The following is a 72,089-nucleotide window of genomic DNA, read 5'->3' as shown; positions in this document are numbered from 1 at the left end:
TTGTGACTTTATGCTGTAGGAAGATAAGTAAATGAATCACCTCGAATGTTATTTATTTGGATCACATAAAGATGCACTATAGCTCGAATGTTATTTATATGGATCACATAAAGACGCGCTATAGCTCGCATGTTATTTATTTGGATCACATAAAGACGCGCTATAGAAAAATGTTATTTATTTGGATCAGCATAAAGACACGCTATAGCTCGAATGTTATTTATTTGGATTACATAAAGACGGGCTATAGCTATTTATCTATCCCCTAAGCTGTTTTTTATATCTATTATACAGTGCCTTCCCTGTTTATTTATATATCTAGTGACTTCTCTATCTGTCTGTCTATTATGCAGTGCTCTGTTTGTCTATGTCTTATGGATCTTAGAAATAACAGTTATAAAGACACTTGTTCATGTTAATTGCAGTCTCAATTGTTAAAAATAATATTTTAAAAGGAGCATCCCACATGAAAATACAACGATCTGACTGACTGACAGTGCATGCCACTTTATATGGTTAAAAAGAAAAAAAAACAACACTTTTTCCCCAGTGGGGAATCAAACTCTGGTCTCTAAGGTGCAACAGGCCTGCTGCGCACTGATTGGCTGAGCAGTCAGTGTCAGCTATCCGCGACTTAGTATGTATCGTGATCATGATTTAGAGAGAATCAAAGTGAAAAAAAAGGTAACTTTTACAAGTTCTATAAATGTACACCATGTGTTACAGACGTAGAAATGGAACACACATGAAATGCATGTGTTCCAAATAACAATCTATTTTTTCCACTGTAAAACTCCACTTCACTCCCATTCAATCAATCAAGGCATGAGCTGGGAGAAGTTCATGCACGCTCTAAGTCGGTGGGGGGATGGAATAGCTGGCTGCTTGCAGCTTGTCTTTATCGGCACATTTAGAGGACAAAAGACTCTGGCAGAGAGGTGCGAACAGATTTAAGTAGCGATTTAAGGTGGAATGGATCTAAGAGTTTTATCATAGGCTCTGGTAATTCTAGTGTTAAACAATATCATTTATTTAGTTAAATAAAGTGACAGCCAAAAGTGTGATTTGTTCAACATGCTTTAAAAGAAGCTAACATTTGTAGAATTACTGATTTCAAAGTCTCAGTGTGTTATGGCGGGCGGCTCGGTGGTGCAGTGGGTAGTGCTGCTGCCTCGCAGTTAGGAGACCTGGGTTTACTCCCACAGTCCAAAGACATGCAGGTTAGATGCATTGGTGATTCTAAGTTGTGCTAAGCAAATAGTTAAATAGAAACATTAGTTATATTGCATTTTCTCGTTAAGGTCTATTTGGCCTCTCTAAAAAGAACAAGGTAAGGGAGAAAGGGGTGGGCATACAGACTTAAATGGAATGTGTGAAGGCTGTACAGCTGATGTGAGTGTGCTCATATGAATGTTAGGTGCAGTAAATAATATGCTCCGATCCGGTAGACGGAGGATGGGGGGGCGGCACGAGTAACTGGTAGTGTTGAAATCCTATCAATACTAAGGTTGCCATGACAACGGTAAACCGTGTATGGATATGTGTGGAATTCCTGGACTAACACCTCTTGCTGTGGCTGTGAGACAGTGTGCCTTAGTAAAAGAGTTAGTTCAGTTGCGACTGGAGACCTATAGTTACCGCTCCAGATTAGAGATGGGGATTGGCAATGTGTAGGCAAAAAAAGTCCTGTTCGGATAGTGCTTTCAAGTTCGTATAGAGAGCTGGTGGAAGGGATCCACGTTGACACAGGTGGATTGAATGTGCTAGTATTAGGGACAGATAAAGGGAATAGAACTTTTTTTTACTTTTTTTATTTTATCTTTTGGTAGGTTAGGGAGGCACGCAAGTGTCGTATGAGAGGAGCACATTAAAAGCGCTGCAGCAATTGAAGCAGCACGTATAGGTGCAGAAATGTGTGGAACGCATTGAAGTGACGCGGCAAGTGAAGCACACAGGTGCAGAGTGTAGAAGCGTGTGTGGCACAAAGGTGCAAAACTAGTGTAGGGCAAAAATAGGGCACTAGGGCTAGCACGCTAGGTACTAAAAAGTAACCAGGTTTCCATCCAAGGAGTTTTTGTGAAAAAATATTTAGCGCTTCAAATTTTAGCTGATGGAAATGCTAATTATCGATAAAATGTTGTTCATGTCGACATAATATTTTTCCGTTTAACTTTAGTGCATAAATTCCATATCGATACTTCAGATGTCGCAAAAACTACATTGGAAACACTTTTTGTCTGAAAAAAAGGGCTTTAACGCAAATAAATGTGTCACATGATACATTTTCATCACGTGCAATCAAAACGAGAATAGCGGAGCGGTTCGCATAGTCTGACGAAGAGACTCGTTATTTCTCGTGCTGAGCCAATGCAGTAGCGGATAGGCTGGGTCTCCTGCTACTAAAAGTGGTACCTGAACTCCCTCCACATCAACTGTAGCCTGGAGGTGTCTCTCAGGATGTCTAAATAATACAAAAACCGCAAAGGTAATTTACTGTGCCAGTCAAAATATTTAATAAACCGTGTGTTTCATTATCTAAACATTTTTTCTTATTATTAAATGGCAGATGTTTTAGCATATATGAGAAATTCTCTCATTAATATTAACTTTAGTTTTTTTGATTAAACGTCGTTATTTTGTATTAATTCAAATTTCAGTTTTAATTAAAACCTTAAGGGAAGCAGGTTACAGTACTAATTCAGTTGTTATCGCACTGAGAAGGGATGTTGAAAGGTAGGCTCACCTGTACAGATCCGATGCTGCAAACACAGCTGCATCATGGGCACTTCCAGGAGTGCCAAGCGCAAATGTCTCGTATCATGCACCTGTCATCAACAAGGGCCTGGAGAACAATAGATGGCCACCCTTTGCGATTAATGTAATCGCGATAGCCTTCCGTCGGGGGAAGAATAGGCACATGCGTGCCATCCAGCGCACCGTAAATCTGTGGCACAAGATGCACCAAGGAATTGCGGTATGCAATTTCATATTGGCCTCCGCTACAGTTGGAAGTCTGATATAACGCAGTATTAATTTTTCACAGCATATTCACATCGATGGACAGTAGTTTTACTAACCCCGAAAGTTTCTCCAACTACTCTATACTCGGCGCAGGTTGCCAGCTTGTAAAGGGGGATGGCAATCTGCTTTTGGGTTGGAACTGGTGGTCGGTGGCAACCTGTTATGGGCGCAACATCAGGACTGATGAATCCACATAACATCTCAAACGTCGGCCGTGTCATTCTAAAATGTTGCAGCCAGAGATTTTCTGTAAAGTGTCTCTCCACCACCTCCTCCCAGAAGGTCTTATTTCGTCGCTCTCCCATACCCGTGGGTTTCGTCGCACTGGGGTACTTTCTTCGAGCTCTAGGGCTATCGGACAAGCAACTGCTTCATTCTGCTGTCGTCTTTGGATATTATATACAATTCCAATTATTTGTGAAACTGAAATAACAGTAAGCTGGCAAATTTAAAAAAACTGTCTAAATAATCTCTCCATTTCTTTGTTTCTTTGTTTAGTGGAGGGGGTGTAATGTGGAAAACAAAAGGTAGATAATTTGCGACATACACAAAATTATGTATGGAAACGGCTCAAGGGCAGATTTTATTTTCGCGATACAACAAAACTTATGCGCCAGTTCGTTTTGGGGGGGTGACGTCATCACGCACACCATTTTATCGATAAAAAGCCAGTTGGATGGAAACAGGCTGGAGACAGCAAATTACGCACATTTTTTTACGTATATTCTGTTTGTCGATAACAAAATGTCGCAAAAAACTGGATGGAAACTTGGCGGACGAGTGTGGATTTTAGGGAATGTACAAAATATATATTTATTTTTTTTCTGTGCAAAAATAAAGATTATATTGCTTTACAGAACATAGAAAAACCTATGCGTGTAAAATAGCTGTAAATAAATTTCACCCTGTGGGAGGAGTATTAGAGCAGGAACTTTCATTGGGTCATAAAAAAGGGCTATTGATTAGACCCATAATTGTGACTTTGTACACTGTTCGGAGACGCGTGTGGAGAAGATATTGTTACAAAGAATATAAGTTTTAGGGCAGGAAAGACAGAATAGGATTGAACGTTTTTACAATGTGTATTCAAAGAAGAATACAAATAGTGGAAGTATGGTTAATGGGAACCAGGATTCGGTCTAATTACCCATACATATACATTTAGTGGAACAAAGCAGAACTTGCATTTTAACAATAGCAAGAAAAGATACGAAAAGAACAGTGCTGAAAATAGATAAATACTTACATAAGAGTGGAGTAGAAATAGGAAAATTACAGATTGTTGAAAAAAGATAAAACAGCAAGAGTCGCAGATCAAAATACAGGAAGAGTCCTGTGTGAATTCTGGAAGGTTGAGACTCAGGAGAAAAATATAGTACAGATTTATTACTGTGATTATAAATTGTGGGAGAGTTAGGCATTAATTTTTTATGGCACAAGAACACATCACCGAGAGGATTTTGCAAATAACTCATGGTGTGCATACACAGTATTGGAAAGAGAAGTTTTATATAAACGTGGCAGGACATCTGTGTGAACTAACGTAGGGTGCTAAAGATATTTTACTAAGAGCTATTACAGAAATAAGACAAAATACAGGAAGAGTGGCCCTATATAGATTGTGGAACTTTGCTTGGGAGAAATTGGACAGTGAGAAAATCAGGAGTAACTTTGAAGGAACTAGTGAGAATGACAGCCTTCATTTTATTGTAATTCCTATTGAGGGACATTTAGAGCCATACTTACAAGAGGGAATAAATCATGGCTTTGAGAGAGGACAAGGAATAACAGGAAAGGTACTGATAGATCCTGGTGTTGAACTCAGTATAATAGTGAGAAGTGTAAACTGGTGTCCAAGAAACGCTGTAGGGAGATATGTGCTGCCGGAAGTCACAGACAGGAAAGTCCTGTGCAAAATCAAACCTAATTTAAGTAGAGATCCGAATATAAGATTGGTGGTAGGAAGCCCACGGCTACAGGCAATTAAAGTGGATGCAAGCGAGTTGCCTGTGGGTATATTGGGGCGTAAAGAGAGAGCAAGAGAAAAGCAGAGTTAGACATAATGCAAATGTGTGTTGGTGAAGCAATAAAAAGAGTTACAACATCAGGAATAATGGTGCACAGCATTTCGGTTTGCACCACTAAATAGCAAAGCGGCTAGGTGAAGTGTAGGCACACACACATATATTTTTAATTGTCCCATTCCTGAATAAGGAATGTGAGTGGGATTTTGTATCAAGCACTTTTTTCATAGAGATACATTGAGAGATTTTTTATCAAGACGTTGTCACTGTTAGGAGTTACAGTAAATAAAACATATATGAAAGCCAAAGTAGTTCAATTAAGATGAATATAATTTAAAGATCAGAGAAAGTATACATTACAAAAATGCATCCGGAAGAGCATTAACCCTTTGAAGGATACAGGACAAATATGTCCCTCATATTAAAATGCATGCCTGTAGTTTATTTACACACGCAATGATGCAAAATGTTTTGTAATGGATCCAACAGGTGTCAGGCCACTGCAAAAGGTCATTTATATTGTCCACGTGCTTCAAGCCACCATTTTGTGACAAATAAACAGTGCTTGTTTTTCGGGCATGCCATGCTAGATATTTCAGGTGAGTTTTTTTAAAATATAAAATTTACTTCTGATCTTTTTTCGGTCACATTTATGAATTCATTTGTGTAGATGCTAATAATCGATGTAAAGTTACAAAATATGCGTAAATACATATAACATTACATGATATTCTTCAAGGGACACATTTGTCCCAGTGTGCTGCATGTGTCGATTAGATATACCGGTGTGATTCACTCATTTTACTTCAGATTCCGGTATGGCACGACACTACCACATTGATGATGTCGAAATTATCTAATATTTGAATGCTGATGACAGCGGGGATGAGACTAACATGGTACTTGATAAAGAAGATTAAGAATTTTTGGAAGGTGATGCTGATGAAATTGGAACAAATGTAATTATTGAACCACCAGTGAATGACAAAAATTCAGGAAGTGACAATGCTTCCGCAGTTACTTTACCGGAACCTGCTGTTCCCGGTCCTTCTGGTCACTGTCCAAAGCGGATGAGGTCGGCTGTTGAAACAATGCCAGACACAAATAACTCCTCTCCATCTTCTGGTACGGGTGTTGCACCTGAAGAACGTCTACCTATAACTTTCACATGGCGCAAGTCCTATAGACCTTTTCTGTTCAGAGATGACAAGAAACCACAGGCTTATGGACAAGTTAACATGGACAAAATCTCAGATTCAGAAACTTTGGATGCAATGCCAACGCCTATGCAAATATTTCAAGCAGCTGTACAATTTGACAAGCTTGTCGACGAAATACTGGTTCCAGAAAGTATCTGGTATATGCAACAGAAAGGAAACACTTTCTCCATTGAACCTGCCAAGATGAAGGCACTTATTGGTATGAATTTGGTCATGAGTTACCATGTTCTGCTAACATTACGGTCCTACTGGCCGACACAACCTGATATGACGATGCCATATATCACCCAAGTTATGCCTTTGCAGCGATTCGAGGCTGTTCAAGCAGCTCTGCATTTTATTGATAACAATGGTTGGCATGATCCTGATGATCGAGCACGGAAAGTCGCCCACTTATCGTTCATTTCAATGCAACCTTTCAGGACATACTCAGCATAAGTGAGGAACAGTCCATAGATGAACATATGATCAAATTCAAAGGCCACAATATTATACACCAATATGTAAAAGGCAAACCAATAAAATGGGGCTTCAAAATTTGGGGCAGATGTGATGATCATACTGGATATTTATATCAATTTAAACCATGTCAGAAATATAATCAACATAAGGGTAGTTTTGATCTTATGAACCAGACAAAGGTGACATATGAAGTTGACAGGAAAACCAGAATAAAATATTACCTTCACATCTTCTTTGATTTGATTGACATTTCTGTGAATAATGCATATATAATTTATCTGAAGATCAATGAAATATACCATTTCCATGACACTCCGATGAAGCGGATTGAATTCGGGCAGCATTGGCACATTCACTGATATCTGATTTCTCCTGCAGACATAGAAGTATTCCAACAAATATCCAAACATAAAGGCGTACACAAATGCCAACAAACCCTCGAAAGCCAGAACATGTCATGAAAAAGGCAGAAAAACGCAAAAGATGTTATTACTGTACACAAAGGAAAATTGAAAACAGAACTGACAATGTATGTACAGTGTGTGATGTTCATTTATGTTATACATCTGACAGAAACTGTTTTGTTGATTTTCATAACAAGTAATAACTGGAAGCATGGCCTTGGCACATATAGGGACAAATACGTCTCATAATTTTTTAATGACATTATGCAGATGCCATTTCTAAAAATGGAATAAATGGATTCTATTAGCTTGTTTGCATACATTTTTCCACAAATTAATATCACCTGATGTGTACTTCTCTTACTTATGGTTAACGAAGTTCACTTGACAAGATTTCTTAAAATAACTCTAAAAAAACTTTCAGTTGGCTTGGGTTTCATTCTTTGCAGCAGTAGAATTACATAACATTATCAAAAAGCATAATTGAGGCAAGCATAGGAAAATTAGGAGAAGGAGAAGTGCGAGCATTTGGGTAATTGGAAAAGTATTGTAATTAGAATTTGGATATTAAAAAGTTTTGAAAGTTAACTAGATGCAAATACTTGTGCTTCATGTTACTCCCTATTGAAAAAAAATTGAGCCATATTTACAGTTTGATAAGTAAAACAGCCTTCAGAGAAATGTAGGAGGAAAGCATCAAAAGAAAAATTAAGCAATAAAAAAATGTGTGAGTATATAGATTATGTGTGTGTATGTGTATATATTTGTACATATATTTGTGGGGAAAGAATATAATTAGATGCGCTAAAAAGAAATGTGCACTGTATTTGACTTCAAAGGTACCATGTGTGTGTGCACGCGCATTATTTGTTCTCTGTGTGTGTGTGTGTGTGGGAGTAAGAAAGCGAAACATGGAGAACTCTGGGTAATGTAGTTCAATTGTGATTTACTGAAACTACCTTATGCATCTAAATTTCCAGAGCTCTGAGTAAATATGGGTTAAAATGAATTTTGAGAATGTATAACATTTGATAAAATGAAAATGTATCCACTTTTAATTATACAACCGTTTATAAATATGTAAGACATCTTTCCATCAGACCCTGATCAAGTCTTAGGGGAAAATGTTCTTTTGATAACTATAACATACAAGGGAAACAATTTCTTTCAATTTCTTCTGTCCTTTTCTTTTTTCTTGTGATGTGTGTATGTGAGGTTGTGCATTATGGGGCTATTAAAGTGGAGTGTGTGGTGGCACAGTGGTTAGCACTCATGCTAAGATTCAAGCTTATATGTGATTTGTGTTAAACCTTACATGTTATTTGCTTTGAGTCAATATTCTTTGCCCACCTCCAACTCGTCACTTGAGTCGTTGTCGTCTTTGCACAGTCGAGATGCACCTGTGACTCACGTAGACTTTTCATTGCTTTGTGCGGTTTTGGCTGCCTTTCTGATTTGGCCGAATTGGGTTGAGTCCGTTTTATTGTTTTTTTTGCAATAAAGCTATAAACTCTGTTTGCCTATCCTGAGTCCTAATAGCCTTCATTTCAGGTAAAAGCTCTTTGGTGACAATTTTTTGCCACGACAGTAGTACTAATGCTTTGTTGTCTAAAAAGGTGAAAGATGAATGAGCAACCTTTATTTCTCATCACTAACTCACTCTTGCATTATATTTTAACTAGCCAACCCACGGCGTAGCATACGCCACATAATCAGGCCGCTTTTTAAATGATTTTTAAGCACAGAGGAAAAAATAAACATTTGAAAAATCCGTAATTTAATAAACCACCAAGAAAAGTAACATTGCAACAATGCACGCTACGAACCAACATAGAATTGTCTGTGACTGAAAACCGGAGGAGCGCCGTCGCGCCTTCTCCTTCCAAAGCGAAGGGCGGGGTTGAACGGCGCTCGTTCAGTACGCACTGCCCGCTTATGTGCCCGCCCCCAACTCCCTACCTGGGTCGCTTTCGTCTGTGTATAGTCCACACGCACCTGTGAGTCACGTTGACTGTTAATTTTTCAAACGCCGCCTCAGTCGGTTTCCACGTTGATTTTTCATTGTTTGCGCTTCCGTCAGCTTTTTTATATATAATCCACCAAGTCACCTGACTATGGGGGTTTACAAAGGGTAGGGGCGTAATCAGTGCGAGCGTATCACCCGCACGTACTGGGAATTTCTCGTTCATGGGGAACAATTGCAAGCCACGGTCTCCATCACGAATGGGGTTCAACGGCTCACCCACGCCTCCATGCGCCGGGTAGACACACGTTGATCCATTTAGTGTAGCGCGCGTGCAGTACCAGACATACAAGTGCATCACAGACCTGTTAATGCTCAATCTCAAGTGGCTGAAAGCCACTTGTCCCTCTTAGAATTTGGACGCTGACCGCTGTTGGGTCATGTAACTATTTGGCAGGCGGGAGTCTCGTTCGTTTTCAGAAATAACCAGCCAAATCGCTCCACCAACTAAGAACTGCCATGCACCACCACCCACAGAAGCGAGAAAGAGCTATCAATCTGTCAATCCTCTCCGTGTCCGGGCCGGGTGAGGTTTACTGTGTTGAGTCAAATGAAGCGAAAGGCTTCACACCTGGTGGTGCCCTTCCGTCAATTCCTTTAAGTTTCAGCTTTGTAACCATACTCCCCCCTGAACCCAAAGACTTTGGTTACCCGGTTGGCTGCCCTTTTGCGGGGCCTGCATTGGTGAAGCAGGTGAGACGGTAATGAAACAGAGGCACAGGGCTTATTGGTTTTTAAAGACTGCTTCCTTCATTGGGTTTTAACCAATGCACGGAACGAACCAACACACAATCGTCCGTGTGGCGCGGAGGGTGGAACAGGAGGAGAGGAGAAGGACATCCACTCCGCTCCCTCCGTCAAGCTAGTCTGCTGATTTCTCGTTCAGTATACACTGCCTGCTCATGTGCCCACCTCCAACTCGACACTCCAGTCGTTATCGTCTTTGTACAGTCCAGATGCACCTGTGACTCACATAGACTTTTCATTGCTTTGTGCGGTTTTGGCTGCCTTTCTATATATAATCCACCAAGACACCCGACCACAGTAGTAGCGAGGTGGGAGGGGGGTGTGTACAAAGTGCATGAGCATCTAAGAAGACGCTTGTTTGTTGCGGATGCAAATTGCTGTATGTAGCGTGTAAAACAGTTTTCTGTGGGGCACGCGGTTGTGCGTCATAACCAAAAATTCATTTTTTAAAGACTGCTCACTTCATTGTGTTTTTAACCTCAGTTGTAAAGGAATGTTTTAAGGATCCCATGGGATACCCCTCGCAAACAGTTTTACATGCTGCATATGGTGATTCACCTCCACGAGAGACATGCCTCTATTAACAGTCAACGTGGGTCGGAGCTGCATGTGACCTCTACGACAGACGAATATAAATGACGCCGGTTTTTCTGTGTCGTCGTGTCCGAGTTGGTGGGTGTGGCTCTGTGAGTTGTCGTCGTATCCAATGGTCTTGAAGTTGGTGGGCGTGGCTCCTTCCTGCGTGCGCCATAGGTGTCTCACTTGTTGGCGGCTTAGTGAATCCACGCCCCTTCCGGCGTGCTTTCCATGGTCGTCTTGCCTTAGTGAATTATATATATAGATAATGGTACTTTGAAAATTGAAGCAAAGTAACACTTTTTAATGGCTAGCTGAACAGATTATAATTTCAAAGCTTTTATGGCAGCTCAAGCCCCTTCTTCAGGCAAGTTGTAGTACAGAAACTGCAGTTCTTTGTGTTTATATATACAGTTCACTAGGAAAGAAACAGCATTGATATATTTTTTAAATTGAAAGTGCTTATGGGCTACTTCAAGACACGGCAGGATAGAAAGGAATGGGAAGTTAAACATGCTAAAATTGAACACATCACAACATGATTTTTTTTTTTTTTATTTATTAATTTTATTGTAATCATTCCATACAAATCTATCCATTTTTACAAAAAATAGGATTGAGAACAAGTTGACCCCCACTCCTGAGAGAGAGAGCATGCCAATGGGGTAAAGCTTAAGGCTTGTAAACATACCTAAATTGATGAGTTTGATAGGCCAATAGAGATGAATGGAGAAAAAAAAGAAATGTGGAAATAATTGCTTCCTTGGTGCTTTAAGAGCTTATTCTAAAATATTACTGATTAGATCCTGCCATGTTTTGAAAAAAATCTGTAAAGTGTTTGATTTTTTCCAATTTCAGATAGTATAAAACATTTTCCCACTGACTTAAAAGAGGAGAGTTAGGATTCTTCCAGTTTAGCAAAATAAGTCTGCGTACCTGTGTTTGTCCTTCTCCACTTTTAACCCATCTGGAAGAACACTGAACACAGCTGTTAATGGGTTGAGGTATTGTGACACCAAGGCTGTCTGAAAGGTAATAAAAAATTTTGGTCCAGAATGATGTTAATTTGGTGCAGGCCCAAAACATGTGACCCAGTGAGGCTGGGATTTGATTGCAGCGTTCGCAGGTTTATCATGCCCTGGAAACATTTTCGAGAGTTTTAGGCAAGACAGATGTGCTCAATATATAATTTAGAGTTGAACAATTGTATGCTTTGCGCATATGGAGCTCAAGTGAATTCTATGCATTGCTACTTTCCACTCCTTTTCTGATATGTTGAGTGAGAAATCTTTTTTCCAGTGTCCTCTTGGATCTTTGAAACGGAGGGACTGTAAAATAATTTTATATATTGCAGATGGTGCCTGAGTCCTTGAAATTGAGCAATATTTGGGTGCAAGATGAGGAAAATCGGGCAGGTTCTGTTTAACAAAGTTCCTAATTTGAAGATAGTGAAAGAAATGTGTAGCTGGAATGTTAAATTTGGAATGTAATTGTTCATAGGATGCAAAGATGTTGTCTATATAAATATCTATAAGCAAGTTAATCCCAAATTTTTTCCAGATATTAAAAACTGCATGTTTGCAAAGAATGAAAGAGTGGTTCTTTTGCAGAGGTCCCACAGATAAAAGCTTCTCTTGAAATGCTTTCTAAATTGGTTCGATATTCTGAGTGAGTGAAGCACGATTGGGTTATCAGTTTATTGCCGATAACTTGCATTTATTGGGGCACAAAGCAGGGAATATAAAGAAGTACTGCAGGATTTTACTTCTATTGTGGACCAGGCCTGTGTATGTTCATCTATTTGTGTCCAGGTTTTTATAGCTTGTATGTTTGCTGCCCAGTAATAAAACTGAAAGTTAGGTAGAGCCATGCCACCTTCTGCCTTAGGTCTTTGTAGGGTCGCTCTTTGGATATGTGGATGTTTTGAGTTCCAAATAAATGAGGATATTGTTGAATCTAATTGCTTAAGAAATGATTTATTGATGTATATTGGAATGTTTTGAAATAAAAAAGAAGCTTAGGAAGAATATTCATCTTAACAATGTTAATTCTTCCAGCTAGAGTAAGATGAAGGGTTGACCATCTATGCAAGTCTTGCTTAATTTTTTCCATGCAGACGGCAAAATTTTGTTGATAAAGAGCTTTATGTTTACTTGTGATGTTTACCTCTAGGTATTTAAACTGTTCTGCAATGATAAAAGGTAGGGTCTTTAATCTAATATCATATGCTTCAGAATTCACTGGAAAGAGTACACTTTTATTCAAGTTAATTCTGAGACCAGAGATCTTTTGAAATTCTGTAAGTGCTGTTAAGACTGCAGGCACAGAATTTTGTGGGGTCTGATATATACAGTACTATATCATCTGCATATAGAGAAATTTTCTGTTCCAGTCCTTCTCTAATAATCCCCTTTATCTGATCAGCATTTCAACAGTGAACTGCCAGTGGTTCAATGGCGACTGCAAATAGCAGTGGTGACAAGGGGCATCCTTGTCTGGTACCACGTTCTAGTTTAAAGTAGTCTGAACAAATGTTGTTAATACAAACTGAAGCTTCTGGATTGGTATACAGTAGTTTGATCCATGCACAAATGTTCGTGCCAAACCCAAATTTATCTAATGTAGTGAAAAGGTATTTCCATTCAATCATGTCAAATGCTTTTTCTGCATCCAATGATAATAGTATATCTGGGGTGTTTGACTGTTGGTGAGTATATTACATTAAACAGGCGTCGAAGACTGGAAGATAAGTGTCGTCCCTTGATAAATCCAGTTTGATCTTGTGATATTACCGAAGGGAGCACTTTCTCCATCCTTCCAGCTATGATTTTTGAGAGTATCTTAACGTCATTATTCAGAAGTGAAATTGGTCTGTATGATGCACATTGTAATACTGTAAGTCCTCATTTTGTTCAGGAAAAATGGTGATTAATGCTTGGCAAAAAGTTTGAGGTAGAATTTGATTGTCTCTAGCTTCTGTAAATGTTGCTAATAGGAGGGGAGCTAGCTGAGCGGAGAATTTCTTAGATAGATAGATAGATAGATAGATAGATAGATAGATAGATAGATAGATAGATAGATAGATAGATAGATAGATAGATAGATAGATAGATAGATAGATACTTTATTAATCCCAAGGGGAAATTTCTTATAAACTTCTGCAGGGTAGCCATCAGGGCCTGCTGCTTTTCCACAACATGATTTAAATAGAGAAAAGAGTTTATGACCAGATCTCCCTGACTGACCCAGACGATTTGATTACATATCCACATTGTAAGGAAAACTTATCAAAAGCTCCAAAAGACTTTGTTGGGCAGTTATCGGTCTGTGTACTTTCTGGTATTTTAAATTTCATTTTAGAAGCAAAAATGAAAAATACAAAAACGAAAGGAATTTTCAGATTTTGATTTTTGATTAAAGGATAAAATGAGAGAAAATAAGGTATTTTTTAATTCTGTGGTAACATATAGCAGTCATAAATTTAAAATTACGTATACTTTTCTGGATTTATTTGTGATTCAAATAACGGACCTTTTGAGCTATAACACTTTCATTATTTGAATCACAAATAAATCCAGAAAAGTATGTGTAATTTTAAGTTTATGACTGCTATTTGTTACCACAGAATTAAAAAATACCTTATTTTCCTTTCCCTCATTTTATTCTTTAATCAAAAATCAAAATCTGAAAATTCCTTTCATTTTCATTTTTGCTTCTAAAATGAAATTTCAAATACCAAAAAGTACACGGACCGTTATACTATCAAAAGATCTTAACGTTCTTGGTCTCATCCATTACAGGAGATGGACATCTGAAGCGGAAGTCCGTTAGCAGTGGTGTTAATGTTTCTCTTATTTTTATCATCCCGAGGTATCCTGTATTTACCCAACTCAAGGAGGTCCTATTTGTTGGATTATTAATCAGGCAGTTAAACAGGTAGACCAGGCAGCAAGGGACCTTGTGTTTTGTTGCAGAAAGGTTCGGTGCTGTTAAATCAACTCAGGAGTTGTAGGAGTGACTTGATGTAATACCTGTCATTTCCAATAAGTTTGAAATAATAAATTCACAACTGAGAAACTATTCAGACTAGTTATTGGGATATTACACTGGCGACAAGGTGGTTGAATCTTTGGAGATAGTATTACAGCGGGTAATGGCGACATATGGGAAAATTTCTGAGTTTGATTCAGAGACAGATGTTTGGGAACAATATATAGAATGAATGGAATATTACTTTGAGGCCAATGACATCGCCGACAGCAAAAGGAGAGCAATATTTCTAAGTGCATGTGGCGGTTAAGTGTATGGACTTTTAAGAGACTAATGTCAGCCCTCCAAACCGTCCAAGCTCACATGTACTCAAATAGTCACTTTACTTACGAATCATTTTGCCCCCAAACTAAGAGTGATTGTTCGAAGATATAAATTTCATTCCAAAATGAAGAACGCAGACCAGTTGGTGTCGGATTTTGTAGCCAAACTGTGAAGGGCATCTGAGTTTTGTGAGTTTGGTGGCAATCTGGAGGCCATGATAAGACAGACTGGTATGCGGCATAAACGATGATTGAATGCAACATCGTTTACTGGCAGAAACAGAACTTCCGTTGAAAAAGGCCATGGAAATTGCACTGGCTATGGAAGCGTTGGACAAAGATGTCGTGGCGTTACAACAGCAACTGCAGATTGTAAGTACTGGAGACATTAAAGTGCATAAATTCAACGCATCTCAGACCAAGCAGAAGGATAGTGTTTCCTGTTTTCGTTGCGGGGGCAAGCACAATAGTGTTCAGTGCCATTTCATAGCTGCAGTATACAAGTGGTGACACAAGAGAGGGCACTTAGTGAGGAAATGTTTAATCAGAGCGCAACACGATGACAAACTAGAAAGTAAGTTGACCAGAAAGGATAATACAGCTAATTTTCCAGAAGATTAAAAGAAGGGAAGTGAGGATGAAAAGGATTCACACTGTACCAACTAACAAGTAACAAACTTTCACCATATAAAGTCACACTAGAAATAAATAGGCAAAACATTGAAATGGAAATTGACACAGGTGCATCGGTCACCAATACTGAGTGAAAAGGCGGGCAGATGGCTGGGAGCTGTCGAACTGAAGAACCTGAAGATGTGTCCAGTGGCCCACAGTTGGAGGACACAGACAGGGCAGAGACAGTCCCACCATTCTAAGAATATCCTGTTCGGCTGAGGAAAACACCATCTTATTTCAAATATTACTTCTGAACATGAACAGGATTATTTTATTTCTACAGGAGGTTAGCAAAATCAGTACACTAAATAGAGCACCATAAGTGGATAAAGGATGATTATTCATATTATTACTATCATTGATATTGTTCTTGTTCATTATTATTATTATTATTTTTTCTTCAATTCAGTATTACTGAGAGGTTAGAATCAGTTTAAGGGGGGAGGTGTTGGATTATTAATCAGGCAGTTAAACAGGCAGACCAGGCAGCAAGGGACCTTGTGTTTTGTTGCAGAAAGGTTCAGCGCTGTTAAGTCAATTCAGGAGTTATAGGAGTGACTTGATGTAACACCTGTCATTTCCAATAAGATTGAAATAATAAATTCACAACTGAGAAACTATTCCAACTGATTATTGGAATATTACACTATTATAGTATATGTAAGAAATATATAAACATGAGCGGTAATAAAGGGGCTCAGAAAGAAACGGAAAAGAAACCCAAAGCTACACCCAAGCTTGCAAAGACTGACCCAGAGCAGACGAGCGAAAGCACAGATCTCCCGGGACCCCGAGCCACTTCATCGACTCCAGTTGAGAGCAAAAGTGGGAGCGAATGTGCAAGTGATGCAGGTCACGATAGCTCATTGATTCCAGAAGATTAATTGAAACTGGAAATGGCCTTGCCTCACGCGTTTTTATCTGTTCCTCGCAAGCCGGGAGCATCAACTGTAACAGGGCTTGTCACTTCACCTGCGGAGCACGAAGGCTGAAACGATCTGTACAAGCTGAAGGTAATGATCGCTGCAATGGCCACAGCCACCGTTCAAGACATAAAGGAGCTCAAGAAACAGATAAAGAAAGAAATAAATGGTATATTTAAGACAAATGTGAAAGCTTAGCCAATAAAATGTGTCATTTTGCTTCACTTCTCATTGCATTCATAATGGCTAACATGCTACATCACCCTTTTACTACTACAAATAATGGTACTTAAAAATATAGCAAAAAATCACACTGACCTCAATGTATAGCAAGATATTCAAAATAACTTTCCCTTGATGAAGCTTTCCCAGCTAACTCCTAACTTGTTTTCTCATTAACTGAGGCTTAACATAGTACTCTTACTGAAATCTTTTTAGGCATGAAATTAAATGATGAGATGATATGCAAGTTGAAATAAAGATAACTGAATATGATTAAATACTGAAATATGCTTGTGAAATACTGAAAATATTTTCAATGACTCTTCATTAATGGAGTTAAAAGCACACAGCACTCTCATGGGCCATCAGATGATAATAAGCACAAACGCCTAACGTTCACGATTATACCTTATCATTCTGAGGACCTTTATGGAAAGGACACTTGTTTATTGAATTCTAGTCACTCAGGTCTTATTTTTTACATGTGGTTCACCCAATGGTAGCTTCTATTATATAAATCATTCCTGAAACCACCTGTAAAAAAAAAAAAACACAGGTAGCCAAATGGATTTAATCAATGCTTATTGGAAATGATTGTGTTTACATTGATATTCTGCACAATTTTGGTTCAACAAAGAAACATAAACACACCTAAAAACATAGACATATTTATTATCATTAGAACCTATTTATTCAATAAAGTAAAAGTGAAAATTAAATTAAATTATTGTATTGTGTAATAACAATAAAAATAATAATATACTTTATTTATATAGCACCTTTCCCATGTTCAAGGTGCTTTGCAAATATTATAGCTTGCTCTCTTTCTCTCCCCCCCTTAATTTTGCCTCCCCACGTGTGGCTGGACCCCACTTCACAAAGTCCCAGTCCTCTGACATACTTAGAGACAGAGCACGTCCAAAACAAAACAAGCCCGCCAGCAGCAGTGTTTGAGGATTAAAAAGTAGAGATATCTATTGCCGATTAAGTCTAAATACTATAAGCATAAAATATAATCTTCAACAGTCTTGAAATATTAAGATAGTAAACCCAGGGAATGGTGTTAAAAAGTGTACAATCAATATGTGAACATAACGTAATAGACAAAGCATTACTGAACAATCATATGCAACACAGACCTCTACAAGGTATTTGGCCTGAAAGGTATTAGAAATGGGGTGGTGGTTTGCTTTCTGCTTAACTGGTTTAAAGTGATCTAAATAATATATTCTTATTACAATTTCAAGTTAGATTAAACAGCAGCATATGGCAACAAGGATTCTATATATAAGATACTCTATACCTAATTGTATACATTGGGAGCGAATTCTGAATATATAATACCAAAGAGGTATTTGCATTCCAAAAAGGCAAATATAGTGAATATGATGGAGCCAAATTTGATACGTAAATTGTTCATTTAAGCTGATATATGGACTGAATCAAAAATAATAAATGTTGATTTATGAGTAAGATTTGACAAATGGAGAGAATCCTTAAAAAAGAGTCTTCATTTATACAAGTGCACTTAAATTTGAAGCCAAAAAAGAGGCATGTCTAATGAGTTGGCTGTTGCCAGGAACGTGTTCCCCTGGCCTCCTGCCACCTTTTTAAAGATGTGTTGTCTCCTACTAGTTTTCGTTTGTTTTCAATCATTTTTCTCTTGTGTCTCACCAGCTGCATTCACATTACCCATTTTGGACGATGCCTTTGTAGGTGTGTCACATTTTATTTGCTTGACTTTTTAACTTTGACCAATTCTGCTGATTTTATTTCTTGTGGCATTTAGTCTTTTTATTAATAGGAATTTTTCCTAACCATAACTCTTCATATTCCAAAAGTGTATTTCAAAAATACAAATCTCTTTGTATAAAAGCATAAAATAACAGCAGAGCTAACTATTAATTAGCTTTTTTTTTTTGCACAATGAACTTTGTTCCATTTGAAAGATTGCCAGGATACTGAAGATTTCATGCAAAGGTGTCTATTACTGTCTTGAAAGAAGAGGGCAAACGGAATCTAATTAGGCAAATCTATTAGGCGACAGTTAAGGGGTGTGCACTCTGCACACTGAGGGGCTCCATTTATGTAACTCAGGCAGCGCATGTTGCAGAACAAACCCCACCCTGCCGCTGCTCTATGGAAATGGAGGGGAGTTGTTTTAGTAAGTCAAGATGTGTGTGCTCCAGACATACTTAATGCATGCTATGGAGACCGTTTTGGTAACTCTAAGGGTGTACACTTCACCTAGAGCTCCATATGGGCTTCAGCTGGCACTGATAAGAGGTAAGACTACATCAGAGCCTGTAGTGTGAGAAACAAAACACCTTAAGTCTGGTTTATACTTAACATGTAATGCCAGGCCTCAAAATGCACACATTGCACAACTAACACAGTTAAACTCATTGCGGCACATACAATCGGCACATAAATATTCTTCTTGGGTTCCCCAGCGACCAGGGTGCTCACGGGGGGGCATCCACCTCTCAAGCTTCCCGAGTCCTGCTGTCTTCACCAGCGAGCCATCCTCCTTCCAGTCACTCCTGCTCCTCACTAGCGACCAGTACTGACTGCCCAGAGCGCCGGCCAAACACCCCACTAGGGCTCACTGCTCAGCTGCCTGTCCTTATAGCGGGCCAACTCTCGCTCGCCTGCCCATTCATTCATGCACTGGCTTCCTCCCTTCCAGCTGCCTTCTCCCTTAACCTCCATTCTCCTTCTCATTGCTTTTTTCCTTTCTTTGCAGTCGCGGCCCTACTATATATAATGGGCATTTGGCACAGGTGTGGCAATTAGCAGATCCGGCATCAATTCCCGATGTGGACGACTCCTCACCTGTGCACTTAAGCGAGGACCACCCCATCACAAAGCACCCAGGAACCGCCCCGGCCACAATAAGCCATGAGTGTGGCAATTACCTATTTAAAACTGCGCTTTTCTTCGGAACCGTGGACCCCCTATACCACACCTCTGTGAAAAGCCAAATGTTTTGCGGACCTGAGCAAATCAACATTACTGAGACCTTCACCTTTCTTCATTTTCAGCGATTGTATGATGGACACAGGTTAGCTGGTCATGTGCTGTCTTGTGCTGTATCTCATTATTGTTAGGTTGCTTATTAAGGTTAAAAAAATAACTAAAGGGTCTGAGTCTTAAATGTATTTTAAACTTATTAACCTTGCAGGGGCTATCTGATGGCAGGTGCTGTTAAAGGTACCAGGAGATTTGACTGGTGAATTCGGTTTGTGGCAATTGAGTGATGGACATAAACCCCATATTACAACTAAGTTTTGACACGTTACAACATTAGATGACAGTTTCACTACTGTAGGTCAATAGGCTTGGCAATACTCTACTGTAGTTATGATCCAGGATTCTGGTGAGGGTCACTGTGGCAAGATGGTGGGCTGGATAAACCAGACCAGCATGCCCTCACCGGCATTTGACAATGCCTGCTGTAGAATTCCCAGATGTTATCAGTCTAGCGGAGAAACAGAGCCGCTCCATTGTCTACTGAGACTTCCTGTGAATATTCTCCTTTGGCCTGGGACTGGTACACTCACTATGGGAGGTGCTCAGGTAACATCATAACTACATACCTAACTGGGCTGTTGTATCTCATACAAGCAGCAGGTCCTTATTAAAATATATTATAATATATATATATGTTAATATATTAAAATAATTAAGCATTTAACATGCCATAATGGTTAAGATTATATAAAAAATGCTAAGATGACCATGTTGCTCATTAAAGTCAGGTAGTGGCTAATTAAACCTTAAGATTGCGGTTTAGGAGGCAATGTAATAAATGAACCTAAGCAGTTGTCTCATGAGCAGTACATAAAGATATCTTGTCTAATGAAGGCTTCTTCATGTACATCTTAGCGACCAAGAAAGCACATGTGAGGAGCACATCAAAAGAATTCTAGAGGCCCAAAACATTTTGCATTTTCATGCCATGGCACAAGTCCTGTGATTCACATAATGCGCAATGTAAATGATAATAAATACAAAACAGTTCTTGATGATCTCAGTAGTAAATTATTTCTTCAATTATGATGGCAGCATCCTCTAGTATGCCAGTGCAGACAGCTAAAGTGGTCAGGCAAAGGCTTAAAGAATGTGACAATAATCTAATCCAAATGCTATGGCTGTAACTGTTCTTTGATACAGTTACTAAAGAGTCTGGAGAAGAGGAGAGCTTTCATCTTCTTCTTTTTGGCTGCTCCCATTAAGGGCTGCCACAGCGAATCATCTTTTTCCATATCTGCCATCATTAAAATGCCACTGATTGAATTTCAGAGTAAGAACATTCATTCAGCTAACAACTTTATCCATGGCAGCTGACATCATTTATGATACAATTGACTTCTTTTAGTTTTCCAGTTGGAGCACAGGTAGGTGAAGTGACTTGTGTATGGTCAAACAGTGTCAGTAGCAGGATTTGAACTCCCAACCTTAGGGTGTGAAGTTTATGGTCGTAACCACAACACCACACTGCCTATATAAGTAGTCACCATCTAACAGAATTCAGATACTTAGGGGTTTATGAGGTCAGGAGTGCTGCGTGTGCAGAATTTCCTTGTAATTTTAAAACACATGCAAGGGTGAAACGTTTTCTTCTTTTTCTCTCTTTATTTTTCCAATACTTATACTGTGGGTAACTGACAAAATAAAAAAAAACACCTATATAAATTGAAAAGAAATGTAATGAAAAATGAGTGCAGGGCTTATTCTCCAAATTAATTAATTCTTAATCAGTTTCTAGAAACATATTATTCAATGCATTGTTCTAATCTACTCACTGTTTTTCCCTTTAGAACAGAGTGTTTTGACTAAGAAGAAAAACTGAAGTTCCATAGTCTGGTTAAAACCCCAATACCAACCAATATGCCATCAGTTCTTTATCCTTTTATCCTGCAGCCATACCACATGCACTTCAGAACATGTCAACCACCTGAAGGTAAGAATGTTCAGGTTCAACCAGTACTTGAATGGGACACCATCTAGGAAAAAGCTTGGGTTGCTGCTGGAAGTGGTATTGGTGAGGCCAGAAGGGTCTGAATGTGGATCGCAATGCCCTAGTGCTGTGATGGGAACACTGTGCTGTAAAAATAGCACTGACCTTCGGATGAGATGTAGAACCAAGATACTGACCCTCTGTGGTCATAAAAGATCCCTGGGCATCCTAAATAAAAAGTAGGGTATATAGTGAAGTCTAGGTTAAATTGACCATCATGGCCTAGTCATTCTGGCCCCCTAATCATACCCTATCTCTAATTGGCTGTCTCTCACAAGTTCACCACCCAACAGTTAATGTGTCATGAGTGTCCTGGTACAGAATGGCTGCCATCACATCATCCAGATGGATGCTACATATTAGTGGTGGTGGAAGTGGCTCCCTGCTCAGTAAAGTGCTTTGATTAATGAGAAGAGAGCTATACAAATGTAAAGAAAGAATTACTATTTTAAAAACAAAAAATATCACTTAAAAAGATGAGCGATACATTATTTAAATCTATAAATGGCTCATATTATTTATTATAAGACTGCTTGTTAACTTCTTGCAATTCTGAGAAAATACCAGCTGGTGTTAACTTTCCTTTCTCTATGAAGTGAAAGATGTGGTGCATTTCATGAGAAATACCCCTGTGGTCAGGTTCAAGTTGAATGTCAAATATTTTTGCATGTCTAGAGTTCAGTGAAATTCCTAATTTCTTGTCTGACATGACTTTAGGTTTCTGTTGAAAGTCCTTCATCAGGGGCCAATGGCGTTCATAGAATTCGCACTATAACATGACGCAAGCACAAAAGCCGAAATGTGCTTACGCACAGAAAAATCTAGATGCATAAATTTGTGCGTTCGCCAACTTCCATGTTGTTCTGCTACATAGATCCCGATGAGCATGAAAAGTAAAGCTCGTGCACGCGCCTGCTGTCCTGCCACAACTCCTCCCAGAATTACGCGTCTTTGAATATGCAAATCAATATAAATAGCCCTTAAGCTCAGCCTTCTGTGAAAGACAATGGGAAAAGCACGGGGGAAAATATAAGAATTTCAGCGAATACCAAGTGGAGGCAAAGGAAAAGCAGACTATTTGTTGGTTTAAACAGTGGTATAAACAACAAAAGGAAGTTGATCGAGTTGTCATATATCAAAGTTGCCATGAAAAGGTGAGTTGTAGCCCACTGTCTGAGTGTCATATGAAAGCTTATTAGGGTACAGGAAAAAAAAAATAGGCACACAGTGGGAAAAAAGCACAAGATGTCAACTTTAATCTCGAAATTTCCACTTTAATCACGTAGTTTATTTTGTCATTAAAGTAGAACATAATTAACTTCATCATAAAATCGTTAATTTACTAGCTTCTCAAATCCCATCATAACTAAAGTAGCATGTTAAATGCTTTGTTTTGTATTTGATCTTCTATGTGCTCTATGTGTGTTAATCATTACGTGCTTCCACACTTTCTTTCTCCGATAGGACACAGAATCCATTACATTCGTAATATTACAGCTCTCTGAATAATTAAAATAATGAGATGTATACGTGATATCATTTTCATGATGATAGGGATGAAAGCATGTTATTAAACATGGGAATATGGTGGCGCAGTGATTGTGCACGACCTTCGATGAAATTATTGCAGCAGTACTGTCTCTTTCAAACGTTCTAACCTCCAATTCCTGTCCTTACTTTTCTTGCTCCAAATACCACACAATCAGCTCTGTAATAGACGTTAAGCCATCTATAAGCTTACAACAATGATTCTTCAAAACTTTTAAGGAACATTAAAATATCTTCGCAGTATGTGTTTAATTATTCTATCCATCTATCCTTCCAGTGTCGTGCCAGCCCAGCAAGAATACAGCACGAGGTAGGATCAATCCATGAACTAGCTAGCGCTGCAACACCATGTCCTCATATGTTAATTATTAACAATACAGATTATTTAAATGAAGTTAAAGTTTTATCTGTATAATATAATCAACATATTTTGCCGCATTTGATCTAAAAATGATATCGTCATCATACAGTATGTAAATATGCGCTTTATAAAGTGCCGCAGGTTGTGCAATATTATAACTGTAGTGCAAGTTTAAAGTGAGGTGATTGTACTTATAAGTACAAACAGTTCTACAAGGAGCACTTGATGGACTGATTGACTGTGTTTAAAGTGCTTGGGATGAAACTGTTTCTGAATCGCGAGGTCCGTACAGGAAAGTCTCTGAAGCATTTTGCCGTGGCAGAGGCAGCGTGTGCTTGATGCTGTATACCAATAATTCTCTTTCCAATCAGCTGCTGTACAGCCATGATTCACACTCATATACAGTGATATAAATCCTCCGAGTGGTGCAGTGAGAGTAATATGGAAAAAGATTATTCGCTGTGGCAACCCCTAACGGGAGCAGCTGAAAAAAGAAAAAGAAGGTGCATTGAGAGTAACAATGCTAAAGCAGCTATGGTATTTGGAATAGTTTGGTAATTCCGTGGACCATTATATTGTTACAGCTTAACTACAATTTGATGCTTTAAACTAATAAACAATATGCGGTGTGACAGTAGGGGGCGCTATTGCTCCCTTGAACCCTCAGGTACCACGCCAAACGCCAGGTAAAAGTCCAATAATTATTATTTATTATAATAATAATGTGCACCAAGCACCACTAATCCACACTACTACCACACAATAATTCAATAAACAATCAGTCCTCCACTCCTCCCAGCAGCTCTGTCGCACTTCCTCCCAACTCCGGCTCGTCGTCTGGGAGTTCTCAAAGTTCTTTTATAGTCCATGACGTGGAAGCATTTCTTCTCCGGGTCAACTTCACATCTTCCTTCCTCCAGTGCCCCGGAAGTACTGTGGACTTCCGTCCTCGTGACCCCAAAGTACTTCCAGGGTGACGTAATCATAAAAGTCCCCGGGTTCTTGGTGAGCTCCCCCTGGCGGCACCCACGGTACCCAACAGGGCTGAAGAGATGGACTCCATGTCCCATGCTGCCCTGCGGGAATCCAAGGAGCCATTTCTATCCAGGGGAGCTGCCATCTAGCGTTCCGGGGGATGTAGTGTACTTTAGAGGCTGTTTTTTCCAGTTGAGGGACGTCCTGTCCGGACTGAAATGTTGGCTGTCCCTCACAGCAGTTAATTTCAGTGTATTTATAAAGCTGCGTCAGGGATGCGGATCTGAAAAAGAAAGATACACCACACAGGAACAGTAGCACTGCTTTGACGCTGGGTGCCGCCAGTCTTCAAAACCGAGTGGAGAACTTGCGTACAACAGTGTATGAGGTACTGTGGAAAAATGTGTGGCTTTACGCCAAGTTTAGGTTTTAAACATTGTGATTTGAACGTGGAAACAGGCTTATGCAATATTTCTGTGCGTACGCACTTGTTTATACATGATGCCACAGGTGTTCAGCTAAAAAGGCGAAAGAAGAGATTAAAAAGTTAGCTGAGAATGAGCCTGGAATCACACAATTCTCCAAGTCTTTATAACTAGTGAACTTTTTAATCACCCTGCTTATCTTCTCTAATGACTGCCTCTTCTCACCTACTCTCACCTTTTCTCCTTTCATCTGCTCCAATGACAAATCTTATTACTACCAGAATGGATCCTACTCCATTGGACCCTTGAGTAATGCCCTTAACTTGAAAATTGCTCCAATGCTTGACTCTGCACTCTGACCTCCAAAGGTCACTTTAAAAGTCACTTTCTCTTTGAGGACTAATGAAGTGTAACAAATACTAAAAATAAAAAAATACATTTTGAATAAGAAAAGCACAGGTGCTACAATTATATGCCACTGTCTCTTGAGCAGCAGCAATAATAACTAGAAAAATGACTGACCAACACTACTTCTCTGCTGATCTCACACATAAATGCAGAAAAATGGCAAATGATCATAAAAGGAAAATATGAATTTATATTAGAAAACAGAAACAAGCAGTACAAGTTCAATAACTTATTTACAGACCCTTCTAACACCCTCCCAAAAAACTTATTAATATTACCCTCTTGTGTAAATAGATAGATAGATAGATAGATAGATAGATAGATAGATAGATAGATAGATAGATAGATCTTTATTGTTATTGTCACTTTTACAAGAAACAACAAAATTGATGGTGCAGTCGACTCAGTGTGAGTCATAAGAGTTAAAAAGACAAGAAGAGAGAAAATAATAATAAACCGAATAGTAATAAAAGTACTTTATAAAATATACAAATTGCACTTGTTAGATATACAAATTGCACTGGTTGACTTAAGGTCTACTGTATATTGCACATTGGGAGAATGATATGGAGCAGTTCAGGGCCATGATTGCTTTTGGAAAACAGCTGTTTTTAAGGCGGTTTGTCCTGGTTTTCATTGCTCTGTATCTCTTGCCCGATGGCAAAAGCTGGAAGAGGCAATGACCGGGATGTAATGAATCCTGTGAAATGTCTATTGCTTTTTTGCGGCATTGTGAGATGTAGATTTGTTCCACAGTGGGGAGGGTACAACCAATTGCTCTCTCCGCTGTCCTGTCAACCCTGTGGAGCGCTTTCATTTCTGAGGAAGTGCAGGTGCCATACCGCACACACAGTCCGTACATGAGCACACAGTGATAACAGGCAAGGAGCAGATTTTTGTGCAGATGGTTCTTTCTGAGGATTCTCAGAAAATACAGTCTCTGCTGCGCCTTCTTCAGCAGCTCCTTGGTGTTGGTACTCCAGGTCAGGTCATTCTCCAGCTCAATGCCCAGAAACATGTGATGACTGGCTGGATGTCAGTTTTGTTTTTCCTAAAGTCAATAACAAGCTCCTTCATTTAGAATGGAAACAAAGATAATAACAGTTCCAGATCTCAAAGTCCAAATATATATAGTCCTTATAAATGACATTACAGAAACCCAGTTGAATTTATGAAAAATGGATAATAAGATGGGTGGTACAGGGCTCTCTCAACAGTTAAACATAGTTTGAATGGCCTACTGGTAGGTGTCTTAATCTAAGACCATTCTCTGTACTTTTCCCTTCTAAATACCTCACAAATAAGTGTTTACCAAGATGTCCTAAATGCCAAGGAGGTCATCAAATTCACATTCCATGTCTCTAGCTGTTTTTCCTTTCTCTTATCCCATGCCCTCTTATTGTTCCACTCCTTCTTTTACATGAGAGCTTCTTCAAGTATGCATCACCCCTTCCTAGTTCTAACCATCTCCAATGGACTCATTCAGACTCCTCACCCTGCCACCAGCAAGACAGTATTACAGAAACAAACATAAAAAAGATGCAGACACTCCTGACTCATAACAGACCAAAGTAGGGTTTTATGTTTGTCACATGACATTGTATGCTTTAAACATTTTCTTTGAGTGTAATTTTATCTAATAATTAACTGGTCCTATCTATTTTATTATGTTAGCTGATCCAAGACATTGAATTTGGATGATGCCCTGGAGAGGTGATGGATTCTCGGCCAAACTCATTCCCCTTCAGAGTATTTAACTACCTGCCAGTGCATATTATAATATTGAGTCTGCTTGACATTAGGCTCAACCAACCACTCCCCAACTAACCATTTTAACTGCTCAAAGTCATGTATTTTATGATACTGAGATGATTTTGGAGACGGAGGAGTAACTAATCGCCCTACATCCCGTATGACGTGTCTTCCCATCAGCTGTTTCAGATACACATTACTTACTTTAGGTGATTGATTAAAACTTCCCACTTGTCTTTAATTATTCTGTTATTTGATACAACACCCTGAACTGAATATCTCCTCTGATAGGTTAGAAAGAGCAGAGCAGAGTGACTTAAATAAGTCAACTGTTCCATAAAACTTTAGCAGTTTCACTGGTTTTATACCCTGCCTGCCAGTAAAATCACCTGACCTGCGGGGCATCAGAGAGTTTGCATGGAAAATAAAAAATCCTGATGAGCAATTATCTGCAGTATGCAAGGAAGAACTGCATAAGAGCAAGTTAATGCACTACTTTATGTGGAATAAATGAAAGAAATAAAGAGGTGGCCTGTTTTAAAATGTTCTTTAGTAAAACAAGTTGCTATATCTCTAATTTTAAGAACTCATGTGCATGTTGTACATGGTAAAACAAAACAGATCATGACTATGCTGTTTTAATTTTTATTCAGCCTAACAATTAAACAGACTAGTATTTCAAGCAGAGAGTATTGAACTGAGTAGCAGGTTAAGCTGTGTATTAGTGAACCTCGAAAATGCAGGGTTGTCGATGTAACAAAGTGACATATTCCTGCTGCTCCTCCATCTCTCCTAGATTAAGAAGCTGCTGCAGTTGTCCACCTGGTTATCTTTTCACTGACAGTAGAAGTCCCACTTCTGTAAGGTAGAAGAAAGAGATATGCCGTGAAATATCTGTGCAATAATATTTTACTTAAACTTACACTGCACATACTGTCATGGTGGTACCTCTGTGCATTTCCTACCCAAAAGTAAAAAAATATATATGTTTTTATGAAATCTGAAAAAAAGGGAATGGATGATCAAACAGAGAAACACAGATTTTTCAAGTTAAGAAAAAGACAGCAAAAGTTTTGTACCAAAGGAGCTTGTTAAACAGATTCCTATGTAAATCTGTCTTATTGTGGATCATTAGAATTGTTCATTGGAATAATTTCTTCCTCACGTCTCTTATTGTCTGTATGGAAGGTTTCATTGCAATTGGAGCACTGCTTTTGAGTTGCGTACATGTACACAATACATACTATATAATCCTGTAGAATACATCATAACATCCTGTTGTATTTCACACATGGGAGACATGTGCCTCCTGATGCCATTCATGAATAATGCATGCTTTCAGTGAAATTAATAATACTAGCCATCCCGCGGCATACCATATGCCGCATACTCAGGCCGGTTTTTAATGATTTTTAAGCACAGAGAGAAAATTAACATTTGAAAAATCGGTAATGTAATAAATCAGAAAGAAAAGCAACATTGTAACAATGCACGGAACAAACCAACACACAATCGTCCATGACTGAAAACTGGCGGACCGTCCTCGCGCCTTCTCCTGCCAGGGAATTATTTCCGGCGCCGCATCCGAGTGGCAGCCGTTCCAGCAGCTCCGTATATGACTTTATCTTTTTACCTTTTTATCTCTATTTTTCTCTATTTCACTGATCACTTCTACCACTTTCTTTTATGTGTAATTGCTCCCTGGACACTTTTTACTGTTTTACTATTTTACTATTTGACATGGATTTTTACACTCCGAGAATCGCCTATGCAAGTAGTCAGCTTAAAGCACTGAGAAGAAATGCTTATGCCGGTGTGGTTCCTTATTTACCTGGCGAGGTAAGAAGATGATATCGGGGCAGCCGAGCCGGCAAAGATAAAAGATAAGATTAAATCGAGACAACTTGAGAGAAAATGGCGTTATAAAACGTCGGTGCCTTCTGTGATCCTGGGAAATGTAAACTCACTACCAAATAAGATTGACGAACTGGCTGTGCTGGTGAAAAATGTCAGAACCTACAGAGAATGCAGCTTGCTGTGTTTTAGTGAAACGTGGCTAACGTCTACCATCCCAGATGCTAACGTGGAGCTACCTGGGTTTAGCACAGTTAGAGTGGACAGAGACGCAAGTACCTGCAGAAAGAAGAAAGGAGGAGGACTCGCTCTCTGCAACTCAGGACATGTTAAAAACGTTAAAACCTCCACTTGCTGCAGGGACATCGAACTGTTGGCCGTAAGTCCGCGCCCCTATTACTTGCCCAGGGAGTTTGGACACGTGATTGCTGTTATTGTTTACATCCCCTCGCTTAACGCGGAGATGGCGAGTGACATCATCCATTCCGCAGTTGCTAAGTTACAAACAGGAACCCTGAGGCACTTGTGCTAATCGCTGGAGACTTTAAACATGTAATGCTGGACAAAACATTACCTGCCTTCTCCCAGTATGTGGATTGTAACACTCGGGAAACAGGACTATCGACCTACTGTATGCAAACGTTAAAGACGCATACAGCGCCACCCCGCTGCCTGCGCTTGGGAAAGCAGATCATAACCTGGTTCTGCTTCAGCCTCAATACAAACCAAGAGTGAGGGCGCTACCTACAACTACACGCTCATTCAGGAAGTGGTCCCCTGAGGCAGAGCAGGCTCTGAGAGACTGCTTTGGAACTACAGACTGGGATATATTGCTTGGGTCACATAGTGAGAACATTGAAGAGGCTGTTGAATGCACAACTGATTACATCAACTTCTGTATGGACATTGTAGTTCCAGTAAGAACAGTATGCTGCTATGCTAACAACAAGCCATGGGTTACAAGTGACATCAAGGGCCTTTTGAACCAGAAGAAAAGGACTTTTAAAGGTGGTGATCAGCATGAGCTCAAGTGCATGCAGAAGGAACTCGAGTCCAGCTCAGGGCGCGAAAGAGCAGTACAGGAGAAAGCTGGAGCAGAAGTTGCAGAACAACAGCATGAAGGAAGTGTGGGATGGGATGAAGATTATCACTGGCTGCAGCTCGAGCGGGTGCCACCATGAGACAGACGTGGAGAGAGCAAACCAAATGAACAACTTCTTTAATAGGTTTGATCACAGTAACCCACTCTCACCTCGAGTACTGCATCCTCCAACCATCCTTCTGCTGATACCAGCATAGGTGAGACATCCCCACCCACAATTACAGCAGCCCAGGTGAGCAGAGAGCTGAAAAGACTTTGTGCCAGCAAAGCAGCGGGTCCAGATGGTGTATCGCCACGACTGCTGAAGGCCTGTGCGTTGGAACTGGGGAGTCCTCTACAGCATCTTCAACCTGAGCCTGGAACAGGGAGAGTCCCAAGGCTTTGGAAAACATCTTGTATCACCCTGTCCCAAAGGTATCACGTCCTAGTGAGCTGAATGACTTCCGGCCTGTTGCTCTGACGTCACATCTGATGAAGACCATGGACGGCTGCTGCTTCACCACCTGAGGCCACAGGTCCGTCAGCCCTCGACCCTCTGCAGTTCGCATACCAGGAGAAGGTGGGAGCGGAGGATGCCATCATCTATATGCTACACGATCCCTCTCCCACCTGGACAGAGGCAGTGGTGCTGTAAGAATTATGTTTTGGACTTCTCTAGCGCCTTCAACACCATCCAACCTCTGCTCCTTAGAGACAAGCTGACTGAGATGGGAGTAGACTCACACCTGGTGGCATGGATTGTGGACTATCTTACAGACAGACCTCAATATGTGCGTCTTGGGAACTGCAGGTCTGACATTGTGTTCAGCAATACAGGGCGCGAGGGGACTGTACTTTCTCCGGTCCTGTTCAATCTATATACATCAGACTTCCAATATGACTCGAGTCCTGCCACGTGCAAAAGTTCGCTGATGACACTGCTATTGTGGGCTGCATCAGGGTGGGCAGGAGGAGGAGTACAGAAAGTTAATCAAAGACTTTGTTAAATGGTGCGACTCAAACCACTTACACCTTAACACCAGCAAGACCAAGGAGCTGGTGGTGGATTTTAGGAGGCCCAGGCCCCTCATGGACCCTGTGATCATCAGAGGAGACTGTGTGCAGAGGGTGCAGACCTTTAAATATCTGGGAGTGCAGCTGGACGACAAATTGGACTAGACTGCCAATACTGATGCTCTATGTAAGAAAGGTCAGAGCAGACTATACTTTCTGAGAAGGTTGGCATCCTTCAACATCTGCAGTAAGATGCTGCAGATGTTCTACCAGACGGTTGTGGCGAGTGCCCTCTTCTACGCGGTGGTGTGCTGGGGTGGCAGCATAAAGATGAAAGACGCCTCACGCCTGGACAAACTTGTTAAGAAGGCAGGCTCTATTGTAGGATTAAAGTTGGACAGTTTAACATCTGTGGCAGAGCGACGGGCACTAAGCAAACTCCTGTCAATCATGAAGAATCCACTGCATCCACTTAACAGTGTCATCTCCAGACAGAGGAGTAGCTTCAGTGACAGACTTTTGTCACTGTCCTGCTCCACTGACAGACTGAGGAGATCGTTCCTCCCCCACACTATGCGACTCTTCAATTCCACCCGGGGGAGTAAATGCTAACATTAATTTTATTTTAATTTTTTTCATTTTTTTTTTCATTTTTATTACTATTTAATTTAATATTGTTTCTTTGTATCAGTATACTGCTGCTGGATTATGTGAATTTCCCCTTGGGATTAATAAAGTATCTATCTATCTATCTATCTATCTATCTATCTATCTATCTATCTATCTATCAGAGGGAGGGATGGGGGTGCACAGTGCGGAGTTTGGAACGGGAGGAGAGGAGAAGGACGTCCATTCAGCTCCGTCCATCATGCTAGTCTGCTGATTTCTTGTTCAATATGCACTGCCCGCTCATGTGCCCACCTCCAACTCGTCACTTGAGTTGTCATCTTTACACAGTCCAGATGTACCTGTGACTGACGTAGACTTTTCATTGCTCTGTGCGGTTTTGGCTGCTTTCCTATATATAATCCACCAAGACCACGGTAGTAGCGAGGTGGGAGGGGGGTGTGTACAAAGAGTTGGGATGCAACCAGTGGGAGCGTATGAGTCGCACTTAGTGGGGATTCCACGGTTTGCAGCCCGAATTGGGTTCAACAGTTTACCCACGCTGGGTAGACACACGCTCAATGTCATGCATAATTATTTATTGAATGCTAAACACTTTTGGAAAGACACGGTTGTCTAAAACGGGTTGGTGTGAGAATACAACAGTAAGCGAATGAAAAGATGGAACTCTGGAGAGAGCAAAATACAACACAATAGTGAACCCGCGGCATAACAAACGCCGCATAATTATTTATTGATGGTTGAACACTTCTGGAAAGACACAGTTGTCTAAAAAGGGAGGGTTTGAGGATACAACAGAAAGTGAATAAAAAGATGGAACTCTAGACTATTTCATTGCTCTGTGCGGGTTTGGCTGCCTTTCTATATATAATTCACCAAGACACCCGACCACGGTAGTAGCGAGGTGGGAGTGAACAAAGTGCAGGAGCATCTAAGAAGACGCATGTTTGTCGCGGATGCGAATTGCTGTATGTAGCATGTAAAACAGCTTGCCATGGTGCACGTGGTCGTGCGTCGTAACCGAAAACTCGTTTTTTAAAGACTGCTTACTTCATTGTGTTTTAACCTCAGTTGTAAAGGAATGTTTTAAGGACCCCATGGGATACCCCTCGGTTTTGGCTGCATTTCTATATATAATCCACCAAGATACCCGACGACAGTAGGAGGGGGGTGTGCACAAAGGGTAGGGACATAATGAGTCAAACTTAGTGGGAATTCCACGGCTTGCAGCCCAAATGGGGTTCAACGGCTTACCCTCGCCTCTCTGCGCTGGGTAGACACACGCTCAATCTCAAGCATAATTATGTATTGAATGCTAAACACTTCTGGAAAGACTCGGTTGTCTAAAACGGGTTGGTGTGAGAATACAACAGTAAGTGAATGAAAAGATGGAACTCTGGAGAGAGCAAAATACAACACAATAGTAAACCCGCGGCATAACAAACGCCGCGTGGCTCAGACGTGCATGTGGACTTTTACCACAGACGAAAGGGACTAACTGGGTGGTCGGTGAGTTTTTGCGTCTGGGCAAATGGGCAGGCAGTGTGAATGCCTAGAGAGCGAGGGTAGACGCTGGCCGGTGAAAAAGGAGTGTTGGTGGGCAGGAAAACGTCTTCCGTGTTCCTGCAGGAGCATCTAAGAAGACGCATGTTTGTCGCAGATGCAAATAGCTGTATGTAGCATGTAAAACAGTTTGCTATGGTGCATGCGGTCGTGCGTCGTAACCGAAAAGTCGGTTTATAAAGACTGCTTATTTCATTGTGCTTTAACCTCAGTTGTAAAGGATTGTTTTAAGGATCCCATGGGATACCCCTCGCAAACCGTTTCACACGCTGCATATGGCGATTCACCTCCGCGAGAAACATGCCTCTATGAACAGTCAACGTAGCTCGGAGGTGCATGACATGCACATGACATTATCCTGACCTGCACTGCATGTGGCCTCTACGACAGACGAATATAAATGACGCCATTTTTTCTGTGTCATCGCATCCGAGTTGGTGGGCGTGGCCCTGCGAGTTGTCGTCGTATCCAATGGTCTTGGAGTTGGTGGGCGTGGCTCCTTCCTGCGTGCGCCAAAGGTGTCTCACTTGTTGGCGTTTAGTGAATCAACGCCCCTTCCGGCGTGCTTTTCATGGTTGTCTTGCCTTTCCATGGGTGTCTTGCCTTAGTGAATTATATATATGGATATTTTAATTAGAAGGTTGTTTTAGTCACCATGCTTGGGTTCGGATGGTGAATTTAGGCATGTTAATTTGTGTTTTAGGAGTGGAAGGTTATAATAGCCACACAGGGTGTTGGCATACCCTTAGCAGTGTACATTTAGCCTATTTGTATTACAGTAAATTCAGTATTTGAGCACTGGATTGTAGCACTTTTACTACTTTTGTTTATTTATTTTACAGTGTTTCCCCATTTTATATACACAAGCAAATTAAACTTTGCACACAATTCTGAAAATGTGAAGCTCATGTATTAACAACATGATTCCAAACTGCTAAATTCTAACTTACATTCATCTCACTCACATATAATTCTAAATTAACACAGTTTGCATCGTTTAGCACACTTCATTCACCTAGAAACACTGGCCTTCAAATTGCAACACTCTGATTACCAATTAGTCTCACTCATGTTGCACTTCTGCAAACTCATTTGAAAGAACAGTTCAATCATATGTCAGAATATAAAAGAACATTCAAGTGACATACAAACAGGTGTTAGGTGTTAGGCCAGAACACAGAGGAAGAGTGAGAGTGAGAGTGATAATGAGAGTGAGAGGAGGCCATCCAGGCCAAGGAGCAGGAAGAGGAAAGCAAAGGTGAGCCGATATTTCCAATGAAATACATGCAACTTTGGTGGACCATGTAATTAATCATGACTTAACCATGACTGGTCGGAGTGGTGGCTCTGACGCTAGGGATCTGCACTGGCACTCGGAAGGATGCCGGTTCAAATCCCGTAAATGCCAAAAAAGGACTCTGTTCTGCTGGGCCCTTGAGCAAAGCCCTTAACCTGCAATTGCTCTGTCCTGGGTATGAAGTTAATCTGCATCCAGCCCTGCATGTAGGCCCTCCAACCTGCAGGGAAAAACTTGGGGGTTGGTGGCAGAATTGGCACTCCAGCCACCATACAAAAACCTCACACTGTTCCACTCATTCTGAACTAGTGTGGTGCTGAGGTGTCACCCATTGCATGGCTGCACTTGGGTCCGAATCTGGATCCTGAGTTGGTTTGTCGTGTGGTGGGTGCAGCAATGCACTGAATCAGTGCATGCTCCTAACCTCTCCCTCTCCTAACCATGACTGAAGTTGGGCAGAGAGTCCATCTGAATTTGAGTCGCTTCACAGTAGCTTCAGTTATCCGGGCCTTTAGATAAGAGAATAGGTAAGTAACTACAGTAATTACAGAGTACCATAACTTTATGGTTTCTGTGGGTATCTACAGTGCTCAAAGAAGTGAACCCTATAGTGTAATGTTTTGTCTTAAATTTATGCAGCTATATAGTAAAATGTGTATCCTGTAATGTGTGTATATGATTTTCACAGAACAGAAAGATGGGCAGCAAGAGGTAGCAGAGGCCAGAAATTCACAGACATAAAAAACATGGTTTTTGGAAAATAATGTTATCACCCTGAATGAAATCAGAGACAGAGTCCTGGAAGACAATGTCCATTTCACAAAAATTGACCAGGTCAGCCTGTCCACAATCGACCTTGTCTTGAATCAACACCAGCTGAGGATGAAAAAGGTATGTCGTGTTCCATTTAGCACAACTCTGACAGAGTGAAGGTGCAATGATACCATTGTGTGCATGTGAGTACAGCAACTTCTCAGTACTCTGTATAGACATGTCACTGTGTACCTCAGTGTTTCTGTATGTAGGCCTTTTGTCTGATATGCTCATTGTTCCTTTTTCAGAGAGTGCTTGAACTTGATGGCAGTGCTGCCCCCTATGAATACAGTACACCCCCAAAATTCGCGGGGGTTATGTTCTTAGAGCACCCGTGAATAGTGAAAAACCGTGAATTTTGGATGTAGTTAAAAAATGTCTATTTTCATAGTTTAAACCCTAAATATGCCATCAAAACACTTTCATTTAATTTCAAACTCAGCTTAATACATTGCCTAAAAATAAAGAATGTAAAGGTAAACTTGTATAATGTACTGCTATGTCTCCCGCAGTTCTAGAATGTAAAATACAGATGTTACCGCTATATGTACTGTAATTCATGCAAGCGCGTTTTCATTGCCAGAAGCCTTAGACGGTGCAGCTCATTTCGGTGGCATCTTGGGGCTTTAACCCTTAAACTGCCACATACTTGGGGGTTAATGCATCCCTGGACGCCAAATACTTTTTTGCTGCACTCTACGTAAATGTCACAATTCACAAAGAAAAAATGAAATTTTAATGGAACACATTTTTTTTCATGCAAAGAGCATCACAATTACTGCAAAACTGATCATTTTACACACTGCTCATGAACGGTAAAAACTATTTAAAAAAACTACTGGAACAATATGTACAAAGTGCAACTGATGCCATGGATGAAACTCAGTAAATCACTGAGCCAACTGCGCTTGAACCGGCTGCACGCAAGCACACAGAGGTAAGCACTGATGCTTGCAGGCTCGTCTAGTGCTGCGGCTGAATCCCAGGGACAGTTAGGCTGCAGTACTGCAAGGTGTCACGCTTGAGTGACAGAATTGCACAGAAACACAGGAGATTGTAGAGACAGAAACTTTATTCAAACACTTCAAACAAACATGTCTCTTTTAGAAGTGAAAGGAGCTCAGTATGCAGTTAGTTATCGATTAAACAATAGACAAACATCATAGGGGAGCACAACCCCAACAGGAGCAGAGAATGTCTGGGGGAGGAGAGAGAAACAAAGCAATCAGCCAAAAAGGACAGGTGCTGTTCAGGCTTTTAAGTAAGTGTAGTGTCGCGTGAGAAGCATATCACGCGACAGAGCAGCCGCAAGTAAGCCCACCAAGTAAGGGAGCAATGTGAAGGTAGTCTATCAGCGTTTTTTAAGAGGGGGTTTTGAGGAGCGTCTGTGTCTTCTAGGGGTGCGTTCAGCCCCCCTGCTCACAAGGGGCTGCCACCATGATTCACACTGTCGAGAAGACGGTGATTTATTTATTTTTAGGATGGAGATTCCAGGGACGCACCCAGCCTTGACCCGCCCTGCACGCACTCACAAACAGAGACAAAAACAAAGCAAACTGGTAATTGAACAGAAAATAAAGAATGTAATGAAAACAAATTAAATAAGAAAACAACGATACCACCCCTGTTCCCCTTATGGCGATTACACCTTAAATACAACAAAGCACAAACAAAACACACATAGTAAATCATGAAAAAGTTAATGAAAAACGGCAACAGATGAAATGTAATGATGAAAATAGATAGTCCAGAGATCTGCACGCTGAATGGGAATGTACAGATAGTCCTACCACTAATTCCTGAAATGGTGAAGACAGGTGGACAGGTTCAGGAGCACTCCTTTCTTTGCAGGATGACCATGAATCCACTTACAGTCCTCACGTACACAGGCAGACGGCAGACAATCCAGACGCACAAAACGATCCAGGACAAAATGAATACATTCAGGTAACCCAGCAGAAGGCAGACAGACAAGAACTTGAAACACAAATTTTTTTTGGTCACCGGCCCCCTTTTTAAAAGCTGCGCTGACATCCTTTGACCTCAACAGCCCCAGCACCTTCAGGAGAAGACCAATCAGAGCCACTGCAGGGATTGCTGGGAGTTGCAGTTTCAAATTCTATTGGCTACTTTCTTCATCCCAAGCTGCGGTTTTCTCTACAGTTGTTTCCTGCTCTCTCTACAGTACAGTATTGCCACGCAAAAAGCCATAAAAATTGCGGAAGGATATTTCCGCTAACAATTATTAGTTAGGTTCTAAAGAAAAATCTGTGAATGACTGAGGCCGTGAACTCTGAACCACAACTTCATGGGGGTTCACTGTATATTCATTGAAATGGGAGGGTTTAACATGCAGAAGACCAGGTGTCAGTGTCCTTGGGCAGCATGGCAGAAATATCATCATGTGTGCCGCTATTAGTCAGCATGAGGTCATACATCAACCTGCACAACTAGTTTCCTTTAACATTCCCCATTTGCTAACATTCCTTGACAAACTCAAAAATATCCTTATCCTCCCACAGGAAAAGAAACCAGAGCAGCCACCTTCATTGTCATTTGGGATAATGTAAGTTTCTACTGCTCTGGTCCACAATTGGTTCAACAACAACCCACATTTTGTATGTTATGCCTTCCATCATATTCCCCTTTTCTAAATCCAATACTGAAATTCTTTTCAGCATAGGAGTGTAAAGTGTATTAACGCAGACCCCACAAGCGTGTGGTAGTACAACAGGCAATGGAGGAGACATTTGATGACATGTACACAGATAAATGCCAAGGATGGATCCACCATACCAAGTGCATTTTCTCCTGTTGGTTGGCTAGGGTGAACATCATAGATGATGTGGATGATGTCCTCTGTCCTGACCAAGATCGGAGGCTCAATGCAGATTGATCTGTTTCATTGTATTTTGCAATTGTTTTTGTCAATTGCTGTAATGAAAAAATATTTCATTTGTTACCTTTTTGTATCTGTGCACTGATTTTCTTTGTAGTATTATTTATTGTACTTACATTACATAGGTGTAATTATTTAGTTTTGCTACTGTGACGGACAGCTGGGTCCCATGCCCGGCCGGGACGCCTCTGCTGCATACGTCCCGGGGGAGCCACCATGGACAGTGCAATGCCTCCCCCGGGGCACCCAGGGGCAGCCTCCCTGGCCATGGGTCCTTCCTCAGTCTCCCCAGTGGCTCCATGGGACATGGAGTCCACCACAGCCCGGTTGGGAGATGGGGTGGCCACTAGGGGGTGCTGCGGAGAGCCAGCCGCCACAATGGCCGACTTACCAGCCCCACCTGGAGGTGCAATTAAGACCAGCTGGTCAGGCACCTGGAGCACTTCTGGGTGGGCTATAAAGCAGGCAACCTTCCTCCATTCATGGCCAGAATCGGGAGGAAGAGGACGAGGTTGCCTGGGAGGAGTGGTGGTGCCAGGAAGGGTTGTTTGTGCTGTATCTTGTGCTTTGGGAACTGTGTTGGGCCTGTGGGACACGGGGAAGACGTGCCCCATGGCTGAAGAAAAGAAAATAAAGCCTGTGTGTTTTATACACGTGCCTCTGCGTGGTCTGTGCCGGGTCAGGCGCTATATAGCGCCTTTCTACACTACATACCATGTAATTAGGTAACATTTGTGTCATACACATGCACTACTGTAATTGCTATTTTGGGACAAAAAAAATCTACACTTCATCAACACTTCATCATATGCACTTGAATATGTAATATGACCCCATGAAGCTATTTGAGTTTTGAATTTATCACATCAGTGTTTATTTGATGCTCTGTAAGACATAAACATATAATAGCTGTGTGCAGTGTTTTGGTGGAAGGAATCAGTTCTGAGAAGAGAAGACATGGTTTTGGGTGCTGTGTTGTATTTTGCAAGAGATTTGAGGAATTTTGACAACGTAGTTAATTCTTTTCAGTTTGTTTTTTGAGAAATTCAGCCACAGTTTCTGGAAATGTATTTAAACATTTAGAAAAAAACTATGTTTTTAAGGATTCATTTGGTAATGTTTGGTTATTGCAATACTGAACCTTGTTGTGGGACTTTACACGTGCACGATGCATGCTTATGTGTGCATGATGTTGTGGTGGTCCTCTTTAAAATACTGAGATATCAGTAAAAAGAGTTTTGTAGTAGGCATTTCCTTCATTATAAAAATTTATTCTCCATTCACACTTTGCAGTTTTGGTCCACAGTTATTCAGGTTGTAAATTTTGAGTGGAAAATACAACTACAGTACTGGCCTCACTCATGTTTATTATCAATTGTTGCCATTAATCTAAAATTTTGCTCTAACAGTCAATTCATCAGGTATTTTTGGTGCCATATTTCAACTTTTTTAGAATGCAAGGGGCATAAAAGGCGCCAGGGTGGTGCAGTGGTAGCGCTGCTGCCTTGCAGTTAGGAGACCCGGGTTCGCTTCCTGGGTCCTCCCTGCATGGAGTTTGCATGTTCTCCCCGTGGGTTTGCTCCAGTTTCCTCACACAGTCCAAAGGTGATTCTAAATTGTGCTTGGTGTGGGTTGGCGCCCTGCCTGAAGTTGCATAAAATTGAAATAAAGTTTGCATAAAATAATGCACGAATATATCTACTCCTATGATTGACATTTACAGTAATATTTATATGAAAACAACATAACAATTAGCAAGCCAACACTCTTTTAATTGAGTAGGATTTCACTTACTTGATGATACTTAGTCTAAGTATTAGGTTGGGAACATGCGCTGATACAGCACATTGCCGCACCCACCACACAACAATCCACTTCAGGATCCCAAATTAGGACCCGAGTGCGGTGGTGCAGCAGGTGACACCTCAGCACCACACTAGTTTGAATGGAACAGTGTAAGGTTTATTTATTTATTTATTTATTTTGGAGTGCCAATCCTGCCACCAACTTCTGAGTTTTTCCTGAAAGCTGGAGGGTTTCAGGTTGCAGGTTAACATCATACCCAGGATGGAGAGTGAGAGTTATTTCATTGGAAAGTAGCTTAGTTGCCAGAAGTTTTTACCTATGATATGTGACTTGAGCAAATCCTAAGAGTATTACATGATATAACATGAAAGACTAGAAACTTTGCTAAAACTACTGCTAATTTGTCCACACAGAGACACAACTTCAAAAACTTTTTGAGTTTCTTACATCAGTTGGGACTTCAACAGTTCCTGGCAGCAGCAGCTGAGTCTCTTCCACTATGCTGCTTGGGAAAAATCCAATGCGAGCCTCCTGCTCACTGTAATAGTTTCCTTGGACCTGCAGGAGTAAAGTGGAACAACAGTGACACAAACTGGAGAAATGCGGCATGGCAAGCAACACAGAAAAGATACAGTACTAAACTACTGTACATATGAATGGTGTACATACAAAAAAAAAAATTAAAGACAGGCAAAATCAACAAATTAAGATATAAAAATATTGAGCAAGCAAATCTATTGCAAAATTCATAATGCACTAAGTTAAAAAGTAACATAAAATCAAGATTTACTATCTATATTCACATAACATTATGAATGATAAGCAGACAGAAAGACAGATAGATAGATAGATAGATAGATAGATAGATAGATAGATAGATAGATAGATAGATAGATAGATAGTAACTTTAATTGTCCCTGGGGGAAATCTGGCTTTTTACAGAAGCTCTTTAAATAAATACATACATTCATACATACATACATGTGGCGGATGGCATGGAAGGACCAGGGGAGACAATATTTGTCAGGCCATTTCACCCCTGAACAGACAGAGAGTAGTCCCTTTGGCTCACAGTGGGGCCACGAGTTGTGAGCATTGAAGCTCAACCCTGCTGTGGCCCATGGCCACCACCAGAGGGCCCCTTGGAGTGCTGCCAGAAGAAGCACATTGAGCACCTGGAGTCCTTCCGGGAAATGTATAAAAAGGGGCCACTTGCCAGAAGTCTATGGCCAGAGTCGGGAGAAAGAGGACAAAGCCTGTGGAGGAGTGGAGGTGGAAGGACTGGCGGCAAAAGGGACTGTGTTGGGCTCTGTTTGTGATTATGTGCTGTGAATTCAACAGGATCAATAAACCGTGTGCTGTGTGGCAATTGGTGTCATGCCTGTTTGTGTTGGGGTTAGGGCTGCTGCACACGCCCTTGGGCATCACAGCATACATACATTCATAAACACACACACTTCTTGCTCTTCTTTGTCTCTTTTTTGGCTGCTCCCATTGGGGTCATCACAGCAGATCAACATTTTCCATATCTTCCAGTCCTCTGCATCTTGCTCTGTTACACCCACCACCTGCATGTCCTCTTTCACCGCATCCCTAAACCTTCTCTTAGGCCTTCCTTTTTTCCTCTTACCTGGCAGCTCTATACTTTACATCCTTTTCCCAATATACTCAGCATCTCTCCTCTGCACATGTCCAAACCAACATAATCTCACCTCTCTGACTTTGTCTCCAAACTGTCCAACCTGAGCTGACCCTCTAATGTACTCATTTCTAATCCTGTCCATCCTCATCATATCCAATGCTAATCTTAACATCTTTAACTCTGCCACCTCCAACTCTGTCTCCTGTTTTTTGGTCAGGGCCACCGTCTCCAATCCATATAACATAGCTGGTCTTACTAGCATCTTGTAGACTTTCCCTTTCACTCTTGCTGGTATCTGTCTGCCACAAATCACTCTTGACTCCAAATGGACCAGTCGCCCCACCTGTTAGAAACTTCTTTTTTCTAAAGTGGAATTACTCCTCTCAGTTCCATTATAAAGAACTCCCTTTCTTTATCTATGTTATTTTGTCCATAAAACATTTTTCTGTATTCCTTGGCATCTCCTTGAGTGTCCTCTATCTTCACTTTTTCTCTCTCTGTCTATTTATAAGTATACAAACTGTACATTTTAACAAAGAGATATAGTTATAAAGTAGACCCTTTATTGATATCTGTCACCTAAATTGTCTGTGACATTGGATGTGATTATGGAGCCCAGTGTGCAAAGTCAAAGCAGTCATTTTGCCCTCTAGTTAATAATAATAATAATAATAATAATAATAATAATAATAATAATACATTTTATTTATATAGTGCCTTTCCCATGCTCAGTTACTTAAGGCGCTTAGTTAAGGGGGTCTTGTAAGATCATCACTTCTTTTGATTTATTGTTTGTATACCAAACTACATAATTTTTTTTATGTCTCTTAGTTCATTTGTATTTTTGTTTTGCTTGACCATACAGGTTTCATTGGCAATTTTCAGCAGTGTTTCTTTTTATTTTGTTACAGTACTTTGGTATATTTTGTGCTCCTTAGGAGATTCACTAGGAACAAGCAAGGTTAACTTAAATTCTTAAGTTTACCTCTAAGTTTAAAATTTGTTGCTCACCCTGGCCATATAAAGTCTTTGAAGGGTTCAATATTTCACAGTTTTTTATTTATTTATTTTATTAATGCTGACTTTAGGTTTTATTAAGTTGGCAGGCACAAGAAAGAATTAGGTTATGACTGTGGTACAAATGCCAGTTAAAATCAGAATAGGTTTGTCACATACTGTCCCAGTTGGGCTTCTTCATATACCAAACAAAGGTTACTCACATGATTGTTTTTTCATAAAACTTAGAAAGAAAGGCCATCTATTTGTCCTCACTTTTTGATCATAAAGACTCAACCACACTAATCAAAGCAAGGAAATCCTAACAGAGACAGAAAAATACAATTTCCCTGAAAATGAATAATGACATTGCAAGATTGTTTCAAGTGACAGTATATTCTTTTTCTGGAGGGAGAAGGGTCACAATAAACTTCTGTAAGCCTAAACAAATCAAAACAGTCTGTTACTCACGCTGCCAGCCCAGAACAGACGTCCACGGCCCTTGAGTTTGGAGAACACATAAATAATCTGACCCTTCTGGATAGGAATAAAACGACAGTCTGAAGGGAAGTAATCATCTAGAGCAACTGCCATTGAAATTGGATCTGCAAAACAAAATGAAATTTACCATCTACTAAATATTACTGTTGTGATTTAAATGTTGAAGATGAGGAAACTAAAAAAGAGGTACAGATAAAAAATATATACAAATAAACAGTGCTAGAAATATTTTTATGACTTTCAGAACTATAATATCAGCACTATAAAACATATTGATTTGAACCTTTGCATATAAGATGGACACCAAAGTGTCTTGGGAGAGGCAAACTGCTCTGCAGAATAGTTTATGACAAACGGGTTATTTACCTCAGACAAAAAAATATTTATTTCCTATTTTAGCAATAAGATATGCATGTGTTTATATGCTCTGTCCCACTGAAATGAAGAGAACTATATAATAACTAACAAATTATAGAAATACTTCTCAAACTTAAAAATTAAACATTAATGGAACAAGTAAACAATTTTTCAGTTTTAAAATTGGCAATACTACTATTATTACTACTATATGGAATATAAAAGCGTACAGATGGAAATATCTCATTTCCTCATTCCAGGTTGCATCCATTTACACTTATTTAAGATCACCATTTCACACAAAGTGATCCACTTTATATAGTATTAGCTAACCATAACAATCACTGAGGTATTATCCTGTGTAATAGATTAGGGTTTTCTCGCACCCTTGCACCCTCAGACACCACGTCAGACACTAGGTAAAAGTCCAATAATGATATTTATTATATCAATAATGTGCACAAAGCACCACCACTCCACTATTCTTCAATAAACAATACAATAATTAATCACAATCCTCCACTCCCAGACGCTTAGCCACCCTGCCTCCCAACTCAGCTCGTCCGTCTGGGATTTCCCATAGTTCTTTATACTCCTTGACCAGGAAGTGTTTGTCCCTCAGTCCATGTGACTTTCTATCACTTCCGGGTCAGGTAAAACTTCTCTTTTTCTTCATCCCGGAAGCACGTCATTTCTTCTGTCCATGTGAGTGGGACGTATTTCCGGAGTGTAGGGAAAATAGTCCCTGGGCCTCCTGCAGTGACTCCTGGCGGCCCCCATGGTATCCAGTAGGGCACCTCTACGCTGCAAGGAGGGCTCCATCTGGCGGCCTGGAGGTATTGGCCAGGGTACATAGCCGGCCATATCTTACACCTGCAACAATCAATAGTGGAATGGAAATCTTTTTGAATAGCTCTTAATATTAATTTACCTTCCAGGTTATTCTATACTTATTTAATACAGCATAATTATGTAAAGAACCCCTGTATGTTCAGTTTGAACATTAAATATAGGATTAAATACAGGATATGAAATACTAAACCCCCTGAGAGGTTAAGTGGTGGTACCACCCACTTACTGTAGCAGTTTAACATACTGAATATTTATTTGGGGTAGTTGGATGTTCTAGACTCAGAAGAAAAGGCCATAATAGCAGGGTAATTGAAAAGTCGATGCTTAAAGGAAAATTGCTGTTGTTTTTTCATTCACATTTGCATAGTTTTTCAACAATTCTGTGACAATCAATGGACTTTCAGAATTGCATTTCAGTATTTTTCTCTGACCATAAAACTTCAGGTTATTCTATTATCCTGCAATCCAATCTGTTTCCATCAGCAACACTAATATGGAGACAAATCATATAAGTTCATAATGGATTCCTCTTGATGAGACGCCATTTCAAGAAGCAGTTTTTTTTTAACAGTTTTTATCCCAAGAAAGCTAATGGGCAGTTTTGAACAAATAACAAAATCAGAACATCTTTGCTATCTTCTTCAAAAAGTCCTGGCAGTACAACAGATCCAAGAGAAACAGTATTTGCAGAACAAAGAGAAACAGTAGCACCAGCAGCAGCACCAATTCAAACTCCTTCGATCTTCAGTACATCACAATGAAACAATAACTTTGGAATCAGAAACATAGGCAAATAAACTATCCTGCACTACTGTACCATTTGACCTTGGTGACTTCCTTATAACAGAAGGGTTTTACTTTACTTGGACAAACCTTGATTTCCAGAGAACATAATGAGTCAAAGCTTCACCCTGCTTGGCCAAAGGAGTTGTGGTCTCTTCATTTAACTACCCTAATCAGTAGTAAGGTTTGAGCTGCTTATTTGGCCATGGATTTTAAGGAAATTCATGACTATGACCCTTTGAAACAGGCTGTCTTGTATAAATCTGAAATTACTCCAGACATATATATATTGCATTTTCACTCACTAACACTGAGAGAGGAGGAAAACCCTAGGAAGCTATAAGCAAACTTGCAAGACATTTTTAACAAATGCATACTGCCACAAAATTACTCCAAGGAGGAATTATGTGCCATTATTATACTGGAGCAATTCTTAAGAGTGCTGCATCCTGAAATGATGGCATTGATCTACAAGTGCAACCCTACATCATCAGAACAAGCTGTAGCCCTAGAAGAGGCTTAAACTGCAGCTCAAAGTATTCACTATGGTGAAGTGAAACAAATCGGCCAACCTCAGCTTTGCTATGTTCCATTGACTGGTAAGTCAGCAGCCAACTGAAGAAATGTTAGAGTTTGTATAAAAAAAAATATTTTTTGCATTGTGTGTCATTGTGACCCATTCTTCCAATAAATGTTGGTCACAAATTCTTTTCTAAAATGCTAGTGATTTTCCACAGATCATGATTAGAAGAAAAGGACACATTTCTACTTGTGAACACCAGTATTAAAGTCATTGATTTGAGCCAAGTCTATCACTTGATATTTTTCCTAAAATATGTGATTGCACTTTGTTTGCAGAGTCAATTTAGAAACATGATGACATTGTTTCTATGAGTTTGACTGACAGTCCTTCCTTTTCTGAGTCAAAATGTCCAAGTGTTGTTTATTTTTGAAGTAGCAGCGTAAGCCTGTGCTGTAAAAAGCCTGGGCTGCTAGAAACCATGGATTCTGGTACTTCAATTAATCAGTCACATCAGTTGTCCATTATCAGCTAAGCAATGTTTTCTTTCCGCAGCAGTTTCATTTTGGCGATGTGCTCACCTCCATTTGACTATCAGCGGCTAAACACGCTTCTCTCTCCTTGGAAGTTTTGTTTCTCCAATGTGCTCACCTTGTTTGTGTATTAGCGGCAAAGCAAGTTTATCTTTTGTCAGCGGTTTCAGTTTGGTGACAGAGTCGCTTTCTTCAAGGCTATAGGCCTTGTACTTCCGAGCCGCTTCGCACTTCTGGGCTGGACAGACAGACACACACACTTCCATACGTAAATATTTATATATAAGACATTTTTCATTGAGAAAATGGTAGGAAAAAAGGCAAATTTCTGCTAGAGTTGGAGGTATTTCAAAACACAGTAGTTTTTGTGTGAAGCTGGAAGAACCAAGCTGCTAAAAGTGTTAGGTAACCCAGCAAAACTACTGGCTATAAATATGAAAACTGATGACTGACACTTCCTTGAGATGACTGAGGGGATTCATTCAAATTATCCATCACTGAAAATATACTGAATGAAAGCAGATATTGTTGTTAGTAATTACTTTCTATTAAAGATGTTCGGCTATATTGTCATGAAATTGTGCAATAGTGTGATGGGGACATTGTCAAAGGCTTTTTGAATGCGATGTAAAAAATGGGTGCTCAACTCCAAACTCCAGATCATTTTTTCTATTAATTTCACTGTACATGGGTATCTAAATTAGTGACAGACTTAAGAAAATGTAATGAATATTTCCTCACATTTTTAAAGTTTGGAAGAGAGAGCTCAAGGTTATGAGATCTATACATTTTTATTTTCATCGCAAAATAAGCTATTTCTCTAAACTGCTTTCTTTCTTTCTTAATGTACTAGAGCCAGACAATAGCACGAGTCAGGAGCAAAATTTACCATTACAGTACAGTAGCCTACATATTTCTGCCAGCTGTGCATTAAAGTATGTATGCAACCTTGATTAAAATATTGCATGCTTGAATTTTCATTTGATGGCTGGAGAGAAAAATCCCCAGAAGAGTCAAGTATCATCTAGCAAGTTGTGCTGGTTAGCGCAGCCCACAATGAAACCTTTGAAGCACATAGTATAAACATCCTCCCATGCAAGTCACAGAGGTGCTTTTTAAAGTAGGTAGCTCCGCTGAATACTGCTTGGTAGCAAGCCAGTTTGGTGTTCAGTGCATAAATTAGAATGCATATTCTGTAAACATATGGTCTATTTAGTCATTAAACAATTTATTACAATCATAACTATGGATGAGGCTTGCACAATTGCTATGAGGTTTTAGTATAATGCTGTTGCACCATCTGCTGTTAATTTGAACAGTTCATATACACATGGCCAAGTCAAACAGGAGTTTATGAGCGTCCCATTTTACAGTTATTAGAGGCATATGTAACCCATCCTATTTTGTCCTTGCAAAATCCTATATGTTTTTTACAATTAGGTGTTTTCAAGAACAGTTTTAGAGCTGGAGGACTTAAATATTCTGCATATTTTGTACATTTAAATGTACTCAATATTCCGCCATTTAAGAACATTAAGTCAACAGCCTCCAGAGCGCAATGTCACACCAACCGAAATACAATTACCAAAGGCACAATGACATAGCCAACACAACAGTACAAGCCTCCTATGTCTGTCTATAAGAAATCACAACCCTTAGCTCTCTTTAAAGAGTGGACAGAGATAATGTCAGGTTAGCAGTTGCATAGCAATGTGAAATTTTATTTATTCTCTCTCTGAATTTTGAGTAACATCAGATTGAAAATAACACACCTGTAATGTTTCACTTTCTCACTCTTGAGTTATCACTGGCCATTACTGTGCAGACGTGTGTAAGGTAACCCAAGAAAAATATTTTTTAAGCTAGCTATTTGGGTAGTTGCTTATTAGTGAAAACACTAACCATAAGAATAAACAGAAATAATCATGAATACAATTAATAGTATCAAGAATAGCTTACTTGATTACAACAAGCCCTTATTTTGTATGGCCTAAATTTGAATAAAAAACTAAAGCAATTTGCTTTGGTACAACATGGTGTAATTCTTTTAAACACTTTTCTTAGCTTCTTTAAACTTTCTTTGGACTGTGGTTACTTTTTCTTATTTTCACATTCTTGGGCACTGAGATATCTAATGGAATACTGATATTAATGTTATGTGTCATCTGTAGACTCTGCAACAAGTAGATCATAGCTGTGTTTGTAGTGTATTTGGGCCTTGTTATCATGCAGAAGATTAAGAAATCACTTCTCAAGGGTACAGCAAGAAACATCAAAATCTTTGTATATTTCCTGCCATGTAACAAATAATCATGTTTTAAATAAAAAGTGCATCATTATCAAAACATGCAAAGCATCAGAAAGTTCCTACTAGAGAAAAACATAGGTAGTGGTATATATTTATATAGAACAGATAAAACAACACATAAAGTCAATCAAGTTATACTGTAAATATGCATATAATTTGAACATCATCATAAATCAAATAACAAACTTATACTGGTTTGAAATTTAATTTCGTAAAGTTGTGTGCTAATAATTAGTGACTAAGGTGGTTTTCTCTCTGTTCGCCCCCCAATTACCAGAGACAGTAATTTATTTTAGAGTCCCACCTTCAGACGCTAAAGGTGATCTAACCTTTACCCTGCAAGCACATGCACAGTACCTCCTTAATTTGTTTTCACTGTTTGTTTAGAACAAGTTGAAACAATAAAGTCTTGAGAGAGACAGAGACAGAGAGAGAGAGAGAGAGAACAGTATTTGACTTACTGGTGGGAATTAATTGATGAATAAGTTTTGGACACCTGCACAGGGCATGAAGTAATGATGGCAGTTTCAGTCAAGTGATGGACATTAGGTAATGATGGGTTTGAACATTAGGTAATGATGGGAAGAGTCAAAATAAGTAGAGTATTTTGCATAAGTGAGAAGAATTGTAATAAATTTAAGCTTGCTGAATTTGCTAATTGTTCATTTCATTTGATTTGGGTCAGTTTATACATCACACAATAAAACTTGATTCTGCCTTCCTGAAACTCCGTGTGCCTTCTTTGAGCAGCATGTTTCTGCCACAATGATAGAAAGAAAGAAAGAAAGAAAGAAAGAACTTTATTTGTCCCCGGGGGAAATTTGGCTTTTTATACAAGCTCTTTACATAAATAAATTCATAAATAGACAGATAAGTAACTAAGTAACTAAATAAAAAATATACACACACACAGTCTGATCTGAACACATACTGGAATGACTATAAAGCAAGAAAATTCAAAAGAAAGAAAACTTTTTAAACTCAGCAGTTACAGTCACAGGGAGACATTATGCAGACGTATTGCTGTTGGTTTAAATGAGCCCCAGTAGCGTTTCTTGACACACTTCTGCTGATCTGTTGGCTAAAAGTACTCAGTGTTAGTGTGTGAGAGACAGAATTTGCAGCATTGCTCATAATGGCACTCAGTTTTGCTTTAATTCTCTCCTTTGCTACTATGTCCAGGGTGGAAATATTTGATCATATATGAACAAGACTGGTTGATCAAATAGCACATTTTTTTAAGAGCAATAAAATTTTTAAGGACACTTTAAGGATATAAAGTAGCAAAGGCCATCCAAATGCGGAAGGTATCATAGTGCCTTCTGTTTTTCTCCTCTGTTTGGCTCTTGGCTCTTGGCTTGCAGCTTCCTGGGATGGGAGGCCCATGGCAGTTAACATGACAAAGCTGCTTCTCTCTATTAAGATACAGCAATGTCATCCCAAAATGTGTGTCTTCTCTTACCCCTTAAAATATACCAAATTTGCCATTATTTTCTCATTTTCATTAAATTTAATACTGTTAATCAACAGTCTGACTGCTTAGTTCATATGCAAATGTCCATTAGCTTCCACAATAGTCCACCTTCTCAACAGTTGCATCCTTCAGTGGCCCATCCTTCCTTAAAAGTAATGACCATTACAGAGCTGCTTACAGTGTTTCAGCTTGACCTTCAGGCCATCTATATGTAGTAAGTCATCAGCGTTCTCTGCTTCTATATTGTGACCCTGACACCCCCAATGGCAATTGACAAAACTCCATCTGCACTGTGCTCTGAAACTCTGTTAAAACAGGCAGGTCTGGGTGTCTGCTGCAGGTTCAACTGCAAGTTTGCAGGCTCACCGATGGTTGATGTGGGGAACATTTAAAACTGGCCACTGACCTGGGCTTGCTCTCCTTCTGACTTCTCTCCTCCAGAATGAGTTTACTCCAGCTGCTGAACCTACCAGACGAGGAAGGATATCTATTCTTTTATTCTGAAGCAGTGAACTGATACAGGAAAACCAGCAACATCCCTGCTTGCTTGCTGTGTTTTATTGTGCTAAAGTGACAGCTCCCATTTGAATAAATGTTTTCACTGCAATAAAGCTGATTCTCTCAGAAGCCTGGACTCACCTTCATATCTCTTGTGCAAGTCGATGATCCACAAAGCACAATATTTTAAACCTTCATAAATAATGTAGCATTATAGTGTACAAAGCAACAAAGCCAGTCAGCTGTGCATGTAAATTCCATAATCATCATAAAACGCACTACAAAAATCATTTCAGTGACATCGTGCATTAACTAACACATGAATATTTTGAAACATATTATTAATATAGCTATTAATATTAAATTAATTTTAAAATCTAAATTACCCCCAACACATTTTCCAAAGAATGAAAATGTGCTTTAGAAATAAATTTTGTTGTTTTTGTATTTGCTTTCAAAAGAACAACATAACAAGATACAAAAATTATGTCCATATTCCTGGCACTGGTGTTGAACTAAACCATTAGTTCCATCTAATAACATTGAATACAGTACAAATAATCATAAACTTCAAAAAATGCATTTCAAGAGTACTTGTCATTGACAGTAAACAACATATATACCTTAACGTGTTTAACGTTTTCAAGCAAACATAGTTAAAAGATGTGTAGATGCTGTTATTTATCATTTGTTCTCACCATTTATATAGTTTTTGCCTATGATGGAAGGAAGATCTTAGTTGCTGGAATACTATAATCTATAAATAAATAGAATGCCTATCTGTCTGTCTGTTCCCTTATACAATCATACACCCTCAAACAATCTGGACCAAATTTTGCATAGTGGCTCTTTAGGACAATATAGGCAAGATAGGTTACTTTAGAACCCAAATTTTTGATTCTGGGGGTCCCAGTGGGTTTTTTTCCCTCTGTACTACAGTTTGCACACCAGTGCCACCTGCTGGCTCAGCCCAAGAGAACCATCCGAACAGACAGAAGCCAGACTAGCAGACACAATGACCACATGCTGCTTCTATAAAAAGGAGTATTGTATGCTTTTGCAGGGAGTGCTGGGTGAAGCTTGACCGAGAATGGAAGTGCAGTGCAACACAAAGTAGAATCAAGGGGTTGTTGTTTAACTCCTGCTTTGTCTTTTGCTTTTTCATAATTTAAGCATTACGAACTGTTCACCTTGAACTAAGAAGATAAGTCAGACATAACAATGTACAGCAAGGAGTCATTGCAATTCTGTATGCCAATCACAACCAAAAAGAAAAATTCAGAAACATTGATAGAGAGTGTGAATGATGGATGGTACAGCTAGCAATAAAAAGCAGGGTCACCATTTAAAAACACATAAATCTTTGCTTTCTTTCCTTAACCCATTCTACAAACTGTAGCACACAAATTAATGTAATGTAATTATTTCCTAAAAAATTGTTTTTATTTTCTGTTCTGTGTAAAAACATATAAATCACACTGTGTCATCCTTAGCTATTCATTTTTGAGTTATAATTCTGTAAACAATTACTGTTGTTTTCCTCCAGTTGAAAATTTTGTAAGTACTAACCATCTCTTCTGCGCACATTTATATTTCTAAGCGCTGCTCATTTCATCAGTTCTGAATAGATCCCTTGCACCCGTGGCTGAAATGGATCCCCAGATCATGTTTTTTTTTTTAATTCTTTTTCTGACATGCTGGAGTCTTTGTCAAACATATACTTCAAATTTGGACTTATCTTGCCATATCTTTTGCATACTACAGTCTCTTTTTGCTTGTTACTTTTCTTGGCTGCAGCACACCCTACAGCACCATTTCTTTTATAAGTTCTTCATACACGTGAAGGATGTACGTTGGGGCCAGATGACTTTGCCAGATACCGAGCTAGCAAATTCACTGGACTTCCTTTGGTCTCTTAATCAAGTCCCCTTTTAAGTAAAGGCCATTAAATGCAGATCATGTTTTAGGTCTGTCACTGTGTCTGCTGGCTTCAGTTTAACCAGTTTCTTCAAATTTCTTTATGATAGCTTGAGTAGCACATCTTGAAAATCCAGTTCAGTGTGTTATTACTCACCAACTATGCCTTGTTCCTACAAAACTATGATTTTATGTCTATTAAACTATACTATGTTAGCTATTTCCAAATCTCTCCCCGAGGTAATCCATTACCTGCACTTATAATCTGGTACACCCATTTAGTCATTAAAATACATCATGAGCACACCTGGTAAACTGATTGCTGAATTATTAATGTAAATCAGGTATGCTCTTGGTGGAATCTAATAAGTACATGGAACACATCAGGTTCTTGAAAATAGGTTTGGGAACCAGTTCTAGACATCTCACCAGACTGCAATATGTTTTTGGAAAACAAAATACATTAGACTTGATTGTATCTGTGTTTCTTTGTATTTATTCTAATTATATATAGTGTTTTCATTAACAAATAAACGCTTGCTGCCCAGATATCTAGCTTTATAAATAATTTTCCTGGGTGTCCTAAGACCCTTGCTTAGTCCTGTACTTTTCTGATTTAGATATACAGATAGACAGATGGATAGATAGATTGACAGATACACTCAAATATGATTGCTTACCTACTAAACTGTGGGGAGTATGTGTAATACCTTATATACTGTGGCTTATCACTCACGTGCAGCTATTACTTTTCGGATAACTTGTAGCACATTCAAAATAAATTTACAGAATTCAACAAAGTAAATATTTATTACAAAAAATCATACCAAAAAAATTGAACATTGAATACAATAGATTGAATACTTTTAAAATGGCAATTTACTACTTCTTATTTTGAAAGCAGTGAAAATGCAGTGAAGCTGTGTGATTATACTTTAGATATAAAGTATTTGATTACTACTTATTATGGAACTTACGTCCTATTCTTCTTCGTCTTTCGGCTGCTCCCATTAGTAGTCATCACAGCAGATCATCTTTTTCCATATCTTCCTGTCCTCTGCATTGTGTTCTGTTACACCCATCACCTGCATGTCCTCTCTCACCACATCCATAAACCTTTGCTTAGGCCTTCCTCTTTTCCTCTTGCCTGGCAGCTCTATCCTTAGCAGCCTTCTCCCAGTATACCCAGAGTCCCCAAACCAACACAATCTCGCCTCTTTGGCTTTGTCTCCAAACTGTCCAAGGTGAGCTAACCCTGTAATGTCAATCCTGACTCTGCCACCTCCAGCTCTGTTTCCTGTTTTTTCATTAGTGCTACCGTCTTCAACCCATATAACATAGCTGATTGTTATGTCCGATTCTTGGTAGTAATTTGTTAATAGAATACACAAGGAAATGAAAATGCTATTCTATGGCACCAAACTGCCAAAATTTTGCCTAAATGCAGTTTCTTATATTTGTTTATAGTGCATAATTCTTCTTGAACATTAGAATATTAGAGCAATTTTGATGGGAACAGGCCATTCAGTCCAACAAGCCTGCCAGTCCTATACATCAAGACTCCACAAAATAAAGTCAAGTTAAAATCTGAATGTTTTTGTTGAAGACTTCATTTCAGAATAGCAACAGGGATCTATTGCACTAATTCCCTTACTAATTTTAAATATTTAAATCATGTCACATCTTAATCTATATTTACTTAAACTGAAAAAGTTCAACTCCTTCAATTGCTCATAACTCATTAGTTTCAGAATCAACCTAATCGCTCTTCTCTGGACCTTCTCCTGCACTGCTGTCTTTTTTTGTAATTGGAATAACAAAACTGTACACACCACTATAGATCAGGCCTTACTAGTTCAAGTTATAGCTTAAGCATAAGCTCCCTTGACTTGTACTCTACACATAGTGCTGTATCACCCAACATCATATTAGCCCTCTTGATCGCTTCAGTATACTGTCGGAATTTAGATAGTGACAAGTCCACTATGCCTATTAGATCTTTCTCATATATTGTACTTTTCAATTTCTAATAATTCATTGTGCATTAAAATATAAAATATCTGCTTGCTACTGTCACACACGTGCAATTAGGAGGGAGCTGAGTGGACCAAGTGGGGGTAATTACCCACCAGGCCAGGGGGTGCCATGGTATGCAAAACCTACTTCTGTTATCTCTGCAGGCCAAATATGGGAAAACCTATCTGCTTCAACATCAATGGTGTCACTTCCGCCTTCAGGATCAAGACTGATGTCACTTCCGGTTCCAGTGCCACCTCTCGTCCAGTTCCTGTGCCTAGAATAATGTCACTTCTGGTTCCAGCCTTAAATGAGATCACTTCCGGTTTTGGCTTTGAAAGCCACCGTCATTTCAGCACTAAATCTGTTCAGTCTGGACCTCAGCGTATGCACATCAGTGCCTATTTCAAACCCTTTTTGCAGTCAAAGACAATATATGGGTGGCTGCCCCAAACCTTTTTCATAAGTTGAGACTGATTCTTTCACACCATTTATAATTTTTTATATTTACCTATATTACATTTCATCTGCATAAATCTACCCAAGGTTATATGTTGTCCAGGTCCCTCTGTAATGATTCAGCTGATTCTGCAATATCTGTTCATCCTCCTAGTTAAGTATCATTTGCAAACTCAACCAGCATATTGTTTAGATGCTTAATGAAATCATTTACACACATTATAAACAACATCAGATTTAGCATGGGATTCCACTTTACACAACATCAAATTCAGAAAAGATTCCTCTCAGCCTCACTCTCTTTTCCTGGTGTCTAAGCCAACTTTTTACCCACCTACACATAGTGCCCCAAATTCCCACTTCTTTTAGTAAGATTACTATCCTCTCATGTGGTCCCTTATGAAAGGCCTTCTGAAAATCAATGTAAATAATAGGATAAGCCCCTGTCTTTCGTCCTCGTAGAATCTATACTAATAAAAGGCAAAGCCCTCACTGACTCACTCACTCACTCACTCACTCACTCATCACTAATTCTCCAACTTCCCGTGTAGGTAGAAGGCTGAAATTTGGCAGGCTTATTCCTTACAGCTTACTTACAAAAGTTAAGCAGGTTTCATTTCGAAATTCTACACGTAATGGTCATAATGGTCGATAACGGTCGACAATGTCCGCCATGTTGAACATGGTTATTTATGGCCCCATCTTCACGAAATTTGGTAGGCGGCTTCTCTGCGCTGACCGAAACCAATGTACGTACTTATTTCGGTGGTATGACGCCACTGTCAGCCGCCATATTGAACTTTCCAACATCACTAATTCTCCAACTTCCCGTGTAGGTAGAAGGCTGAAATTTGGCAGGCTCATTCCTTACAGCTTACTTACAAAAGTTAAGTAGATTTCATTTCGAAATTCTATGCATAACGGTCATAATGGTTGACAACGTTCGCCATGTTGAACTTTCTTATTTATGGCTCCATCTTCACGAAATTTGGTAGGTGGCTTCCCTGCGCTAACCAAAACCGATGTACGTACTTATTTCAGTGGTATGATGCCACTGTCGGCCGCCATATTGAAGTTTCTAATGTCACTAATTCTCCAACTTCCCGTGTAGTTAGAAGGCTGAAATTTGGCAAGCTCATTCCTTACAGATTACTTACAAAAGTTAAGCAAGTTTCATTTCGAAATTCTACACGGGAGGGTCATAATGGTCGACAACGTCCGCCATGTTGAATTCTCTTATTTATGGCCCCATCTTCACAAAATTTGGCAGGTGGCTTCCCTGCGCTAACCAAAACCAATGTACAGTAATCCCTCCTCGATCGCGGGGGTTGCGTTCCAGACCCCCCCGCGATAGGTGAAAATCCGCGAAGTAGAAATCATATGTTTGTATGGTTATTTTTATATATTTTAAGCCCTTATAAACTCTCCCACACTGTTTATAAATATTCCCCGCAGAGTTATACAGCATAATCCCTTTGTATTCTCTTAGATATTAGGTAAGATTCATTGAAATTATGTATATAAACACACTGTTTATATACAGTAAAACCTAAATATTATTTTAAAGATATTGAGTGTCTCCGATATCACATGTTACAGCCATTACGATAGACATGCCACCAGCAATAAATACGTACAATGCAACAAAAATAGTATACAGTAAATGTGTGTGTACAGTGACACTAAACGTACGTACATGTACTAAGTACTGTAAGAAGAAAATTAATTATGGTTACTCACCAACAATGACACGATGACTTGTCCGATAACAATGAGTTTTATTTTACTGCACAACAAAGGAGAGCGTTACAGCCCATAAAGGAGCCACTTCAGGCGATTGTGAAGCACTGCCGTTGTTCTTCTTCTGGCAGTCTTCAATCCAAATCCCTAAAGCAGATTCCATCCAGACTACTGCCTTATTACATCCACTTACAACTTGTTTTGCACCCTGGTTAAAAGGACACTGCGGCCATATATCTTATATTCCTTTCCTACTTTTTAAATAAAAAGAATCGTAGCCTTCAACAAATCCAAAACGTTTACCTTTTTGGCAATCGTTAACATCTTCCGTTTGCGCTTGGGCACGGCCCCTGAAGCAGTAGCAGATCGTTTTGGAGCCATAATGAAGGGCTTGACTATGCACAAAGATAAACACAAAAGAGCACAACTCTTTACACAGCGAAACACGTTGATGCTGAATGAGCGAGACGAGACTTCCTGGTTAACACTGCATTCAGCAAGCAGGAACTTAACTGCGTGCTCTGATTGGTTAGCTTCTCAGTCAGGAGGATTTAACTGCGTGCTCTGATTGGTTAGCTTCTCAGTCATCCGCCAATAGCGTCCCTTGTATGAAATCAACTGGGCAAACCAACTGAGGAAGCATGTACAGGAAGTAAAAAGACACATTGTCCACAGAAGCAGCGAAAAATCTGCGTTATATATTTAGTTATGCTTTCATATAAAAACCGCGAAAGTCAAAGCGCAATATAGCGAGGGATTACTGTATGTACTTATTTCGGTGATATGATGCCACTGTCAGCCGCCATATTGAACTTTTCAACGGTCTTTGTTACTTATGGGCACATCTTCAAGAAATTTGGTACGCGGGTTCCCAACGTTAACTGAATCCTACTTACGTACATATATACGTCCATAGTCTGCAGCTCGGTCACCATGTGAGGCGGCGTTGGGTCCCCCATCCCAACGCCTCCCACGTTGTTGGCTGCCTGCCTATATAAGGCCGTCTGTCGCTCCAGTCTCTACATTCCCTTCCTTGCTTCGCCATGGGATTCATGTCTCCCTGCTGATTTATACAGCCTTTTTATTTAATCCACGGCTTCTCCGCTGTTTTATTGTTCATTTATTACGATTATAGTTATTGTGTAGGTATTTTAGACTTACTTTACATTGTTCAGGTACCCATTTCCTTTATCATTCCAACCGTACCCCCATTAACATGTCTATCGAGGTGATCACCATCGATCAAAGAACTGTCACTTACCGCTTGGTTTCCATGCCCGGAGATGGCATCTACCTTTTCCATTCTCTGTGTTACATATTGCACGACCATATCAGGCTCACTCTTGATATCCGGAGGAACATTGTGTCTTATGTATTGAATGACTGGGACAGGTTCAAGGTGTGGACTGATGACGGTACAGGAGATAATTATACTACACAGGAGCACTATCAGAGTGAAATGCTTAAGCCCTTCACCTATGCATCTGCATGTGAGTTGATGGCTGAATTGTTTGGTTGTCGCTTTCAAGTGTACTGAAATAGCCAAATATTTTACACCTTTCGACAACTACCAATGCCTCTTAAACATCTTAGATTGACAGGTGATGATTTCAGTAGTGGACACTTTGATGTTTATGAATGTTTAAACTCTCAAAAGCTGTATGTGAAGTTATCGATTAAACTGGTTGTATACTTACAAAACTTGACAGATGCCAAATGTCTCTTCAACACAAGTCCTACAAATACTGTCGTAATTGAAACAAACCATGAAACTCAAACCGATTATGACAGCAGCAATCCAACCTGTGAGATCTGAAGCAAGATTACTGTTCACATGGCCAACTGTACATTACATGCTCAAGAGTAAGCTCAGCGCACAGCTTGGTCATATTACAACTGGAGGGCTGAACTCACAATGTGGTATAGAAAGAGATCCTTAACAAATAATTATTGGTATATTTTCCCTCAGTTTAAAAAGGTTTAATTTTCTTCTTAATAAAAATTTTAAGGCAGAACTTCGCCGCTGCGAAGCACAGGTATTTTGCTAGTTCTAACATATTAGTGAAACATGATCTCCCCTGTCTGATCTCATATTTGACTGTTCACTAATGCTCCTGTACCTGACAGGTGCTGCTTGATCTTTTTCTTAATAACTGTCTCCATAATTTCCCTATGATGCATATAGGGGTTATTGGCCTATAGTTACTGGGATCAGCCCAATCACCCTTTATTATATAATGCATTACTATTCAATAGCTTCCAATTCTTTGTTTCCCCATTGTGCAAAAAGTTTTGAAAAGTAAGTGTCAAAGGTTTATGTATGTACTCACTAAACTCCTTAAGCACTCTTTGTTATGTTATCTGTTCCCAGTTGTTTGTTAGATTTTAGCCTATTTAATCTATGAAACAGTGGAAATTCTTTCATTTATTTTTAGGTATGTTGCATTGCCATTTTGTAATCTCAGCATTTTGGGATTGTGTGGCTGGGATGAGCTGCACTGTTGCTAGTGGGTCTGTACTAGATGGCACTACGCACCACCTTACAGATGCACTACTTTATAACTGCACATGGCATGCTACGCAGTATCCAAAAGTCAAACAGCTTCATCATGAGCCCTCCTGGATGAATGCCTTTTGGTTTTTGATCCACAGAAATTCTCATTTCAGCTTGTGTAAAAGTCTTGTGTCTAGATGTTAGTGACAGCTCCCTTTCAGGTTATAGTATGGTTTCAAGTCAGGACTATAGCAGCAGCTTGCATTCAGGTTATAGTATGCTTTGACGTTATGATTTTTGTGTAATTTAGGTCATCTTCTGATAATTGTTATGTTGTGTTACACTTTAGTTTTAGCTAGGAATTCTCTGGCTTTTGGAATCATCCCTCAAACAACTTTAGTCCTGCATCATCTAGCTCATGACTCTTAGTTTTGCACTTCTCACTGTTGTTTACAGTTTTAGTGTCTTGGTTTTTGTGACAACACTGTTTCAACTTCACTTACAGTCTAACTCTATGGTTTTTAATAGAGGTTTCTTTGTGTCTTATACTGTACATTGCCTCTCCTTATAGTTTCTTGAATGTACTCACACCTCCTGATCCACTTAACGCCATTCTCAAGGTTGCCCCCATAGCCTATTTCTTCAACAGGAAATTCAGGGAGGTTGACTGGAACTAAGAATGCAGGCAGACTTTGTCTATACTGCAGTCCGGAAGATAGTCTTTGGATACACATATATTGGATTGAAAAAAATAATTCATAATGTAATAACAATAATTCAGAAAATAATCAGCCCAAAACAAAAATCTCTGAATCCCTTAACATACAGAAGTATAATATAAAAAGAAGACAAATCAGCTACAAACATGAATATTACATATCTTGATTCATGTAAATATAACATGGTGAAAAATGGAATGGAGTAAAAGCAGACAGCAATAAACATAGATATTAACATGTACTGTATACAGTACATATAAAATATTTTTTGTACACAAATAAAGAATATGAAGAAAAAGACAGAAATAAGGTGCAGTCATTTTAAGTTTATGAAGTATATAAGAAGTTGGTGGTTAAACTTGTGTAGTAATCAAAGGAGGTAGAGTAGCCCACCAAATTGTCCAACATGTGTTGTTAACTTGTAATAGTTAACCTTTTAGCTGAATCATTTTCATGAGGCTGATTCCCCTTCTTTGGGACTTCAGGTGAAAAAGTATATATGATGTATAAATAAAAGGAGACAGCAAGCAAACAATAAATATATGATGCTTAAATCTGTTTTGCCTCAGACAGGAGAAAAGCAAATGGAAAAAGGAGCAGCAAATAACGTGGTCAAAAAGGCAAAGAGATGCTCAGGAAATCCAAAAGTCAAAATGTATTATAACAACTAGCCAGAAATGTAGCCAAGAATCAGTATCAAAGTAAACAAGTAAAAAGTCTTTTAACCCTAGAAAATCTTTTAAGTTCGCTAAGTACACTCACACGACAATGTATATTGTTAGAAATGAGCAGAATCTTGTACACCTACCAGGTAATAAGGTCATGATTTGCCACTTCCTGATGTCACATGATAGCAACAAAATGGCATTGCTATGCACAAAATGATGAAAAATAAATAAATAAAAAACAAGTTCATGAAAATGACAGCTATTTTAGTAGAAATATACCGATTGCTTAGGCAGATGAGGGAAGGGAAAGTCAGAACCAAAAAATGAATAAAAATTATGAGACACAGTCAAAAGATAGCAAGGTTCAGAAATGAGGGAACTCAAACGATCGAGTACCAATGCTAAAACATAGCTCTAGGAATTGAACTAAAGATGCAAAAAATTTGTTGCCAAAAATTCATTAACTGGTGATAACTGGACATTCTTTCTAACATTCTTTCCAAAATTTTAGACACGGACTCTACCAAGGAACCATTTTTAATTCCTTGCACATTTGTTAACATCATATAGACAAAACTTCTTGGAAATGTGCTTAGCAGCCTACTGGTGCGTCCCAACAACCATAACAGAAAATGGTGGCACAAAGATGAGTCACGGCAGAACAATAAATAATAACAAATTGATACATAAAGTATTAATCCAACAGAAGTAAAATAACAAACTACTTAATACAAGCTTTTGGTGAAAAATGAAATCATCTATGAGAAAAATGTATTAAATGATAAGCAAACTAAAGAGATCAACTCTAGATTCATGACAAAAACAAAATGGCAGACAAATTAATTTCAAATCACAAAATAAGCAATGTATTACAATAATGCCAAAATAAAGTAAACACTTCTTTAAAACAATGAAGAAAATCTGTAGAAAGTCTATAAAATTTCAAAACTGCATACTATATGTAAAATAAACATAATTATAAAAGGGAAAAAGGTATTACCTGTACAGTAGAAATAGACAGCTTTATAACAGTTCCAAGAACAAAAAGGTTGTGAAATATACAAACAACATATATCATTGTGTACAAGTAGAACGCAACCTTCACCTGAGACTATGTAAAGAAATATATATTTCAAAAAACAAAATTTGTACAAATTGATTAAACTTGTACACCTTCTTAGTCACTGCTCCTTCTGGTTTTCTTCATAATTAATATCCTGAAGCTCTAGAATATATCACTGGCTCCCGTCTTAAAATTCAGTCATATGTCCATCCATCCTCATTCTGCATAGTGCTTTGCATAATTACAAGGTATTTTTCAGGGCAATAAACAAGTTAAATTGAGATAAAGCACAAATGAATTGAATAAAGGAGATTCAGACCAGGTGTGGACCACATTAGTATAGATTTTCATACCATTCAGAATTAGCCATCAGAAATTAGATTACTTTGGAAAATTAACCATTTGTCTATTTTAAGGTACAGAGCCTGAGGCTACTACAAGATAATCAGGAACAAGATGGGAATAAACAATTAATATTAGTTCAGCCCATTTTAGGGTGCACTAATGCAGACACCCACACTGTCACATGCTGTGTCATTGTAATTTTGCCAGTTACTGTAACATGTACATCTCTGTGATGTAAGAAAAACCTGAGTCCCCAAAGAATGAACTCAAACAATATGAACAAGCAAACTTCATGAACAGTGACAAGGTCAGTATCCAAGTCAGATCCCTGCAGTCCTAAGGTTAACAACACGGCCCCATGGTGCTGCCTAGGAAATGAGCACTTACATTATTTTGAATTCTAATTTGGAGTTATTTTCATCTGCTTCTGGTGTTCTAATCATTATTTATATAGTATTTACTGTGTTATATCCATTGTACTTAGCCTTATTCTTTCTGTAAAGTCATAATAGTTTGATATTTAGTCATCCATTTAACAAACTTGCTTAATACAAATTGAGTGTCATAGAAAATTGGAACCTTATCCAGCAACACAGGCTGAAACTACTGGATAAGGGTGACATTTAATTGCACAGTATTTTCAGTTACATTGTGCCTGTTAAGAGATGCCATTTAATCTTAAATGTTGTCTTTTGGAGGACAGTCGTGGAAATGTATGAATGTGCAAACTCCACACAGAGTAGAGTAGAGTGATCAAGTAAGGATTCTAATGCCATTGTGTCATTCACATTTCTGAGGTCATTACTAAATTAGGAATTGGTACTTTTCTGTTTCACCATTGTCCACTTACTACTATTGATCTTCTTGGACATAAATAGGTGACTAGGCCAAATCAATTTTGCTATCTTAAAAACAATTACAAATCAGCACAGAACTTTGCATGAACCAAAATTCAGCCTGAATGCCATACTTCATACTTTTAAACACAGTGTAAAAGGAAAGTTGCCCTGTTGTTATATGTGTAATGGAAAAGCAAACCTGAACGCAACGTTTAACCAGACCAGGAAATGAAAGATAATTTGAGGGCAGAAACAGGCAGGGGTTTGTTCAAGAAAATGAAAATCGACAAAACTTGGAACAATATCAGAAGTCACCAAAACAAAAGCCAAAATTTTGAATACCTGCATTTATGAACTCTCACTACACTAAAACACTTACATGCTTTGCTTATTTATCCACAAACTTGGATAAACAGCTACAGAGTGCCACCATCTTAAGTACCGGCAGCAGAATAATGTAATGCATTGCAGTTTTGGTTGTCTTGAAGTAGCAATGGGGGGCTGTCCTTAATAAAAGTATATATCTGGCCCTAGTAAAATACACAAAATGGCAATGCCAACAATCAAAAAACATACATAAAATGGCAGCACAAAAACATTACAAAATAATACCAATAACTAACAACTGTTCTGACTCAGCAGGAAAACAGAATACTAATATCTTGAGTTAAACCAGGAGATTTATGCTAAAGAAAAAATAAACTAGACTAAAATAAGACTGAAACCCAGTCAAGAGGCAAAAAGCACAGTCAATATTGAGTCAAAAAGTCAAAAACCAGGCAAGACATGAAAATAATCACAAAGATTATTTATAAAAAAGGTTTTATCTGCAGATCAGATAAGGCTCAATGCAAATGCTGATCTTTTATCCTGTCTTTTATCCTGTCAAACATGAACAGACATAAAACTGTATGCTGTCATTACCCCATTGAAAACAAGACAAATTATTTTCCTGGATTTCAGATAAACCGGAACACTAAGTAGGTTCCATTACAAGTTATCTTTATGGGTTAAATAAAATGACCCATTATATACGTAGTTATGAGAAAAAAACAAATTTTGCAAACACTTATGTGCATATTAACATTAGTGTTAAACATTCTAAGATTTGCTCTTACAGATGGTTTGTCGATTTTCTTACCTCTGTCTCTTCTCACATTCCATCTATGCCTCATAATCATGGCCATTTCCTCCCAACTGTAAGCGTTTACTGTAACACATCTCCTGACTCTAAAGTTAAAGGATAAGTTTGGTATTTTTCAAGTCGAAGTAGTTTCTTGACAAACATTCTATGTAAGCATTTGCCATGTGAAATTGTGTTCTAAAGTTAAACACTATAAATTAAAAATATATATATAAAATAAAACAACCATGTGGCACAAAAACTTTACTAAAATTTCATCTGTTGGGTGGGAACCACCCCCCTGGGGCCTGAAAGATTGTTGCACAGGAAGACAAAGTGCTGAATCTCATAATATTGGTGTTTTTTGTTCAAATATATCATGTATAATCTATTCTACAATGTCTGTGTAGAATATATCATATTATTTTTACGGGGTGGTATGGTGGCGCAGTGGGTAGCGCTGCTGCCTCGCAGTTAGGAGACCCGGGTTCTCATCTCGGGTCCTCCCTGCATGGAGTTTACATGTTCTCGCAGTGTCTGCGTGCGTATCCTCTGGGTATTCCGGTTTCCTCCTATAGTCCAAAGACATGCAGGTTAGGTGCATTGGCAATTCTAAATTGTCCCTAGTGTGTGCTTGGGCTGTGTGTGCCCTGCGGTGGGCTGGCACCCTTCCCGGGGTTGTTTCCTGCCTTGTGCCCTGTGTTCACTGGGATTGGCTCCAGCAGACCCCCATGACCCTGTAGTTAGGTTATAGTGGGTTGGATGAATGGATATTTTTTTACGAAATAACTTTGACTTGGGCGGCATGGTGGCGCAGTGGTAGCGCTGCTGCCTCACAGTTAGGAGACCCTGGGTTCACTTCCCGGGTCCTCCCTGCATGGAGTTTGCGTGTCTGCATGGGTTTCCTCTGGGTGCTCCAGTTTCCTCCCACAGTCCAAAGACATACAGGTTAGGTGCATTGGCGATCCTAAATTGTCCCTAGTGTGTGCTTGATGTGTGTGTGTGTGCCCTGTGGTTGGCTGGCACCCTGCCCGGGGTTTTTTCCCTGCCTTGCGCCCTGTGTTGGCTGAGATTGGCTCCAGCAGACCCCCGTGACTCTCTAGTTAGGATATAGTGGGTTGGAAATATGGATGGATGGATAACTTTGACTTGAAAAATACCAGACTTATTCGTTAACATAGCATTCACTTGAAACAACCTTTAAATTTCACCATTGAGTCACTTTAAGGGTAATGCTGATAGAGCTGAGTATCAAAAGCAACTTTCAATCTGTGAGCCTTCCAAATAGTGCCCCAGACATTCCAAATAAAGACTATGTGCTGAATGTGAAACTATTAGACCCTTTCTTGTCTTCCCTAATCTCACCCTTAAACAAACAAAAGAGGCCCAGTTTATCTAGCTATGGACCATGTGCTGCCCCATAAAGGCCTGAAATTCATCTTGTCTCCTACCAGTGTTCCTGACCTCTTTAGGTCTCCAAATAGAGACTCAGATGTGTCATCTAGTGCATTTCAAAATCTTGGGGTGATATCACTCTTCTAGGGCCTCACACATAACTGAGCTGCCACCACTCCCTTTTCTACTGACATGCAGAGTTTTCTTCTAACTGACAAGGTAGGTACCTTTTCCCTTAGAAGGTTTTGGACTACCCTTTTGGTTTTGCCCTTGCCCATGGAAACTCTTTGTCAGCCATTCCATCACAACAGGAACAAGATTGAGTAGGACCAGACAAGAGATTCCACCCAGGGACAGAGTGGCCACTAAATTGTCAGAGTTGCTGCACTGAAAACCAGGACTCAGTTAGTCCACATCTGATATAAGAATATTGCTAAATTCATGGAAAAGTGTGTTAAAAAGGCAATGATAACATATAGAGTAACAAATCAAGGTCTGGAATGCAGGAGGTGTAGTTTTTAGGATGGAAAAAAAAACAGAAAGCAAGTCTCATATTTCTGCCATAGTGTGCAACTGCAGAGAAAACATAAATCTGTTACTCATTCACAGAGCTTGAACACAAATTCAGATTTCAGGACTCAATAAGTACCTAAAGTGTACATTTGCAAAACAGTTTGGTAAAGTGAAGTTAAACTGAGCTCAGTCGGGTTGTACCCCAATGATAAAGAAAAAGTCACACCATCAGCAATTAAGACCACATAAAGAAGAGAACTTGAACAGGGGCTACCTAAATGTATTTATTAGTTACTGCTATGTTAAAAGACATAGTCTAAATTCTTTGTGTTACATAACAGTAAGTGATAAATAGAAAGCTCTTAAAAACGTATTCTAATGAGTTAAAATTTCTTGGATGGAATTGTCAGGGATTGCCTCATTAAACACTAGGAAAGCAAGCAAAACAGTGAAATACAAGGGTCATCTGAAGACTCAGTATTTAAGAGACAGAAAAGGAAACAAATAAATAAAAACTCACGACTGCACTCTTCATCGGCACATAACTTCTTCTCAGACAGCTTGGGCATCTGCCTACCCCCTAGAATGGTTGAAAAGAAGATGGCACTAAAAAACAGTAGATACAAAACTAAGGTTCCACTCATCCTCCTCATGGCTTTGTCTCTGCTCCTTGTCCTTTTCAGTTAAAATGGGGGGAAAACATCTTGTGTACAGGAAAGGGCCTCCAGTTACCAGTGCTGACCTAAGTACCTCATGCAAACCCTCAGGGGAACTCCCTGTCCAAGTAACAGGACCTGCTTTGTTTCAAGTTTTTGCTCTTGCAGCATTACTGCCTTTCAGAGCTTAGGCTCCATGTGATTCCTGGCTGTTTGGATTAAATATAAAAGTCTAGTGTTTATGAGTGTACACATCAGACTGCACTTGTGTACACTTTAAGACAGGTAAATCACGTCTTGAGCTTATTTGCATGGAAGGCTACAAGATTTGGATTAATCTCTCCTAATTTTATTTTTTTTTTTTTTGGGGGGGCGGGATTGTATTGAAATCACACAACATTCCATACAAATAGATCAATTTTACAAAAATAGGATTGAAAACAAATCAACCCACACCCCTGAGAAAGAGAGCATTGGCAGCAGAAAAAAACTTAATGCTAGTAAAAATAAGTAAAAAGATGAATTAATAAGTGAATAAAGATACATGGAGAAGAAAAAGAAATGGGGGGAGAATCTGCTTCCTCAGTGCTTTAAAAGCTTTTTCTAAAATGTTATTGATTAGATCCTGCCAGGTTTTGAAAAATTTCTGCACAGATCCTCTAAGTGAGAATTAGATTTTTTCCAATTTCAAATAATATAAAACATCAGTTACCCATTGACTTAAAAGAGGTGAGTTAGGATTCTTCCAGTTTAGCAAGATAAGTCTATGTGCCAATAGTGTAGTAAAGGCAATTACAGTTTGTTTCTCCTTCTCTACTTTAATCCCATCTTGGAGTACACCAAACACAGGATGTTAATGGGTTAGGAGGGATTGTGACACCAAGACTGTCTGAAAGGCATTTCAAAATTTAGGTCTAGAATTATGTTAATTTGGTGCACACCCAAAACATGTGACCCAGTGAGGCTAGAACTTGATTGCAGCGTTTTCAGGTTGGATCTTGCTCTGGAAACATTTTGGACAATTTTAAATGAGACAGATGTGGCTGAGATATAATTTTGAGTTGAATAATTGTATGCTAAGCCTATGGAGCTCGAGTGAATTCTCTGCATTGCTACCTTCCTTTCCTTTTCTGAGATGTTAAGTGAGAGATCCTTTTCCCACTGTCCTCTTGGATCTTTGAAAGGTAGGGAATGTAAAATGGTTTTATATATTGCAGAAATGCTGTCTAAGTCTTTGAAACTGAGCAATATTTTTTCCAGCATAGAGGGAGGTGGGAGGTGAGGAAAATTTGGCAGGTTCTGTTTAACAAAGTTTCTACTTTGAAGGTAGTGAAAGAAATGTATTGCTGGAAAGTTAAATTTGGAGTATAATTGTTCATAGGATGCAAAGACATTGTCTATGTACAGATCTCTAAGTGATTTAATCCCAAATGTTTTCCAGACATTAAAAGCTGCATATGTTTGCGAGGGTTGAAAAAGATGGTTCTCGTGCAGAGGTGCCACCGATAAAATTCTATATTGGTTCCATATTCTGAGTGAGTGAAGCACAATTGAGTTGTTATTACTGTATATTGGCGATAACTTGCATTTACTGGGGCACAAAGCAAGGAATGTAAAGTACTGCAGGATTTTATTTCTATTGCAGGCCAAACCTGTATATGTTCATCTATTTGTGTCCATGTCCAGGTTTTTATAGTTTGTATGTTTGCTGCCCAATAATAAAATTTAAAGTTAGGTAGAGCCATGCCACCTTTTGCCTTTGGCCTTTGCAGGGTCGCCCTTTGGATACGTGGATTTTTTGAATTCCAAATAAATGAGGTTATTGTTGAATCTAATTTCTCAAAAAATTATTTATTGATGTATATTGGAATGTTTTGAAAAAAGAAGAGAAGCTTAGGGAGGATATTCATCTTAACAATGTTAATCCTTCCAGCTAGAGTGAGATGAAGGGTTGACCATCTATGCAAGTCTTGCTTAATTTTTTCCATACAGACAGCGAAATTTTGTTGATAAAGAGCTTTATGTTTACTTATGATGTTTACCCCTAGATATTTTAACTGATCTGCAATGATAAAAGGGAAGGTGTCCAATCTAATATTGTGTGCTTGAGAATTCACTGGAAAGAGCACACTTATTAAAATTAATTCTAAGACCAGAATCTTTTGAAATTCTCTTAGTGCTGTTAGGACTGCAGCCACAGTATTTGATATATACAGTACCATATCATCTGCATATAAAGAAATTTTCTGTTCAAGTCCTTCTCTGATAATCCCCTTTTACCTCATAAGCATTTTCGACAGTGAACTGCCAGTGGCTCAATGGCATTGCAAAAAGTAGTGGTGAAAAGGGGCATCCTTGTCTGGCACCACGTTCTAGTTTAAAGTAGTCTGAATTAATGTTGTTAATACAAACTGAAGCTTCTGGATTGGTATACAGTAGTTTGATCCATGCACAAATGTTTGGGCCAAACCCAAATTTCTCCAATGTAGTGAAAAGGTAATTCCACCCATATCAAATGCTTTTTCTGCATCCAAGGATAATAATATCTCTGGGATGTTTGACTTTGCGGGTGAATATATTACAATAAACAGGCTTCGAAGATTGGACGCTAAGTGTTGGCCTTTAATAAATCCAGTTTGATCTTGTGATATTACCAAAGGCAGCACTTTCTCCATCCTTCTAGTTAGGATTTTATAGAGTGCCTTAACATCATTATTCAGAAGTGAAACTGATCTTTATGATGCATATTGTTAATATATCCTTATTTTGTTCAGGAAAGACGGTGAATAATGCTTGGCGAAAAGTTTGAGGTAGAATTTTATTGTCTCTAGATTCCGTGAATGTTGCTAATAAAAGGGGAGCTAATCAGGATAAATGGATTTAAAGATATATGTTTATATATCATATACATATATATATACCAATAAACCACAACATTAAAACCATATGCCTAATATTGTGTAGAACCCCCACATGATGCCAAAACAGCTCTCACCCATCGAGGTATGGACTCCACAAGACCACTGAAGGTGTCCTGTTGTATCTGGCACTAAAAAAGTTACCACAGATCCTTTAAGTCCTTTAAGTTAAGAGGAGGGGCCTCCATGTATCAGACCTATTTTACCAGCACATACCACAGATGCACAATTGGACTGAAATCTGGGGAATTTGGAGGCCAAGACAACACCTTCAAGTCTTTATCATATTCCTCAAGCCATTCCTGAACAATTTTTGCAGTATGGCGGGGTGCTTTATTCTGCTGAAAGAAGCAACTGCCATCAGAGAATACCGTTGCCAGGAAAGGGTGTATGAGGTCTGCAATAGTCTCTAGGTTGGTGGTACATTTCAAAGTTCCAACCATTGAATGAACCATTGAACCATGAATGCCAGGACCCAAGGTTCCCCAGCAGAACATTATCAGAGCAACACACCACCACTTTTGGCTTGAAGTCTTTCCTTAGAGAAATCTGCTACCATCTTTTCCCCAGGTAAATAATGCACACACACCCAGCTGTCCACATGATCTAAAAGAAAACGTGATTTAATAGACCAGTCCATCTTCTTCTGTTGCTCCATTTTCATTCTCAAGTTCCCATTGTAGGCACTTTCAGCAGTGGACAAAGGTCAGCATGGGCTCTCCGACCAGTGTGCATTTCTGCAGCCCCATACACAGGAAACTATTATGTACTGTGTGTTCTGACTCCTATCTGTCATGGTTTTCAGCAATTTGTGCCTTTTTTTTGGCCAGCATTCTTTCAAACATCTTGTGGAACGGGACCCGGACACAGAAAGACGGACAACGGTTTTGCACCCAACACACTCATGTTTATTTACAATTATTTACAGTATTGTCATGCTCAACCCAGTGCCTCCAGCACCAATCCCCCAAAGTCCAGGCCTCACAGTTTCCAGTGCCTTCCTTCTGGCCGCCTCCACTCCACTCTCCAGCTCCGTCCTCTTCTACCTGACTCTCGCTCCTGAATGAAGGGAGGCGGCCCCTTATATACAAGCCCGGATGGGCTCCAGCTGCTTCCCGGCAATCCTCCGCGGACACACCTCCGTGTGGCGGAAGTGCTGGCTGCACACCCGGAAGCCCTCCAGGTGTCCCCAGTCTTCTTCCCCCCAGCACTTCCTGGTGTGGCGGAAGTGCTGAGGTCCAGGGTTCTTCAGGCACCGGGACACCCATTGGCCCCAACACAACTAGTGCGGTCGCCCCCTCATGGTCTGGAGGAGGCACAAGCCCTCCTCCGGTCCTCCTGGGCGTCCTGGCTGGGTGCGACGCCCAGCCGTCCGCCACAATCTATAAAACAGGAAAATGACATCACCAATGGTATAAAATACAGTGGCACATGCATACCTGTCAGGACATCACATTGGTGCACCCTGCTACCGACTCATACAGAATAAGAGGAAAAGATGAGAAGAAAAAATACGGGGAGCAAAGAAGGTGTTATGTCAAATGTAAAAGCATTAAATAAGGGAATAGCTTTGGTGGGAAATTAAAGAGAGGTATTAGGGATATCTGAGAAGTCCTACAAATGGCAATTATACTCATGGAGCTGTGAAGCAAAGTCTAAAAGGAATGCCCACTTGAAGAAAGGGACAAACACTACCGAAAAGTAATACCATTATTAAGCCAACAAAGACATGCTTCCTGATTTACATATATTTAAAATGTTTAGTGAAATAATACAAGAAGTAATATACTTATGGACTCTAAACCAGTTCTCACCTCTTGATTCTGATCTTACATTTATGTCTATAACCGTGCTGCAGTTATGTTTTCAACACAAACACTATTTATGAAATTAGGTTGGATTTAGGGTGTTTGAGAATGTTAATGTTCCTACAAATTGTGACAAGTCATTGTCTTACCTTGCATATTCTAAGTGTATTAAAGGTACGTAGTATAAAACATTTTTAGGATAAGGTATCAGTTCACTGCGGTGGGCTGGCACCCTGCCTGGAGTTTGTTTCCTGCCGTGTGCCCTGTGTTGGCTGGGATTGGCTCCAGCAGACCCCCATGACCCTGTAGTTAGGATATAGCGGGTTGGATGATGGATGGATGGATGGTGTCAGTTCATTAAAAACCCCAAATGCAAAGGATAATTTGTCAGAGGACTTCATCTGGCATTCTGCACTTTCCTCAATTTTTTTTATCGCCACTGCTTTTCTGAAATGCTTATGGAGCACTAAGAGGTAAACACCTGGAAAGTAACAGGAAGTCCTGTTATTAAAACATGAATTACTTAAAACACTTCCTCATACTAAAGTGACAGAATCTGAAGTGACTAATATGGTAGTCATTGACAGCAAACATTTCTGTCATAAAGTTGGTGACATAATTGTTGACATGGTTTTGCAACCTCTTTTTTTGATGCTGTGTACATGTTTATTTTGTTTTTATGATAATTTACACAGTTGCATAATTGTTTTGATAGATATATTTTTGTAATCACTATGCCTGTTGCTGGTGATGTGACTAATATAAAGGTCACATGTTGGCTTTTGTCATTACGTCCTGCCCATAAAACCTGGTGTAGTATCAATGTATTGGATCTAAGAAATATCTTTTTTTGGAATAAGAGTTAGGGAAAAGATATTAGACTTGGGAATGAGTAT

At 39.3% G+C, this 72,089-nt stretch overlaps 1 protein-coding gene across 1 annotated transcript; it reads right to left on the bottom strand.

The window, feature by feature from the left end:
* Positions 1 to 27,633: 27,633 nt before the first annotated feature.
* On the bottom strand, positions 27,634 to 66,543 carry mia (MIA SH3 domain containing). Its single transcript, XM_039763963.1, has 4 exons — positions 66,332 to 66,543; positions 43,166 to 43,299; positions 40,504 to 40,614; positions 27,634 to 27,960 (listed from the first exon to the last, which is right to left on the bottom strand). The coding sequence occupies exons 1-4, from the start codon at positions 66,462 to 66,464 to the stop codon at positions 27,937 to 27,939; spliced, it is 402 nt and encodes a 133-aa protein (XP_039619897.1). The 5' UTR covers positions 66,465 to 66,543; the 3' UTR covers positions 27,634 to 27,936.
* Between the last annotated feature and the right edge of the window lie 5,546 nt (positions 66,544 to 72,089).

This window comes from Polypterus senegalus, chromosome 9 (genome assembly GCF_016835505.1).
Source record: "Polypterus senegalus isolate Bchr_013 chromosome 9, ASM1683550v1, whole genome shotgun sequence".
In the NCBI taxonomy this organism is placed as follows: Eukaryota; Metazoa; Chordata; class Cladistia; order Polypteriformes; family Polypteridae; genus Polypterus; species Polypterus senegalus.
This window is presented reverse-complemented; position numbering and strand designations above follow the sequence as displayed.

Coding starts and splice junctions, on each gene's coding strand:
- mia (XM_039763963.1), bottom strand. CDS start 66,464: ATGAGGAGGATGAGTGGAACCTTAGTTTTGTATCTACTGTTTTTTAGT. Junction 40,615..43,165: donor GTCTGTTCTGGGCTGGCAGC/GTGAGTAACAGA, acceptor TTACTCCTGCAG/GTCCAAGGAAACTATTACAG. Junction 27,961..40,503: donor CTGTTGAAGTCCCAACTGAT/GTAAGAAACTCA, acceptor TCTACCTTACAG/AAGTGGGACTTCTACTGTCA.